This window comes from Ranitomeya variabilis, chromosome 3 (assembly GCF_051348905.1).
Source record: "Ranitomeya variabilis isolate aRanVar5 chromosome 3, aRanVar5.hap1, whole genome shotgun sequence".
NCBI lineage: Eukaryota > Metazoa > Chordata > Amphibia > Anura > Dendrobatidae > Ranitomeya > Ranitomeya variabilis.
Window position 1 is genome coordinate 25984502 of NC_135234.1, and position 72089 is coordinate 26056590.

Below are 72089 nucleotides of genomic sequence, written 5' to 3' on the forward strand. Positions count from 1 at the left end.
GATGTGCCTTCGGACCGGCCGGTCTCAGCCAGCCCTGTTAGCAGTGCTCTGGATTGCGGAAGCCAAAGCCTTCAGTAAAGAGGTAAAGAGACTGCAACCCTGTGTCCTCGTTATTCATCGCGCCTTGCACCACGCATCATCATCACCCCTTTTATTGGACGCCCCTTAGCAGGGTCACGGACCGGGTCTAGCCACCGTGACAACGCCAGGATCGAGACAGAGAGGCCCGGTACCGAGTACCCCGCGGCCCTGCATCTGGGGGCGCTCCAACTTGGCGTCACGAACAGGATCTACTTAAGCCTGAAGAATCAGGTCATGTGTGCCTTGGAACTGTGTCTAAATTGTGCTTGAACCGTGATTTATTGCAAAGACTGTGTATTGCTATTTGCTGCCAAAAATTCCCGCCAAAACCGCCGCCATTACAGCGCTACGAGGAGCGCAGGAGAAGAAGAGGGGCGTGGAGTGGGCGTACACAAGCTGGAGAGCGTGAAAGACAATGGCCGCCCAGTCTAAATATTTCTGTATCCTGAGGACGTGTCCGTCAGCAGCTGAGAGCCGCCTCCTGATCTTTTATGGCGGGCGGAGACCGAAGAAACGAAACTATGACTCAGATGAGGTGGGACTGGAGACCAGAGAAGGCCTACGAAAGAGAATGGCCCCGCACCGGCCCCCGTCACCGGAGGATTACTCCGACATGCCTCCGTTGGAGGATCTGGATCTTTGGGAGCTGCCGGTGGAACGTCCACTGCCCGAACGGTCACCAGTCCGTACGGCTTCCTCAGGAGAGTGGAGTGGCGTCGGAGAAGTTACCTCAAGCGCAGGTACTCGGTGCCACGACTCCCAGGGAGGTCGTCTCACCTCCGCACCTGACCCAGCGGCCGTTGGCACCCCGGTGTCCCCGCCGTCTGACCCCAAATTACCGGGGGGCATGTTCTCGGGCCCTTCCCCTGGGGAGAATACCGGAACCACCTGATCGCGGAGTTCCAGAAGGAAGTGGAGCAGGAGGCACGGGGCGAGCTGCTGGATGGCTCCTTGCCGAAATGGGGCGTAGTGATTGTCTACCAGCCCCAGGAGGGCAAAGGCTTCGTCCAGGAAATCGGAGCGGCCCTGAGAGTCCGCATCACCCGGGACGAGGTGGAGCCCTGCCTGGGCGGAGACGGTGCAAAGTCCCTGCTGAAGCCCGGAGATGTGGTGACTTATCGCCGACACCTAAAGGGAAGGAGTTGGTGGTCCCGAGATATGCAGCGCTGTACAGCCGTCCTGGCGGTATCCAGAACCGAGCAGCCTCAGCCGCCGCTAGCGTTATCCACCGACCCACGCAGACACTCATCGCCGTGCACGACCTGGTCGTGCAGAAGACCCAAACTCATGGAGTGCACCTGGCACCGGGAGCAGACTTGGAGTCAAGCTTTCCTGAGCTACATAAGGCCACCTGTCAGGTGAAGCCCCGGTGGAGGCCGCCAGAACCAGAGTAAGCCTCAAGGTCATGGAACTGTAAATAGTTATTTGTTTGTCTTCTACTGCTTTGCTGCTAGTACCCGACCAGGGTTGTCCTTAAAGGGATCCCTTCGTTTACCCGGGATCCCTATTGTTTTTGCTTTTTGTTTTTGCTTTTGTTCATCATTGTTTACAAAGACTGCCGAATCATGGACGGTGAATGGTTCACAAACTGTGTTGTAAATAGTTTGCACCTTCTTAAAGGTGCCCCCTACTGGTTTTACAAAAAGGAGAACTTTTCGAAGAGACTGTTCTTGAATACAGCGCAGAAGTTCTTGCCTTAAACGAACTTGCAGATAGAGAGTCTGCACTACTTCAAAGAGACTTGGTCCTCTCTTAAAGGGAATGTTCATGTGTTGCACTTAAGTATAATGTTACTTTAAGAACGTTGAATAGTAATGAATAGTGTGTAGTTATTTAAGAAATAATAGGAAATGTTCGATAATGTTACTAGAAGTTGAGGACAGGAAAGAGTTGAAAAGAAGTGGACCCGTAGGGGTTAGTGAGTCGTCCTGGAAACCATAGAGAGATGGTTGATTGATCTTATAATGTGAATAAAAATTGAGCTTATGGAAGGAAAGAGGCAGTAGGCCCGGACGAGTAGCCAGGCGGTCCTGCATGTTCGAAGTCAGAGAGTAAAGAAAAGTAAAGAAAAGTGTTGCATTTAGAAAAGAGAAATAAAGACAAAGTTAATTTATATTTTAGAGTTTTATAGTAAGCCTTTAATGGGTTCAGCTTATACGCCCTTAAAGGAAAAGTTAAATTATTGTTCAAAATTTGCACTTAGTAGATAGAATACCCAGCTGGGTAATGATGGTTATTTATAGTCGAGTTAGTCATAAGTGTTATTTATAACCTTGAGTAAAAATGTAAATATGTTTCCGTTTGTAACGTTCAAGTGTCCTCACCTCCCATAAAGGGAAGCACTGTTAAATTTACTTATTGCATTTCAAAATTTTGTATGTCTTTTGCTAACATGTATTGTTCTTCTTCCCAGTTCGGGAGTACTGGATTTAACCGGGGGGGAGTGCAGCGCCCCAGAGTCCTGGTCGTTGCAGTAATGTCGCTCTGCCACTAAGGGGAGTGATGGTACGTCTGATTGCACTAAAGGAGTTCACCTGACCAGTTATCACAGTCACACATTACACTTCACACTCTGGCCACCAGGGGGAGCAAAGGGTTCTATGAATTAGGCCACTCCTCACACTCTGGTAAAACTGGGGGCTGGATAGGAAGTTAGGGAGAAGCTGACTGGGTTTTGCCCAGGCAACATCCTGTGAGAGAGGGTGTTCCTGGGAAGATTCAGGGGGGTCTCTGTCAGGGGTGGGATCCTGACAGCGGCCTAGCGAAAAGGACAGATTGTTACGGAGCCGCGCCTGCACCCGTTGCGGTGGCATCTTAAGAAAGGACATGAAGCGAGGTTTATTGTGGAGAAGTGAGAAACGAGATCGCAGCACAAAGGAGAATAGAACCAGTAGGAGTCGTGCTCTAAGATCGTGGCAACATCCTACTGAGGCGCGTAGCCGGTGGCCGGAACGCCGAGGAAGTATTGGGCTCCAAGCATTACTTCAAACCAAAGGCAGGACAGTTAACTTTAGGTTGACTGTCTCACCTAATTCACCTAAGCAGACAACGGAGGCAATTGTGGGAGAGGGGCGTCTCTAGGGTCCCTATAAAATAACTCCAGGCCTACCCCGTCATACGGGTGCGTCCTAGCCATATCATCTGGGGGACGGAGAGAGAAAGAACATCAGAAACAGACACAACAGTTGTGAGGACTATCCCGTGGTGCTCAGCAGGGAAGTACTACAACACACAGGCGCTAGTAGGTAGGCACTGATTTCCACCTGCAAAGGGAACTCTGGATGTGCCTTTGGACCGGCCGGTCTCAGCCTGCCCTGTTAGCAGTGCTCTGGATTGCGGATCCCGAAGCCTTCAGTAAAGAGGTAAAGAGACTGCAACCCTGTGTCCTCGTTATTCATCGCGCCTTGCACCACGCATCATCATCACCCCTTTTATTGGACGCCCCTTAGCAGGGTCACGGACCGGGTCTAGCCACCGTGACAACCCCAGGACCGAGACAGAGAGGCCCGGTACCGAGTACCCCGCGGCCCTGCGTCTGGGTGCGCTCCAGATACAATATATTTTTATTAAATTTTTTATTATCTTGTAATTTTTTTAAACATTTTTTTTTTACATTTTTCATTTTTTTTTTCTTTTTCTTAACTTATTTACTTGGTCCCTTTGTGTGCCTTTCACTTTTTTTTTAACTCTGATTGTGTCCGATCGCTTATAAAGCGTAAGCATTGCTATGCTTTTTAAACTGTCAGTGCTGTACTAACACCCAAGCTTGATACACCATGCTCTGACATGGTGGATCAAGCTCGCTAGCTCTAACTAGCTCTAATAACCTGGATGTCATCATGACGACATTGGGTCACCATGTCAATGATCGGGCAATGGCGTCAATCGGAGAGCAGAGGGGGCCCCCTGCCTCTGCCTGCCTATCGTTATCGATCGCAGCATTTAGTGGGTTAACTGCCGAGTGTCAGCTCTCATATCAGCTGAACACCTGGCAGCAATCGCGTGCACTCAGCTCGGGTACATGCAAAATCTTCTGGACATATCCATACGTCCAGCGTCGGTAAGTATGGTAAGGAGCACATTAAGATGTGCTAACTTTTTACAATCAAAAGTTTTTGGGTCATTCACCATTCATGATCATAATGTCCTTCTACACAGCTATTAATATACCTAATCAGGTATCATGAGTATTTACATACAGGTTTTTTTTTCTTACAGTTAGGGTACCGTCTCACATAACGATTTACCAACGATCACGACCAGCGATGCGACCTGGCCGTGATCGTTGGTAAGTCGTTGTGTGGTCGCTGGGGAGCTGTCACACAGACCGCTCTCCAGCGACCAACGATGCCGAGGTTCGCTGGTAACCAGGGTAAACATCGGGTTACTAATCGCAGGGCCGCGCTTAGTAACCCGATGTTTACCGTGGTTACCAGCGTAAAAGTAAAAAAAAACAAACCGTACATACTCACCATCTGATGTCCGTCAGGTCCCTTGCCGTCTGCTTCCCGCTCTGACTGAGTGCCGCCGTAAAGTGAAAGCAGATCACAGCGGCGACGTCACCGCTGTGATCTGCTCTCACTTTCCGGCCGGCAGACAGTCAGAGCGGAAAGCAGACGGCAAGGGACCTGAAGGACATCAGATGGTGAGTATGTACGGTTTTTTTTTTTTTTACTTTTACGCTCGTAACCACGGTAAACATCGGGTTACTAAGCGCGGCCCTGCGCTTAGTAACCCAATGTTTACCCTGGTTACCAGCGAACGCATCGCTGGATCGCTGTCACACACAACGATCCAGCGATGACAGCGGGAGATCCAGCGACGAAAGAAAGTTTCAAACGATGTGCTACGACGTACGATTCTCAGCTGGGTGCCTGATCGCTGCTGCGTGTCAGACACTGCGAGATCGTAACGATATCGCTAGAACGTCACGAATCGTGCCGTCGTAGCGATAAAAATGCCACTGTGTGACGGTACCCTTACTCTCTTTCACTTCCTTTTCCAGGGTAGGTCTTGGGGTCCATGACCTCCTGGCCTGGGAAGTTCCTGCTCTTGTGTTATTTTAAGCGATTCAAATAGGACTAATCCCACCACCGGGGTTTGGTGGCTTGTGACCTCATGGACTGTTCGATCACTGGTTCAGGGGCCGATACAGCTTCCTGGATAGAAGCCTCTGTGACTCTGCATTTTCGGACACTGAGGGCATGCCACCCCGTCTCGCCCTTGTGCCTTGTGAATGACACCTGATCCCCCAGTGTAGGTCCTGATACAGGTGCCCCTCCAGGAGATGTGACTCTACATCACGGCAAGTCACAAAAAGGTCCGTAGCCATCCCGGGCTCCATATTAAACCCCCGACCCTTATCAAGGTTGAAAGAGATCACAGTTCCATGTCACCTTGGGCCCCGGTCAGTGGGTCTGATTTTGCAGACCCTGGCTTTAGTCGCCATGTTGCGTTCCTCCATCTATTTCTGCCGGACTCCCCACTACCTTTCCTCTGCCTCCAGCTTTAGTATCTGCTGCTGGCATTTTTCCTCTTTGCTGAGGACCCTCTTTTGGGCTTTTCCCACCCGGGTCTGCTCTGCAAACCCCATCATGTCCACCTGTGATGTTTGTACAGGCAGCAGTGGATGAGCTAGCTTGCCTTTAATGACTGACATCTGGTCCCAGACTATATAGCTTAATAGCTGACTGGGTTTGGGGGCTGATGGGGGTTTGAAGGGCCCTAGCAGGGTATCTTCAGCTACTGGGGCAGTAACTGTACCTGTCTCTCCCATACCAGTTTTCTTTCCTCCCGTTTCCGGAGTCGAGGCCACGGGCCACGAGGCTGTCTGCTGCCTGGTCACCCTATTCATCAGGGTCTCTTTTCACCTGGTTACCGTCACAAGCTGCATGCGCAGCAGTTGGGGGGTCATCTCCTCAACTTCCACACTGAGCAGCGCCGGGTTCACCGTAGGCATCAGGTCTGGGCTTTCCTCTCTCAAGCCGGGAGAGCCCTCTGTTTCCACCCCGCACTCTTGCACCCTGCCACCTCTGCTTTCCATGATGTCCCCCCAGCTTCTCGCCGCCATGTCTGCAGCTCGCCTCCTTGCACACCACTCCACGTGCTGCTTCCGCTCCACAGGCCCCTTCTGCCCTCTCTTCCATAGGCGGTACGTCTTTTTCCTTTTATTCCCACCATACCAGATCAGGAGGCGGATCTCTCTTGCTGACGGACACCTCCTGATCGCATAGTAGTGCTGGCAGTGGGCGGGCATGGTCTTCGCACCTCACAACTGGATCCCGCCCAGGATGACACACGTTTCTTTTCCTGTGCGCCTCGTGGTGCTGTAATGGCGGCAAGTTTTGGCACAGTTAAATAAATTCTATGGCGCACAGGACCCGATTTATTGGGTCAGTCCAACCTGTTTGTGACGCCAAGTTGTAGCACCCGCTAAAGCCATGGGGTACTCAGGCTGGGTCGAACAGGTCTTAATGGTGATGTCTCATGGCAGCAGTGACCCTGTCCGTGGCCCTGGGCGTACAATAAAAGTGAAATTGTAATTAAAGTGAAAAATAAAGTTTATGGGAGAAAATGTTCGTGACTCCACCTGTGGTACTCGGCAATAAAGGTGTTAGCTGACTCTGCTTCAGAGTCCACTGGGGCAGATGGTGATGCAGCAGAGTTGGTACAGCTCTCCACAGGTAGAGCTAAACCCCAGTGCTACTATATGAATTAATTAATGAGATGATGGTGGTTGTGGTAGGCCGGGCAGGTGTTGTAGAAATAATGCAAGGAATGTAAGGTGCAGTTTCCACTTTACTCACAGTTTTCCAGTCCACAAACACCAGCCTGGTGCTGTATCCTTCAGGTCAGTGGTCCAGCAAACTCCCAGGTAGATTGGGATACACCTTTCCAGGACTCCTTTCCTATGCCTTTCTCTGGCCATCTCACTACGCTGGCTCTCAACCTCCTGCCCTGCGCCTTCACACACATTGTCCCAATCCAACAGCCTCGGATCTTGTCGGGCGACGTTATCTGAGTCCCCTGCATCCTATGTGGCTGCCTTTTCAGCGAATGTGTTGGATGTGGCTGCAGCACATGCAGATGCTGCAGCCTCCGGTTAGCTAGCTGAGGCCTTAGTTTCTCCACTAGTTTGAGGGCCGGTCCCCCACTGCGACCTGGTCCCTCCACGTCTTGATGTTGGCCCCACAGGTGGCCTCTGCACTTCCCATTCCCCTGGGACCCCTTCTGTCCTGTTGCGAGCTTCTTTTCAATCTCTCTTTCTCTTTTCAGTCTGTTCTCTCTCTCTCTAGCTCCCTCTGACTGGGAGCTCTTTCTCAGTACGTCTGCTGCACCCCTTCTCCTCCCTCCATCTGACTCCCTTCTAATTAGCTCCTCCGCTACTCTACCTACCCCACCCAATCCCACCACCCATTCCTGTCCAGCCTGGGATGATGCCTTCCTCCCTAAGGGTATGCCCAGTCTGTACAATCTCTCCTCCCCTGAGCGGGCTGCTATGAAGGAGTATATCTCCAATAGTCTCTGCAAAGGGCACATTCGGCCATCTGTCTATCCCATGGCTGCGGGGTTCTTTTTCGTGAAGAAAAAGGATGGTGGTTTACACCCATACCTCGATTTTCGAGAACTTAATAAAATCACCATAAGAAATACTTATCCCTTCCCACTGATACCCGATTTGTACAAATCAATTATAGGGGGCCAGGTGGTTCTCTAAGTTGGATCTCAGGGGGCATACAATCTCATCCGTATGTGGGAGGGAGATGAGTAGAAAACTGCTTTTCTCACCTCTGAAGGTTTGTTTGAGAATTTGGTTGTGCCCTTTGGCCTGACTAACGCGCCAGCAGTGTTTCAGAATTTCATGAAACATGTTTTCTTAGATTTTATTGGGCATTTCATGGTAATATATTTGGATGACATCCTCATATATTCTTCTGACAAACAGAGTCACATGGACCACCTCCGTGCAGTTCTTCTGAGGCTTAGAGAGAACTCACTATTTGCTAAACCAGAGAAGTATTTATTTTTTGCTCAGGAATTGTCCTTTCTAGGGGTCATTTTGTCTGCTAAGGGGTTTCGTATGGACCCTAGGATGGTACAGGCTATTGTAGATTGGATGCAACCCAGAGATCTCAAGGGTCTTCAGCGTTTTCTGGGTTTCGCCAATTATTATAAAAAATTCATTAAGGGGTTTTCTCAGGTGGTCAAACCCCTCATGGATTTAACTCGTAAGGGGGCTGATCTCAAAAACTGGTTAGGTTCAGCTTTGGTGGCATTTTCTTCTTTGAAGAACTGTTTCATGATTGCTCCTGTACTGGTTCAAACTGATATGTCTAAACCATTCATCATAGAGGTGGACGCCTTGGAGGTGGGAGTGGGGGCTGTGTTGTTCCAAGGGTCCACCATGTTGACTAACTTAAGACCTTGTGCCTTCTTTTCGAGAAAATTTTCCTCTGCTGAGAGGAATTATGATGTGGGTAACCGGGAGCTGTTGGCCATTAAATTGGCATTTGAAGAATGGAGGCATTTTTTGGAGGGGGCTGCCCATCATATCACTGTCATTATGGATCACTAGAATCTGTCTTACATCAAATCTGCCAAACGTTTGACCCCAAGACAGGCTAGGTGGTCATTTTTTTTTCCCGATTTCAGTTTTCTATTACTTTCAGACCAGGGTCCAAGAATGTGAAGGCTGATGCTTTATCTCGTAGCCTGGATCCAGTTTCACCTCCTGAACCTCCTTCCACCATTCGTTAGCGCGGAGTAGTGGTGGCTACGGTGTCCTCAGCATTGGAACGAGACCCGATAATAAGTTCTTTGTAACTGTCCAGTATCGGTTAAGGGTGCTTCGGGAATTCCATGACTCAGCTCTTAGTGGGCATCCTGGAATCTTGGCCACACGTAAAGCCATCACTAGGCTTGGGTTTGTGTCTTCCTGTGAAACTTGTGCTCGCGCTAAAACCTCCAGTAACTGGCTGGCCCAGGAATTGGTGCCACTGCCAATTCCAGATAGACTGTGGACTCATCTGTCCATGGATTTTATCACCGATCTTCCCTCCTCTAATGGCAAAACCGTGATCTGGGTAGTTGATAGGTTCAGTAAGCAGGCACAGTTTGTACCTTTGACGGGCCTCCCTAATGCTGAGACTCTATCAAAACTATCCATTGAGCATGTGGTCTGATTGCATGGTGTGCCTGTCAGTGTGGTGTCTGATAGAGGGGTGCAATTTTTTTTTGGATTTTTGGAGGGCCTTTTGTAAAAGGCAGGGTATCAGTCTGTCCTTTTCATCGGCCTACCATCCCGAGACTAACGGTCAGACTGAAAGGACTAATCAGTCTTTGGAGCAGATATTGCGATGTCTTGCTACGTCCAGACAGGATGATTCGTGCTCTGCGGTACCCATGGCAGAATTTGCATTTAATAATAATGTTAATCAGTCTACTGGTATTTCCCCGTTCTTCTGCAACTATGGGTTTCACCCTCACTTTGTTGAGTTTTCCCGGCTGGATTCGGGGTGTCCAGGGGCTGATTCGGCCTTTCTGGAGGGAGGTTCAGAGAAACATTGGGGATGCTCAGGGCAAGTATAAATGTTTTGCCGATAAACGATGTTCTGTGGGTCCGGCTTGCCAGCTGGGGGATAAGGTATAGTTATCCCCTAAGAATACTAGATTGAGGAATCCCTCTGTTAAGTTGGGTCCCAAGTTTATTGGCCCTTATGAAATTTTAGAAGTGGCCTTCTGTCTGTGCTTGCTGTTATGATCTTAGTGGCAAGGATCGCAAATCTGACTAGCTGAGAAACTGAACCGACGACTAGCTCTGGGGAAGTGGTAACTGAATTGACCGCAACCTGATCCTATCCGCAAACAACTATAAGTAGCCGTGGAACGTTACCTGGAAATCCTAGACGTCTCGTCACGGCCTGAGAAACTGACTATTCCTAGAGAGAAAGTAAGTCCTCACTTGCCTCAGAGAAATGACCCCCAAAGATATAGAAAAGCCCCCCACAAATATTAACGGTGAGTTAAGGGGAAAGCACATACGCAGAGATGAAATAGATTTAGCAAATGAGGCCCACTAACACTAGATAGCAGAAAATAGGAAGAGAACTGTGCGGTCAATGAAAAACCCTACTCAAAATATCCACGCAGAGATTGCTCGAGCCCCCGCACCAACTAACGGTGCGGGAGAAGCAACTCCGTACCCCAGAGCTTACCAGCAGCAAGAAATCACATATTAGCAAGCTGGACTAAACTCATCATAAACAGAAATCATATTGCAGACAGATGAGCAAAAAATAATCAAGCAGAACTTAGCTTCTCATGAAGAGACAGAAAACCAAGATAGTCAGGAGTAATCAGAATAGCACAGCCGGCAACAAGTGGAGGTGAAGCAGAGCTAAATAGGAACCTCCCTAGAGAATAACGAGGCAGCTGATCCAGCCACAGACCCGCAAGATAACAAACAAAGCCACCAGGGGGAGCCCAAAAATAAAACTCACGCAATACCACCTGTGACCACAAGAGGGAGCCCGAAAACAGAGTTCACAACAGTACCCCCCCCTTGAGGAGGGGTCACCGAACCCTCATCAAAACCCCCAGGGCGATCAGGGTGAGCCACATGGAAGGCACGAACCAAATCGGCCGCATGAACATCAGAGGCGACAACCCAGGAATTATCCTCCTGACCATAGCCCTTCCACCTAACCAAATACTGAAGCCTCCGTCTAGAAACACGAGAATCCAAGATCTTCTCCACCACGTATTCCAATTCACCCTCAACCAGCACAGGGGCAGGAGGCTCAACCGAAGGAACCACAGGCACCACATACCTCCGCAACAACGACCGATGGAACACATTATGAATAGCAAACGATGCTGGGAGGTCCAGACGAAATGACACAGGGTTAAGGACTTCCAAAATCTTATAAGGACCGATAAACCGAGGCTTGAACTTAGGAGAGGAGACCTTCATAGGAACAAAGCGAGAAGACAACCACACCAAGTCCCCAACGCGAAGTCGGGGACCCACACAGCGACGGCGGTTGGCAAAGCGCTGAGCCTTCTCTTGTGACAGCTTCAAATTGTCCACCACATGATCCCAAATCTGATGCAACCTATCCACCACAATATCCACTCCAGGACAGTCAGAAGGCTCCACCTGACCCGAGGAAAAACGAGGATGAAACCCCGAATTACAAAAAAAAGGAGAAACCAAAGTAGCAGAACTAGCCCGATTATTAAGGGCAAACTCGGCCAATGGCAAAAAAGTGACCCAGTCGTCCTGATCAGCAGAAACAAAACATCTTAAATAAGTTTCCAAGGTCTGATTACTTCGCTCGGTTTGGCCATTCGTCTGAGGATGGAAGGCCGACGAAAAAGACAAATCAATGCCCATCTTAGCACAAAAGGTCCGCCAAAATCTAGACACAAACTGGGATCCTCTGTCGGAAACAATATTTTCAGGGATCCCGTGCAAACGAACCACATTTTGAAAAAACAGTGGAACCAACTCGGAGGAGGAAGGCAACTTAGGCAAGGGCACCAAATGGACCATCTTAGAAAAACGATCACACACCACCCAGATGACAGACATTCTCTGAAAGACAGGGAGATCTGAAATAAAATCCATGGAAATGTGCGTCCAAGGCCTCTTCGGGACAGGCAAAGGTAACAACAAACCACTGGCACGAGAACAGCAAGGCTTAGCCCGAGCACAAATTCCACAAGACTGCACAAAGGAACACACATCCCGCGACAAGGAAGGCCACCAAAAGGACCTGGCCACCAAATCTCTGGTACCAAATATTCCAGGATGGCCCGCCAACACCGAAGAATGAACCTCGGAAATGACTCTACTGGTCCATCTATCTGGGACAAACAGTCTATCCGGTGGACAACGGTCAGGTCTATCCGCCTGAAACTTCTGCAACACTCGTCGCAAATCTGGGGAGATGGCAGACAAAATCACCCCTTCTCTGAGGATACAAGCCGGCTCTGAATCTCCAAGAGAGTCAGGCACAAAACTCCTAGAAAGAGCATCAGCCTTCACATTCTTCGAACCAGGCAGGTACGAGACCACGAAATCAAAACGAGAGAAAAACAACGACCAACGAGCCTGTCTAGGATTCAGCCGCTTGGCCGACTAGAGATAAATCAGATTTTTGTGATCAGTCAAGACCACCACACGATGCTTAGCTCCCTCGAGCCAATGTCGTCACTCCTCAAATGCCCACTTCATAGCCAACAACTCCCGATTACCGACATCATAATTCCGCTCGGCAGGCGAAAACTTTCTTGAAAAGAAAGCACATGGCTTCATCACAGAGCCATCAGAGCTTCTCTGCGACAAAACAGCCCCCGCTCCAATCTCAGAAGTCCGGTGGCCCCCCATTGAGAGGGGGGTACTATTATGATCTAGTCCTGAGTTTGTTTTAAGCTGCCTTGTCTCTGGACTGGTCATGCGGGAGTTAATCCCCTCTGCCTTGTTTTGAAGCTGGCTGGGCTATTTCAGTCCTCTGCAGCCTGTGGGCCAGTGCCAGTTATAGTTCATGCTTCCCGGCTTGAGCCACTGACCTGTATTAGTGATCCTTGTGCCTGTGACTGCCTGTACCTGTGTATGACTCGATCTGATCTCTGGACTTCGCCTCTTGTTTTCCGTCTCTGCTACCACGCTCCCCAACTGGCTTCGACTCTGGCTTGTATCCCGACTTCATCTTACGTCTGATGTTTTGGTTACCACATTCCTGGTAGCCCTGATTTCTTGCTTGTCCCTGACTATTCTTCTGACTTCCCCTGTGTACTGCGCTGACCTCTCTATGTATGACCTTGGCTTGTCTGACTATTTTTTTACCTGTGGCACCTGTGCTGCTGTTCAGTGTTGCTACACTGTGTGTACAACCTCTCTTCCCTCACCAGCACCCCCTGGTGGAGGTTGCACTATACTGCACTGCAGCAGCACATTACCCACGTACTGGTAGACCTTCAATTGTACTTGCATAGCTATCCTCCAATGACCCATGGTTTATCCAACGTATTGCCAGTGTCCCAAGGTCATTGTCGGTCTACAGAGGTATTCTAAGGCAAAGATTTGAAGGCCAGAAAACCTTTTTAGTCTGGGACCAGCCCTTAGTCATGGTTTGGACAAGATACAAACTCAAAATTCTATCTGGAAATATAGGGACTCCAGTGCCAAAACTGTAACAGGACCCCTTCCCAACACATGTTGTATCATTTAGGGTATGTTCACACGCTGCGGTTTTTGCTGCGGATCCGCAGCGGATTTGGCACTGCAGATCCGCAGCTTTTTTCCATGTAGGTTACAGTACAATGTAACCCAATGGAAAACAAAACCCGCTGTGCCGACGATCCTTTTTTCCCCAGGCAAATCCGCAGCGGTTTTGCCTGCAGAAAAAAGAAGTACCTGTCAATTCTTTCTGCGGATTCTGCTGCAGGTTTCCAGCAGCCCCAATAGGAAACTGCAGTTGGAAACCCGCAGTGGAATCCGCAGAAGAAAAAGGATCAAAAACCGCAGCGAAAAATCAGTGCGGATTTTAGCTGCGGTTTTTCTAAACAGGAGCTGAAAAAAAAGGACGGAAAAAAGGATCGTGTGAACGTAGCCTTATAATACTGGTGATACCAGCTCAGATTCCAGTTTACTGGTTTACTGGTGGGGCTGCTACCTCTACACTCCATTTCCATCAAGGCTGTGGCTGGGATCAGAGCAAGTGGGTAGACCTTCAATTATACATACGTAACTCCACAAATGGCTCATGGTTGACCAATGGTTATTGTTGATCTACAAAGGTATTCAAAGGCAAATATTTGGAGGCTACAACCCCTTTATAGTCTGGGACCGGCCCTTCATCGTGGTTTGGACATGAAATAATTTCAGAAATCAGAATGACTTCTTAAGTGGAGAAGATGATGATGATGATGGTGATGAATGATCTTCAACATTTGGTAATTAGGCTTCTGTAGCTTCAAGTCAGAGACTGGATGAAAGGGATGGAAAGGTGAGCAGAAAGGAACATTTACTGTGCACAGTAGATGCAGATTTATTGGCTGATTGCATCTTTCCTGGTTCACGCCACGTCTTATTTGTCACATAAGCCTTCGTATCCCATCATCCTCATCTTCCTCCAAGCAAATATTATCAAACTTGTGTGCTCAGAAAAAATGAGGTTATCAACGCCAGTAAAGCAAACAGAAAGTAGATATAAATTGACCTCCATCAGGAGAGCTGCATACTTCCAACTTGGCAGCAAGGGAGAACAGCAATGGAACACTACACCGTCTGCTGGGTGGCCGCCATCCTCATCCTCAGTGCTGAAGCCTACGCAACTCTCAACTGTAAGTGTCAAATAAGGGAGTAATTGTGGGATTAGGTTCTCTGTCTTTCCGTGTTATTCATCCTGAACTCCTGGTGCATGAACAAAATTAGAGGAAAGCTAAATATTAAGAAACACAATGTCACAGAAGGGGATTATAACACCGGGGCGCCCTGCTTCATCCAACACTCTGCTTCCTATTCTGCCCATATTTGTCCAAGATGCAAAAACCTAGAAATGGGCATCAAATTCCGATCATTTTCTCTCTGTAAACGTTCTGCTTCTCTTTGTCCACAGACAGGTGCGGGGTGCAGCCCAAGTCCAGGGATGAGTGTGGGTACAAGGGCATCACATCCGACGAGTGCCAAAAGAAAGGCTGCTGCTTCGATGATGCAGTGGAAGAGAGTATCTGGTGCTTCACACCATGGAAGCTCGAATGTAATGTTTTAAATTCATATGTAAAATATTAATTATCTATAAATCTAACTATTACCGTATCTATCTATTATTTATCTATGTATGTACAGTATCTATCTGTTATCTATCTTTTATATATCTATTATCTATCAATCATCTATTATCTATCTATCTATTATCTATCTATTATCTATCTATCTAGCTATCTGTTTATCTATCTTTTATCTATCTATTGTCTATCTAGCGGGGCAGCACGGTGGCGCAGCAGCCTTGCAGCGCTGGAGTCCTGGGTTCAAGCCCCACTAAGGACAACATCTGCAAAGAGTTTGTATGTTCTCTCCGTGTTTGCGTGGGTTTCCTCCGGGTACTCCAGTTTCCTCCCACATTCCAAAGACATACTGATAGGGAATTTAGATTGTGAGCCCCAACGGGGACAGCGACGATAATGTGTGCAATCTGTAAAGCGCTGCGGAATATGTTAGCGCTATATAAAAATAAAGATTATTATTATTATTTATCTATTATCTATCATCTAAACTATTATCTATCTATTATCTATCTATCTATCTATCTATCTGTTTTTATCTATCTATTATCTATCTATCTATCTATCTATTACTATCTATCTATCTATCTATCATCTATCTATCATCTATCTATCTATCTATCTATCTATCTATTTTTATCTATCTATTATCTATCTATTATCTATCTATGTATCTATCATCTAGCTATCATCTATTATCTATCTATCTATTACTATCTATCTATCTATCTATCTATCTATCGATCTATCTATCTATCTATCATCTATCTATATATCTATTATCTATCTATTACCTATCTATCTATCTATGTATTATCTATCTATTATCTATCTATCTATCTATCTATTATCTATCTATCTATCTATTATCTATCTATCATCTATTTATCTATCTATCTATCTATCTATTATCTATCTATCTATCTATCTATCTATCTATCTATCTATCTATCTATCTATCTATCATCTTTCGATCTATCTCTCCAGCCCTTGGCCCCATAGTAGTCACATGGACAGCCTCCATGGTGCGCCATTGACACTGGACTAGGGCAATATATAAAGTCTTCCTTTTTCCCATATTACAGCCACAGAATGTAATGCAGCTGAACCCAAAGCCAGAGTGAACTGCGGATATCCGGGAATCTCCGATACGGACTGCACAACCAAGGGCTGCTGCTTTGACTCCAGTGTCCCCGATGTTGTATGGTGCTATCAGCCGGAATTACAAGCAGGTAACACCAGACAGAACCTATAATGAGCACATACAGGATTCTAAAATTTACAGATTAACCCCTTAGTGACAGAGTCAATTTGCAGCTTAATGACCGGGCCAATTTTTACAATTCTGACCACTGTCACTTTATGAGATTATAACTCTGGAACGCTTTAACAGATCCTGCTGATTCGGAGATTGTTGTTTCATGACATATTGTACTTCATGTCAGTGGTAAAATTTATTCTATATTGCTTGTGTTTATTTATGAAAAAAATTGAAATATGGTGAATATCTTTAAAATTTTGCAATTTTCAAACTTTGAATTTTTATTCCCTTAAATCAGAGAGTTGTGTGACACAAAATACTTAATAAGTAACATTTCCCACATGTCTACTTTACATCAGCACAATTTTGGAAACAACATTTTTTTTGTTAGGAAGTTATAAGGGTTAAAAGTTGACCAGCGATTTCTCATTTTTACAACAAAATTTACAACACCATTTTTTTAAGGACCACCTCACATTTAAAGTCACTTTGAGGGGTTTGTATGGCTGAAAATAACCAAGTGTGACACCATTCTAAAAACTACACCCCTCAAGGTGCTCAAAACCACATTTAAGAAGTTTATTGACCCTTTAGGTGTTTCACAGGAACTGAAGCAATGTGGAAGGAAAAAATGAACATTTAACTTTTTTTTACAAACATTTTACTTCACAACCAATTTTTTTTATTTTCACAAGTGTAAGAAGAGAAAATAAACCACAAAATTTGTTGTGCAATTTCTCCTGAATATGTCGATACCCCATATGTGGGGTAAACCACTATTTGTGCGCACCGCAGAGCTCGGAAGAGGAGCGCCGTTTGACTTTTTTAATGCAGATTTGGCTGCAATTGAGATCGGACGCCATCAGGGCCGGCCCGAACGTATAGGCGAACTAGGCGGCCGCCTAGGGCGCCGACCCTAAGGGGGCGCCAGAGAAAAAATAGAAAAAATTGTAAAAAATGTTTTCAAAAGGTGTATGGAGCGGAGCTGAATGTGTATGAGGTGTATGGAGCGGAGCCGTGTGTATGAGGTATACGGAGCGGAGTCGTGTGTGTATGAGGTGTATGGAGCGGAGCTAAATGTGTACGAGGTGTACGGAGCAGAGCCGCGTGTGTACGAGGTGTATGGAGCGGAGCGCGTGTGTACGGAGCGCAGCCGCGTGTGTAGGAGTAGCTATGTGTGGCCATTATACGGTACGAAGTATCATGTGCGGCCAATATACAGTATGGAGCATCATGTGTGGTCATTATACAGTATGGAGCATCATGTGTGGCCATTATACAGTATGGAGCATCATGTGTGGCCATTATACAGTATGGAGCATCATGTGTGGCCATTATACAGTATGGAGCATCATGTTTGGCCATTATACAGTATGGAGCATCATGTGGGGTCATTATACAGTATGGAGCATCATGTGCAGCCATTATACAGTATGGAGCATCATGTGTGGCCATTATACAGTATGGAGCATCATGTTTGGCCATTATACAGTATGGAGCATCATGTGCGGTCATTATACAGTATGGAGCATCATGTGCAGTCATTATACAGTATGCAGCATCATGTGCGGCCATTATACAGTATGGCGCATCATGTGTGGCCATTATACAGTATGGAGCATCATGTGTGGCCATTATACAGTATGGAGCACTGTGTGGCCATATTTTTTTTGTTTATAATTATTCTTTATGAAACAGTGTGATCAGCAGTGCTAAATGGGTGTGGTTGGGACGTGGATATGGGTGTGGCTAGTTATGAATGGGTGTGGTAAGAGGTGTGGCCTAAAACTTGCAGCAGCACGCGAAGCGCGCCGCAAACTTTGTCCCTCTTTCCCATCTTCAAAAGTTGGGAGGCATGTTAAAAGTAGTAGGGGCACAACAAAATAGTTTCGCCTAGGGCACCGTAATCTCTCGGGCCGGCCCTGGACACCATGTTGCTTTTGGGGAGCCCCTGAGGTGCCTAAACAGTGGAAACCTTCCATAAGTGACACCATTTTGGAAACTAGACCCCTTAAGGAACTTATCTAGATGTGTGGTCAGTACTTTTATCCCCATGTGCTTCACAGAAGTTTGTAACGCCGAGCCATGAAAATAAGAAATCTTTTTATTTTCCTTATAAATGATTTTTTAGCCCACAATTTTTTATTTTCGCAACGGTAACAGGAGAAATTGGACCCCAAAAGTTGTTGTCCAGTTTGTCCTGAGTACGCTGGTACCCCATATGTGGGGGAGGCTACTGTTTGGGCACACATCGGGGCTCGGAAGGGAAGTAGTGACGTTTTAAAATGCAGACTTTGATGGAATGGTCTGCGGGCGTCATGTTGCATTTGCAGAGCCCCAGATGTGCCTAAACAGTAGAAACCCCCCACAAGTGACAGCATTTTGGAAACTAGATCCCCCAAGGAACTTATCTAGATGTGTGGTGAGCACTTTTTAACACCCAAGTACTTCACAGAAGTTTATAATGCAGAGCCGTGAAAATAAAAAATCTTTTTTTTCCACAAAAATTATTTTTTTAGCCCCGAACTGGACCCCAAAAGTTGTTGTCCAATTTGTCTTGAGTACCCTGATGCCCCATATGTGGGAGTAAACCACTGTTTGGGCTCACGACAGAGCTCAGAAGGGAAGGAGCACCATTTGACTTTTTGAATGCAAAAATTGGTTTGAATCAATGGTGGCGCCATGTCGCGTTTGGAGACCCCCTGATGTACCTAAACGGTGAAAAAAAAAACAATTCTAACTCCAACCCTAACCCCAACACACCCCTAACCCTAATCCCAACCCTATCCATAATCCTAATCACAACCCTAACCCCCACACACCCCTAATCACAACCCTAACCTTAACCCTAATCACAACCCTAACCCCAACACACCCCTAACCCTAATTCCAACCCTAACTATAACCCTAATCACAACCCTAACCCCAACACACCCCTAACAATAATCCCAACCCTAACCATAACCCTAATCAAAATACTAACCCCAACACACCCTTAACCCTAATCCCAACCCTAACTATAACCCTAACCACAAACCTAACCCTAATCCCAACCCTAATCTCGATATATCCCTCATCCCAACCCTAACCATAACCCTAATCCCAAACCTAACTCTAAACCCAACCCTAACATTAATCCCAACCCTAACCCTAATCCCAACCCTAACCCTAATCCCAACCCTATCCCTTACTTTAGCCCCAACCCTAACCCTAACTTTAGCTCCAACCCTAACCCTAACTTTAGTCCAACTCACTTTAGCCAACTCTAACCCTAATTGGAAAATGGAAATAAATACATTTTCTTTATTTTATTATTTTTTCCTAACTAAGGGGGTGATAAAGGGGGGTTTATTTACTATTTTTTTTATTTTGATCACTGTGATAAGGTCTATCACAGTGACCAAAATTAACCAATAGGAAAAATCTTCCTATTGTTGCCGGGTGCCAGCCGGCAGATCTCGACATTTTCTTCCTGGAAAAAGATGACGGCGCCCATGAGAGGAAGCAGGAGGGCTGAGGAGCACCGGGAGACACTGGCAAGTATTGGGGGGCGATCGGGGACCCTATTTCTCTGTCCTCTGATGTGCGATCACATCGGAGGACAGAGAAATTAAATGGCAAAGCGGATTTTTTTTGCGTTCGCCGTTAAATGGTTAATACCGGCGATCACAACCCGGGGGTCGGTAAAAACCGACCCGAATCATGTTCTCTGGGCTCTTGGCTTCCCCCGGCAGCCGAGACCCCGAATAAAATCCGACTCTGGGGGGCGTTATACACTTTTTCCACAGCACCGTGTCTCCATCCTGCCCCTTTGTCTCCATTCTGCCCATTGTCTCCATTCTGCCCCGTATCTTTATTCTGCCCCCTTGTCTCCATTCTGCCCCTTGTCTCCATACTGCCCAGTGTCTCCCATCCTGCCCCCTTGCGTCCATTCTGCCCCCTTGTCGCCATCCTGCCCCTGTGTCTCCATCCTGCCCCGTGTCTAAATTCTGCCCCATGTCTCCATTCTGCCCCATGTCTCCATCATGCTCCATGTCTCCATTCTGCCCCGTGTCTCCATCCTGCCCCGTGTCTCCATTTTGCCCCCGTGACTCCATTTTGCCCCGTGTCTCCATTCTGACCCCGTGTCTTCATCCTGCCCCATGTCTCCATCCTGCCCCTTGTCTCCATTCTGCCCTGTGTCACCATCCTGCCCTGTGTCTCCATCCTGCCCTGTGTCTCCATCCTGCCCCGTGTCTCCATTTTGCCCCCGTGACTCCATTTTGCCCCCGTGACTCCATTTTGCCCCCGTGTCTCCATTCTGTCCCCGTGTCTCCATCCTGCCCCGTGTCTCCATTCTGCCCTGTGTCTCCATCCTGCCCCGTGTCTCCATTCTGCCCCCGTGTCTCCATTCTGCCCCTGTGTCTCCATCCTGCTCCCATGTCTCCATTCTGCCCCGTGTCTCCATCCTGCCCCGTGTCTCCAGTAATGCCCTGATGGCGGCCCTGGTGACACATAATAAACATATTTATTGGTCGACCATAAGATTTTTTTTATAGTGTCTGATTTCTGCCCATAAGAACAATATAACAAGTCAATGATGATGATGATATTTCAGTGGAACGTGACTGCGGCGTCATTGAACCAAAGAAGAGAGCAAACTGCAGCCCTCCAGGTGTGTCCCCCGATGAGTGCAAGGAGAACGGATGCTGCTTCGACAGCAGTGTGGCCGATGTGCCCTGGTGCTTCAAGCCTGAAGTCAAGAAAGGTAAAAACTACTCAAAAAAATCTATAAAAACTATGCACACTTCTCCAATGTTACATTCCTAATCTGCAGCCAAAGGCCCCCAGATTGTGCTCCTTGTAAGACTACGACCACTTTTCTAGTCATTTTTCCAATTTTGCAAAACTATAAGAAATAGCTACTTGGTAAATTAAGGGTTAAAAATTCCATATATATTTTTTTATTTCTAAGTCTCCATACAGTTCCAGAGATATGGTCCTTTTTTATTTGATGCTATTTTTGGGGACTTTACTAACCGGGTGTGTCTAAAGACACGCCCCTGAGGAGCTTTGTGCCACACTCCCCTTGGAAAAGACCAGAAAAATAAGCATTAAGTAATAAGGCCCATATCTCTGGTGCATTTATAACTAACACACACAGAAAAAAGCACAATACTCAGAGGAGCAGCAGATAAAAAAAAGCAAAAAGTTGACACTTTAGACCCTTAAAACTGCCATTTTTTACATTTTTTTTTTCCATAGCTCTTATTTTTCAGTCCCAATGATCATATAAGGTCTTGTTTTTTGCAGGACGAGTTTTAGTTGTGAATGATAACATTCATGTTACCATATGATGTGCTGAAAAGCAGAAGACTTCCAAATGGTGAAAAAAATGTTTGCAATTCTGCCACCGTTCTTTGGGTTTTGTTTTTTAACGCTGTTCATTTTGCGGTAACATGATTCTCCAGGTCTGTACAATTATGGACAACATCAAATGTAAACTATTTTTAAAATTTATTATTTTTTATACTATTATTATTATTATTATTATTATTTATTTATTATTAATTTTTATTTATTATTTTTTAATCTTTTTTGTATTTACCATTTTTATATTGTTTTTTTAATTTCTCATTTTTATACTACTTTTTTATCTACTATCCTTTATGCTATTTTTTATCTATTTTTTTAATGTATAATATAAATACTTTTTTATTATTTTTATGCTATTTTTTTAATTTATTATTTTTTTACACTATTTTTATTTTTTATTATTTTAATCGCTTAAAAAAAATTCCAAACTTTGCAATCAAAATTAGGTTTATGTCACCAGCAATTATTTATTTTTCTGTCAACAGACTTGTATAAGGGCTTGTTTTTTGCGTGACAAACTGAAGATTTTAATGATACAATTTTAAGGCACATATGAGGTCTTGATCTCATTTTTGTGTGGATGTGCACCACTGCAAAGACCGCAGACCTGGCTGTTCAATTTTCTTTTCGCTTTATTGGATTTACCATATGGGGGTCAAATCATTTTGCACTTTTTTTATTGAACTTTTTTTTTTTTTTTTTTTAAATTGGGAAAGAGGTAGATTTAAATAATTTAATTAGTTACATATTTATTTTGTTATATATTTATTTAGTTATATACTGGTATTTAAGCTTTTTTTAATTATTATTTTATTAATTATTACTTTATTTTTTACATTTCGGAGGCTTGATTGCTTGTACTATATATTGCAATACTAGAATATAGCCATATCTAATGAAATTACTGACTTCATAGGTTCACCAAAATGGCATTGATGGGAGCCCTCAGTAGGCTCCCTACTGATATAGAGACCCTTGGAACCTCAGATTATGATAACGGGTTTTGGACCATTAGGCATCAAAACAATTTGAATCAATCCTTCCATTTAAATCTAATTGTTAGAGATTGACGGCAGCATTTAAATACTTAACCAGCAGTGATCGGAGCTGGCTCTGGTCTCTGCTGTTATAGGCAGATGCTGGCTGCATCAAAAAGCCTTCTCTTAAAACACACATTTCACTTAGAATTAATTGGTACATCTTATGTCAGGAAGAGGTTAAATTGAATAGGGCCGGGCTGCAATACCTGACGCATCCTGTGCATAAGAGTGGCGCTGTTTTGGTATGAAAGCAACCATGTTTTTCTAACCCTGTACAATCCCTTTAATGGCCTCTTTTTCGGAACCACTAACCTAAAAGACAGTATTTTTAAGCAGCCAAAGTGTAATTCTGCTTTTTACAAAGTTGTATAACTTCACGGTAATTCTCCTTTTATAACCAGAGCTGTTTCTAAATTCTGCTGCTAACAGTCAGCAGATTAGCGCCAGACATGTGACGTGACAGCTTAACTCCTGCTGTGTCACTGTCTCCTGAGCTCCCACAATGCACTGCTTTCTAGGAACAGGGAATCAAAAGGATTATGAATGCCGCTCTGCAAGTGAACAGAAAACAAAACGTCATTTAACATAATGGACTGTACAATCCAAGATATTGGCTTAGGAAAATATTTATAGATGGATGACAATTCCTGCCCGGCCCTTGAGCATGATCATCCCATAACTGATCATGTGTTAAATGATATGGAATCCATTCTCTCCTACAGAGACCATCCAGTGCGCTGTGCTCCCTAAACAGAGAGTGAACTGCGGGTACGGCGGCATCACCATGGACCAATGCTACCAGAAGGGCTGCTGCTTCGACTCCAGTGTTCCTGACACAGCCTGGTGTTTCTACCCTGACATTATAAATGGTAATGAACTTACTATGTTTTTTAAGGAAGGAATTCCCCTTTAAGAGCTTGGATAGTGACGAGGATATGGCATTATTTTATATTAATCTTTATCTCTCTTTTATTTTCAGTGGTTCTCATCGATGAATAAGATTTCTTGCGGTCATCGCTGATCCAATCTCACTCCGATTCCACCTCATCTGCTCCACCGATTCCACCTCCACTCATCTGCTACACCGATTCCACCTCCACTCATATGCTACACCGATTCCACCTCCAGTCATCTGTTACACCAATTCCACCTCCACTCATATGCTCCACTGATTCCACCTCCACTCATGTGCTCCACTGATTCCACCTCCACTCATCTGCTCCACCGATTCCACCTCCACTCATATGCTCCACCGATTCCACCTCCACTCATATGCTCCACCGATTCCACCTCCACTCATATGCTCAACCGATTCCACCTTCACTCATCTGCTACACTGATTCCACCTCCACTCATATGCTCCACCGATTCCACCTCCACTCATATGCTCCACCGATTCCACCTCCACTCATATGCTCCACTGATTCCACCTCCACTCATATGCTCCACTGATTCCACCTTCACTCATCTGCTACACCAATTCCACCTCCACTCATATGCTCCACCGATTCCACCTCCACTCATATGCTCCACTGATTCCACCTCCACTCATATGCTCCACGGATTCCACCTCCACTCATATGCTCCACTGATTCCACCTTCACTCATCTGCTACACCAATTCCACCTCCACTCATATGCTCCACCGATTCCACCTCCACTCAATATGCTCCACTGATTCCACCTCCACTCATATGCTCCACGGATTCCACCTCCACTCATCTGCTCCACTGATTCCACCTCCACTCATATGCTCCACGGATTCCACCTCCACTCATATGCTCCACTGATTCCACCTCCACTCATATGCTCCACTGATTCCACCTCCACTCATATGCTCCACGGATTCCACCTCCACTCATCTGCTCCACGGATTCCACCTACACTCATCTGCTCCACCAATTCCACCTCCACTCATCTGCTCCACTGATTATCAGTGATGAATTGTAAATCTCTCATAAACAATACACATAACGTTCAGACTGCTTTGTCGTCTCGCATTCATTTATTATTTCTGGATTTGGGAAACCTGTGTTGTTGAGGGCTATAATATGGCCAGAAGGCATAGAAGTCTGTGGGCCGCATGATACTTACCAGTACGTAGGGGCGTCATGCAGCACCACAGGGCAGTGTACCCGGTAGACCAGGACAGATACATATTCTTTCTCTAAAAAAATGACATGCACATGGGGCCACCTAACATTAGTTAATGATTTGTGCATGGTCCATTTTGTACTCGCCTTACAGGGTATACAGTCATACAAACTGCCCGCAGTCTGTACACTTCCCCCACCCAGGGAAGAAGGGAGTAATACACCAACCAGACTAACAAGGTAATACAAACAGGGGTAGCGAAAAATACCAAACTTACAAATATTATCACACATATAATAGAGGAATGCACCGCGGAGTGGAGGATGGGGTTAAACCAAAGTAGGAGAAGAAAGACAATTATCACACACTCAAAACCTAGCAACAGTCATACATAAATCCACCAACCACCTTCTCCAATAATAACCACCAACAACACCTGCACCGTTTAATATGAAGGTGAAGTGCTTCTAATCAGTGCAGCAGTAGAAAAAATCAGACACTGCAGTCTTCTCGCTCCTCTCTCTCCCAGTAAACCCGTTTCAGTACCCCCCTTCTATGAGGGACCTTCGGAACCTCTGAACTGGGTTTATCAGGTTATGCCATGAGAAAAGACCGGATCAGCCTGGCCGCATGAACGTCAGATGCTGGTACCCATATTCTCTCTTCAGGACCGTATCCCTTCCAGTGTACCAGATACTAAAGTGATCGACGAACTAAGCAAGACTCAATTACCTTGGCTATCTGAAATTCCAAATTTCCATTCATAATGACAGGAGATAGTGGTAGTGGTGATGGTACAGAGGACGCAACGTGTTTCTTGAGTAGAGATCGATGAAACACATTATGGATCCTAAAAGTAAGCAGTAAAGCAAGGTGGAATGCTACAGGATTGATCATGGCCACAATCTTATAAGGACCGATAAACCTGGGACCCAGTTCCCAAGAGGGAGCCTTCAACTTAATATTATTTGAGGACAACCATACCAAGTCACCAACACACAGGTCTGGGGTCTGGACCCACCAAACGTCTCCGATGAGCCACACTCTTGAATTTGGACCCCATCTTCCTCAAATTATCAAAAACCCATTGCCACATATACGTAATTGATGATGAAAACCGTTGCTCTTCAGGTATTCAAGAAGCACGATCATTTTATTACTGGGATGTCCAGCCAAGACCGATAGGTGCAGAACCTATATAGGGACGTTTAGGGCAGACAGGGTGACTTTAGATCTGCCTAGGGGTTTCCACTCCCTACTTCCCTAGTGTTGGGCTTCCTTCCCCTCATCCCTTCGTGTTGCACTTAGCCTTTCCTACTCTGTGAGTGACACCATCTTGTTTTTTGAGGCATTAGACGTTTCACAGACTCTACATATACGAGATTCTTGTGATCCGAGATTACCATAACTAGATGAACTGCCCCTTCCAGAAAATGATGCTACTTTTCAAAGGCCCACTTGATTGCCAAGAGTTCCCTGTTACCAATGTCATAATTTCCCTCCACAGATGGCGTTTTTTTGAAAAGTATGAACATGGATGCCAATTACCAGGAGAAGCACCCTGCGACAATACAGCCCCCACCCCCACTTCTACAATAAAAGGCTGAGTGACGTCAGACTGTATGATAATCGACACAGATGCAAAACATTCCTTCAAGGTATCGAATGCCTACCTGGCTCTACTGGACCACTTGGAAAAGTCTGTCCTTTCCTCGTCATATCCGTCAGAGGTTTGGCAACTACCGAAAAGTTTTTGATGAACTTATGGTAGTAGTTGGCGATACTCAAAAACCTTTGTAATGCCTCCAAATCCTCAGGGCGAACCCAATCCAGTACTGCCCAGACTTTCGCCAGATTCATGTGAAAACTGGTGAATGATAACACAAATCATAGAAAAGATATTCTATTCACCCGAGAACATACATTTCTTTGGTTTGACAAATAATTTATTGTCTCTGAGTATCTGTGAGACCTGCCTGACATGTACCTGATGTGACTCAAGGTCAGGTGAGTAAATTAATATGTCATCAAGATAGTTTACAACAAATCTACCTACCAAGTGACTAAAGATGTCATTTACAAAGTGCTGAAAGATAGCGGGAGCATTAATCAACCCAAATGGCATCACAAGGTTCTCATAGTATCCCTCAAGTGTATTGAAAGCTGTTTTCCACTCATCCCTGTTATGGTTCTCAATGGCAAGAGAACATAGCCCAGCATACATAGGAACTAGCTCTTGGAAGGATGGAAACTTAAACTGACCATGAACTAAACCTGCCGCACAACTAACAGTAGCCGGGTAGCGTAGCCTGCGTTTTATCCCTAGACGCCCAGCGCCGGCCGGAGGACTAACTAATCCTGGCAGAGGAAAATATAGTCCTGGCTCACCTCTAGAGAAATTTCCCCGAAAGGCAGACAGAGGCCCCCACATATATTGGCGGTGATTTAAGATGAAAATGACAAACGTAGTATGAAAATAGGTTTAGCAAAATCGAGGTCCACTTACTAAATAGCAGGAAGACAGAAAGGGTACTTTCATGGTCAGCTGAAAACCCTATCAATACACCATCCTGAAATTACTTTAAGACTCTAGTATTAACTCATAACATCAGAGTGGCAATTTCAGATCACAAGAGCTTTCCAGACACAGAAACGAAACTGCAGCTGTGAACTGGAACAAAATGCAAAAAACAAACAAGGACAAAAGTCCGACTTAGCTGGAAGTTGTCTGGTAGCAGGAACATGCACAGAAAGGCTTCTGATTACAATGTTGACCGGCATGGAAGTGACAGAGGAGCAAGGTTAAATAGCGACTCCCACATCCTGATGGGAACAGGTGAACAGAGGGGATGATGCACACAAGTTCAATTCCACCAGTGGCCACCGGGGGAGCCCAAAATCCAATTTCACAACAGTACCCCCCCCTCAAGGAGGGGGCACCGAACCCTCACCAGAACCACCAGGGCGATCAGGATGAGCCCTATGAAAGGCACGGACCAGATCGGAGGCATGAACATCAGAGGCAGTCACCCAAGAATTATCCTCCTGACCGTATCCCTTCCATTTGACCAGATACTGGAGTTTCCGTCTGGAAACACGGGAGTCCAAGATTTTTTCCACAACGTACTCCAACTCGCCCTCAACCAACACCGGAGCAGGAGGCTCAACGGAAGGCACAACCGGTACCTCATACCTGCGCAACAATGACCGATGAAAAACATTATGAATAGAAAAAGATGCAGGGAGGTCCAAACGGAAGGACACAGGGTTAAGAATCTCCAATATCTTGTACGGGCCGATGAACCGAGGCTTAAACTTAGGAGAAGAAACCCTCATAGGGACAAAACGAGAAGACAACCACACCAAGTCCCCGACACAAAGCCGAGGACCAACCCGACGCCGGCGGTTGGCAAAAAGCTGAGTCTTCTCCTGGGACAACTTCAAATTGTCCACCACCTGCCCCCAAATCTGATGCAACCTCTCCACCACAGCATCCACTCCAGGACAATCCGAAGATTCCACCTGACCGGAGGAAAATCGAGGATGAAACCCCGAATTACAGAAAAAAGGAGACACCAAGGTGGCAGAGCTGGCCCGATTATTGAGGGCAAACTCCGCTAAAGGCAAAAAAGCAACCCAATCATCCTGATCTGCAGACACAAAACACCTCAAATATGTCTCCAAAGTCTGATTCGTCCGCTCGGTCTGGCCATTAGTCTGAGGATGGAAAGCAGACGAGAAAGACAAATCTATGCCCATCCTAGCACAGAATGCTCGCCAAAATCTAGACACGAATTGGGTACCTCTGTCAGAAACGATATTCTCCGGAATACCATGCAAACGAACCACATTTTGAAAAAACAGAGGAACCAACTCGGAAGAAGAAGGCAACTTAGGCAGGGGAACCAAATGGACCATCTTAGAGAAACGGTCACACACCACCCAGATGACAGACATCTTCTGAGAAACAGGAAGATCCGAAATAAAATCCATCGAGATGTGCGTCCAAGGCCTCTTCGGGATAGGCAAGGGCAACAACAATCCACTAGCCCGAGAACAACAAGGCTTGGCCCGAGCACAAACGTCACAAGACTGCACAAAGCCTCGTACATCTCGTGACAGGGAAGGCCACCAGAAGGACCTTGCCACCAAATCCCTGGTACCAAAGATTCCAGGATGACCTGCCAACGCAGAAGAATGAACCTCAGAAATGACTTTACTGGTCCAATCATCAGGAACAAACAGTCTACCAGGTGGGCAACGATCAGGTCTATCCGCCTGAAAATCCTGCAAGGCCCGCCGCAGGTCTGGAGAAACGGCAGACAATATCACTCCATCCTTAAGGATACCTGTAGGTTCAGAATTACCAGGGGAGTCAGGCTCAAAACTCCTAGAAAGGGCATCCGCCTTAACATTCTTAGAACCCGGTAGATATGACACCACAAAATTAAACCGAGAGAAAAACAACGACCAGCGCGCCTGTCTAGGATTCAGGCGTCTGGCGGACTCAAGATAAATTAAATTTTTGTGGTCGGTCAATACCACCACCTGATGTCTAGCCCCCTCAAGCCAATGACGCCACTCCTCAAAAGCCCACTTCATGGCCAAAAGCTCCCGATTCCCAATATCATAATTCCGCTCGGCGGGCGAAAATTTACGAGAAAAAAAAGCACAAGGTTTCATCACGGAGCAGTCGGAACTTCTTTGCGACAAAACCGCCCCAGCTCCGATTTCAGAAGCGTCGACCTCAACCTGAAAAGGAAGAGCAACATCAGGCTGACGCAACACAGGGGTGGAATAAAAGCGGCGCTTAAGCTCCCGAAAGGCCTCCACAGCAGCAGGGGACCAATCAGCAACATCAGCACCCTTCTTAGTCAAATCAGTCAATGGTTTAACAACATCAGAAAAACCAGCAATAAATCGACGATAAAAGTTAGCAAAGCCCAAAAATTTCTGAAGACTCTTAAGAGAAGAGGGTTGCGTCCAATCACAAATAGCCCGAACCTTGACAGGATCCATCTCGATGGAAGAGGGGGAAAAAATGTATCCCAAGAAGGAAATCTTTTGAACCCCAAAAACGCACTTAGAACCCTTCACACACAAGGAATTAGACCGCAAAACCTGAAAAACCCTCCTGACCTGCTGGACATGAGAGTCCCAGTCATCCGAAAAAATCAGAATATCATCCAGATACACGATCATAAATGTATCCAAATAATCACGGAAAATGTCATGCATAAAGGACTGAAAGACTGAAGGGGCATTTGAAAGGCCAAAAGGCATCACCAAATACTCAAAGTGGCCCTCGGGCGTATTAAATGCGGTTTTCCACTCATCCCCCTGCTTAATTCGCACCAAATTATACGCCCCACGGAGATCTATCTTAGAGAACCACTTGGCCCCCTTTATGCGAGCAAACAAATCAGTCAGCAGTGGCAACGGATATTGATATTTAACCGTGATTTTATTCAAAAGCCGATAATCAATACACGGCCTCAAAGAGCCATCTTTCTTAGACACAAAGAAAAAACCGGCTCCTAAGGGAGATGACGAAGGACGAATATGTCCCTTTTCCAAGGACTCCTTTATATATTCTCGCATAGCAGCATGTTCAGGCACAGACAGATTAAATAAACGACCCTTAGGGTATTTACTACCCGGAATCAAATCTATGGCACAATCGCACTCCCGGTGCGGAGGTAATGAACCAAGCTTAGGTTCTTCAAAAACGTCACGATAGTCAGACAAGAATTCAGGAATCTCAGAGGGAATAGATGACGAAATGGAAACCAAAGGTACGTCCCCATGCATCCCCTTACATCCCCAGCTTAACACAGACATAGCGTTCCAGTCGAGGACTGGGTTATGAGATTGCAGCCATGGCAATCCAAGCACCAACACATCATGTAGATTATACAGCACAAGAAAGCGAATAATCTCCTGATGATCCGGATTAATTCGCATAGTTACTTGTGTCCAGTATTGTGGTTTATTACTAGCCAATGGGGTGGAGTCAATCCCCTTCAGAGGTATAGGAGTTTCAAGAGGCTCTAAATCATACCCACAGCGTTTGGCAAAGGACCAATCCATAAGACTCAAAGCGGCGCCAGAGTCGACATAGGCATCCGCGGTAATAGATGATAAAGAACAAATCAGGGTCACAGATAGAATAAACTTAGACTGAAAAGTGCCAATTGAAACTGACTTATCAAGCTTCTTAGTACGCTTAGAGCATGCTGATATAACATGAGTTGAATCACCACAATAAAAGCACAACCCATTTTTTCGTCTAAAATTCTGCCGTTCGCTTCTGGACAGAATTCTATCACATTGCATATTCTCTGGCGTCTTCTCAGTAGACACCGCCAAATGGTGCACAGGTTTGCGCTCCCGCAGACGTCTATCGATCTGGATAGCCATTGTCATGGACTCATTCAGACCCGCAGGCACAGGGAACCCCACCATAACATCCTTAACGGCATCAGAGAGACCCTCTCTGAAATTCGCCGCCAGGGCGCACTCATTCCACTGAGTAAGCACAGACCATTTACGGAATTTTTGGCAGTATATTTCAACTTCATCTTGCCCCTGAGATAGGGACATCAAGGCTTTTTCCGCCTGAAGCTCTAAATGAGGTTCCTCATAAAGCAACCCCAAGGCCAGAAAAAACGCATCCACATTGAGCAACGCAGGATCCCCTGGAGCCAATGCAAAAGCCCAATCTTGAGGGTCGCCCCGGAGCAAGGAAATCACAATCCTGACCTGCTGAGCAGGATCTCCAGCAGAGCGAGATTTCAGGGACAAAAACAACTTGCAATTATTTTTGAAATTTTGAAAGCAAGATCTATTCCCCGAGAAAAATTCAGGCAAAGGAATTCTAGGTTCAGATATAGGAACATGAACAACAAAATCTTGTAAATTTTGAACTTTCGTGGTGAGATTATTCAAACCTGCAGCTAAACTCTGAATATCCATTTTAAACAGGTGAACACAGAGCCATTCCAGGATTAGAAGGAGAGAGAAAGAGGAAGGCTGCAATATAGGCAGACTTGCAAGTGATTCAATTGAAAGCACACTCAGAACTGAAGGAAAAAAAAAAAAAAAAAAAAAATTTTTTAGCAGACTTCTTTTTTCTCTCCTTTCTCTGCCAATTAATTTAACCCTTTGTGGGCCGGTCAAACTGTTATGGTTCTCAATGGCAAGAGAACATAGCCCAGCATACATAGGAACTAGCTCTTGGAAGGATGGAAACTTAAACTGACCATGAACTAAACCTGCCGCACAACTAACAGTAGCCGGGTAGCGTAGCCTGCGTTTTATCCCTAGACGCCCAGCGCCGGCCGGAGGACTAACTAATCCTGGCAGAGGAAAATATAGTCCTGGCTCACCTCTAGAGAAATTTCCCCGAAAGGCAGACAGAGGCCCCCACATATATTGGCGGTGATTTAAGATGAAAATGACAAACGTAGTATGAAAATAGGTTTAGCAAAATCGAGGTCCACTTACTAAATAGCAGGAAGACAGAAAGGGTACTTTCATGGTCAGCTGAAAACCCTATCAATACACCATCCTGAAATTACTTTAAGACTCTAGTATTAACTCATAACATCAGAGTGGCAATTTCAGATCACAAGAGCTTTCCAGACACAGAAACGAAACTGCAGCTGTGAACTGGAACAAAATGCAAAAAACAAACAAGGAGAAAAGTCCGACTTAGCTGGAAGTTGTCTGGTAGCAGGAACATGCACAGAAAGGCTTCTGATTACAATGTTGACCGGCATGGAAGTGACAGAGGAGCAAGGTTAAATAGCGACTCCCACATCCTGATGGGAACAGGTGAACAGAGGGGATGATGCACACAAGTTCAATTCCACCAGTGGCCACCGGGGGAGCCCAAAATCCAATTTCACAACACATCCCCCTCTTTAATATGAATTAGATTATACGCTCCCCTGAGATCCAGTTCAGATAACCATTTTGCTCCTACAATCTGATTAAAGAGGTCCAGGATGAGAGGGAGTGGATACGGATCCCGCACCGTGATCCGATTGAGTTAGTGGAAATCTAGGCTCGGGCGTAACACCCTGTCTTTCTTCTTTACAAAGAAAATCTGCACAGCAGTGGGGGATGAGGATAGTCTGATATGACCCTTTAGCAAACTTTCCTCGATATAGTCCTTCATGGCCTGCCTCTCTGGACCAGAGATATTATATAGTCTGCTCTTTGGCAGCTTGGCCCCAGGGACAAGATTAATGGGGCAGTCATAAGGACGATGGGGAGGAAGTTCTTGGCATCCCTGCTCCAAAAACCCATCCCCAAAGTCAGACAGGTATTTAGGCACAGACTGGGTATGCACTATTGCAAGACGTGTGCCCACACAGTGTCCTTGACAATACTCACTCCACTTTACCACCCCCCGAGTCTGCCAATCTACCACAGGGTTGTGCAGAATGAGCCAAGGTAGTCCAAGAACCACAGGAGAGAGCAGACCCTCAAGCACGTAACAGTCAATACCTTCTGAGTGCTTGGCCCCTACCTGAAGATGTGACCCTCAGATGGCTTGATTAAAACACCCCTGTCTCAAGGGTGCGGCGTTGATGGTGATTATGGGTATGGGGTCTGGACAGTGTATGTAGTTGGAGGCCCTGGACCTGGACGAACCTAGCGTCGATCAAGTTAAACTCCGCCCCACAGTGCAGAAAGGCAGAAATAACCACCTTATTTTTGCCCAGATGGATTTCACCAGGCAGAAAAAAAATTGTCCTGGGGTGACTGTTTACGTCTCACACTAGACCTCAAGCAGCTTGGATTGTCTGTCTCTCCACTCTTCCTCCAGACTCCAGAACCTTAATTTCCAAGGTCCAGTGTGAAGTTTCCACAATCAGTGATGGTTTGGGGAGCCATGTCATCTGCTGGTGTAGGTCCACTGTGTTTTATCAAGACCAAAGTCAGCACAGCCGTCTACCAGGACATTTTAGAGTCATGCTTCCCTCTGCCAACAAGCTTTTTGGAGATGGAAATGTCATTCTCCAGCAGGACTTGGCCCCTGTCCACACTGCCAAAAGTACCAATACCTGGTCTATAAACAACAGTATCACTGGGCTTGATTGGCAGCAAACTCGCCTGACCTAAACCCTATAGAGAATCTATGGAGTATTGGTAAGAGGAAGATGAGACACCAGACCCAACAATGCAGACCAGCTGAAGGCTGCTATCAAAGCAACCTGGGCTTCCATAACCCCTCAGCAGCGCCACAGGCTGATCGCCTCCATGCCATGCCGCATTGATGCAGTAATTGATACCAAAGGAGCCGCGACCAAGTATTGAGGGCATTTACTGTACATACATTTCAGTAGGATAAGATTTCGGATTTTAAAATCATTTTCCAAGCTGGTGTTATAAAGTATTCTAATTTACTGAGATAATGACTTTTGGATTTTCATTGGCTGTAAGCCATAATCATCAACATTAACAGGAATATACACATGAAATAGATCACTCTGTTTGTAATGACTCTATATAATATAGGAGTTTCACTTTTTGTATTGAAGAAGTGAAATAAATTATTTTTTTGATTATATAATTTTGTGAGATGCACCTGTATATTTTTTATTGCACTGCCATCTAGTGGCAATAAAAGCAATGGTATTCTATTAACAATTCAGAGCAAAATCCTATTTCCTAATTCTCTCTGAAGTTCCTTATATGCGTACTGAGGAGAGTGCCAAGCACTATTTATTAGTTGTACATAATCATGCTACAATACCAATAAAGTGCATGTATAAACGGGTTTATTAAAAGTGTAGAATAGTGCAATATAAAAGTGCTGAAATAATACAAGGCAACCCTCATGTCAAAACACATATAAACCTTAGACCGACATACCACAGATTCGTTTCGGGTTGTTGCTTCTTCCGAAGGAGAATTGTGATAAAATAATACTGCCATAGACAGCTGGAATATTACCACTACATTGTGATAAAATAATACTGCCATACAGTGCTTAAAATCTGCTGCCATAGAGTGATCAATAATGCCACTATACTGTGTTTAAATAATACTGCCATAAAGCGCTCAAGTACTACTACCATACAGTGCTTAACGAGATCCTGTCACCATGAAAAATGCTATTAACTCGTGGATTAACTCCACAAGTTAATAGCATTTTTTTCTGGTGACAGGTTTCCTTTAAGTATTATTACCATACAGTGGTCAAATACTACTGCCATATAGTAGCCAAATGACACTGATGTACAGTGCTGAAATTCTATTGCTGTGCAGTACTCAAATAATGCTGCTATACAGTGCTCTTATACTACTGCTATACAGTGATAATACTACTGCATAAAGTGACAAAATAATATTAATATTGTATACTAACCAGATAATACTAACATAAATAATGCTGCCATACAGTGCTTAAAATCTATTGCCATATAGTGATCAATAATGCCACTATACTGTGTTTAAATAATACTGCCATAAAGCGCTTAAGTACTACTACCATACAGTGCTTAATGGGATCCTGTCACCATAAAAAATGCTATTAACCTGCAGATTAACTCCACAAGTTAATAGCATTTTTTTCTAGTGACAGGTTCCCTTTAAGTATTATTGCCATACAGTGGTGAAATACTACTGCCATATAGTAGTCAAATGACAATACTTACATATAGTGATTAAATAGATTGTCCGGTCCAAAATTATAAGTCTGCAGTCACTCTGTGTGACTGCAGACTTAGGACATAAGATAGGTCGGATAAGGTAGTGACTGTAGTTAGATTGTGACGTTAGGGTAAGGTAAGTGTTAATGTTTGGGACTAGCCCATAGCAGGAAGGGGTTTAGTGTTAGGGCAAGTGACTGCTTCCTGTAGATAGTTAGATAGGGACAAGTAGCAGTAGGAAGTGTCTGTGAGCAGTGCTGCCATTGGGTGAACTACTAAGAAAGAGACTATGGAAAAAGGGAGTAACGTGACCTTGTTCTGACCGAAGAAGAGACAGAGTGGCCTTCCATAGCTAAAGGGTCCTTAAATAGGACGACGTGTCAAGAGAAAACCTGAGCTTGCTAAACGCCAAAGGTAACGACCTAAACAGGACTCATTTTGTGGGGTTATCGGGGGTCCCGAGTGGTAAATCCAGGGCACCAGTAATGGACAAAATAGGATGCGGAACTGAAGAGCAGACACAAAGACTGATCAGGACTGTGGCGAAGTAGGCCGAAATAATGTGCTTCACCGGCCCTGGAGTAGACTACAGAGGAAGGAAACCATGTGTGTCAATGTGCTTTACACTGTGAAGGAAACGTCCAGAAGACTTTGTACCCGCCACCCCGTATACATAACCGCTCAGTAAAGACTGTTGTACAACGGGAGTCTCCTTTATTGAACTCTGAAGCCGATAGTCCTGGCCAGCCAACACCACCGGCTGCGGGCGGCCAACATGGTCACTAGGCCCTCACAGCACCAACACCAACACCCAGCCAGGACAAACTCTGACATGTAGCACGCTGGGACGTCTCAGGAGAAGATGGGTGCCTCGTCCGCGGCTACTGCCCCGCGCTACAGTGCACATGTGTCCGCGCGTACCCGCAAACAGATCACCGACACATGTCTGGATTTGATCAGAGTCTCGGATCAAAATCATAAAATTTCTCATTTATTTATCCAAATATGAAATTCACTGATGAAACACTGATGGTAAACACTGAGTCATTGACCAAACACTGATGATTCTCAGACCCAAAACATTGTTGATATCGGATCTTTTTTTTTTTGCGTCTTAATGAGGCATCATATTGCTCTGATTTGACTAAATATTGATTGACTGCAGCGGTCACGTGGCTGCCGGGGCACGCAGCGTTGCAACGGTGAGGTATTAAAAGTGTTTTTTTCTATTATGATAAGCGTAGACGTGATTGAGAAGGGTTTCTATCAGATCCAAGCGTTAATTACCTGTTTGCAGGAGGCGGACGTTTCTCAGCTGCAGTAAAGGGTCCTCAGGGGGTCACTGCCTTGTTTCAATAGTCACTATGAACTATGAGAACTCTACAGATTTGACATTTATGTCTATAACACAGATTGTTGTAAAAATGAACTTTTTGGGAAAGTCAGACACACTCTAAAGTTTTAGATTTTGCCTCACTGCATTCTGTCAGCTGCATTTTTAATATCTAAGTATTTCTTTGTGGCTTTGCTTCTTACAGGAAAAGTTCTGGATTTTTTTTAAATAATTTTGTGATTCAAATTAGTTACAGATTTTTTAAAAAATTAATGTATAAAAAAGAAGGTAATTCAACCATTTTTTTTAGTCTTAGCTTTAATATCTTGTGCCATTTACTGTAGGGATCATTACGCGTGTGTGTTACTGTTCGCTATAAAGACACTAGATGGCGGCACACGTACCTACATGCCCGTAATCCTGTGCCAGCGTTCAGAATCTAGGCATGGGGCAATGCTATGTTGTAATCACAAACACTGTCCAAACTGATAAACAGATAAGTATACCCACCACACCCAGCCTATTTTTTTGGATGGCATCAGAAGCCCTAATGTCTTAACCCTTTATACTCTGCCTGTTCCATTGATTCACTTTCAACCCACAATTCAGACCCATAGGAGTGGGGTACGATAATGGGAGAGGATATTGTAGAAAATGCGAGTCCTTCCTGGTGGGTACACAGAGAGGGCTCTAAAATAAAAATGGTGCCTCCTTTGAATAACACGATGTTCATGGTGGTTGCTGGCTGTGCATAAAACTTTAATGATTCTCAACTTGACCTAGTAGTCACTTTTGTTCCTCCTTCCTGCTGATGTTTGTCCATTTACCTAGCCTGATTGATAACTCCTCAGTGTCCCTCTTCCCTGCTGAATCTCTACCTGCCAAGCCAGATTGACAGTTCCAAATCCTCAGTGTACCTCCTCCCTGTTGCTGAATCTCCATCTGCCTAGCCTGATTGATAGCTCTTCAGTGTCTCTCCTCCCTATTGAATCTCTACCTCCAAGCCAGATTGACAGTTCCAAATCCTCAGTGTACCTCCTCCCTGTTGCTGAATCTGCAGCTGCCTATCCTGATTGATAGCTCTTCAGTGTCCCTCCACCCTCTAGAATCTCTGACTAGCCAGAATGGCAGTTTCTCAGGGTATCTCCTCATTGCTGCTAAATCACCAACCTATCCTCATTGACAGTTCTTCAGTATACCTCCTCCCTTGCTGCTAAATCTCCACCTGCCCAGTCTGATCGACAACTCCTCAGAATCCCTCCTCCCCTGCTGCTGATGAGATTTCACACAATACTTCAGATGTGCCTTCTTCCCACTTACCAGTCTGTGGCTCTAACAAGCAGCGTGCCAACTACTCACATGCCCTCTGCAACTAACCCTGAATGGAGGGAAATCATTAAATTATTATTATTTATTTATATAGCACCATTAATTCCATGGTGCTGTACATGAGAAAGGGGTTACGTACAGGGTTATAGATATCGTTTACAGTATACAAATTTACAATGACAGACTGGTACAGAGGGGAGAGGACCCTGTCCTTGCGGACTTCCATTTATGGGATAATGGGGAAGAGACAGAAGGTCGGGGTGTGGCAGCTCTGGTGGTGGTGAGGCGGCAACTCGGGTGGTGGTGAGGCAGCAGCGGTGGTGGTGAGGCGGTAGAATGGTTATTGCAGGCTGCAGGCTTTCCTGAAGAGATGGGTTTTCAGGTTCTGAAGGATCCGAGGGTGGTGGATAATCGGACGTGTTGAGGCGTGGATTTCTAGAGGATGGGGGATATTAAGGAGAAATCTTGCAGGCGGTTGTGTGAGGAACGAATAAGTGTGGAGGAGAGTAGTAGGTCTTGTGAGGATCGGAGATTACGTGAGGGAAGATATTGGGAGATTAGTTCAGAGATATAGGGAGGGGACAGGTTGTGGATGGCTTTGTAGATCAGTGTTGGGGAATGGGAGCCAGTGGAGGGATTTGCAGAGGGGAGAAGCAGGGGAGTAGCGAGGAGAGAGGTCGATTAGGCGAGCAGCAGAGTTGAGGACAGACTGGAGAGGTGCAAGAGAGTTAGCGGGGAGGCCACAGAGGAGGGTGTTGCAGCAATCGAGGCGGTAGATGATGAGGGCATGTACAAGAGTTTTGGTAGATCGTGGGCTGAGGAAGGGATGTATTCTGGCAATATTTTTGAGTTGGAGGCGACAGGAGGTGGCAAGAGCTTGGACGTGCAGTTTGAAGGACAGGGCAAAGTCGAGAGTTACCCCGAGGCAGCAGATTTCAGGTGCGGGAGAGAGCGTGATGCCGTTTACCATAATAGATAGATCAGGTAGGAGGGATATGTGAGATGGAGGAATGATGATGAGTTCGGTTTTGTCTACATTAAGTTTTAGGAAGCGAGAGGTGAAGAAGGAGGATATCGCTGACAGACACTCTGGGATGGGATTCTGGACAGCAGAGAGGTGACATCTGTGCCAGAGAGGTAGATCTGAGTGTTGTCTGCATACAGGTGGTACTGGAAGCCATGGGACTTTATGAGTTGTCCTAGGCCAAGGATATAGATGGGAAAAAGTAGGGGCCCCAGGACAGAGCCTTGACAGACTTCAACAGAGAGAGGGTGGGATGAGGAGGTAGTGTGGGAGTGGGAAACGCTAAATGTGCTGTCGGAAAGGTATGAGGCAATCCAGGACAGGGCAAGGTCTTTGATGCCCAGGGAAGAAAGAATCTGTAGCAGTAAGCAGTGGTCGACTGTGTAGAAGGCAGAGGACAGGTCGAGAAGGAAGAGGATGGAGAGCTGTCTGTTAGTTTTGGCTGTGAGTAAGTCATTAGTATTTTTTGTCAGTGGAGTGGTGGGGGCGGAAGCCAGATTGGAGGTTGTCAAGGAGAGAGTTAGATGAGTGGTGGGAGGAAAGTTGGGCATGGACATGCTGATATGGGACGATAGCTGAGCATAGCAGGTGGGTCAAGGTTAGTTTTTTGAGGATGGGTGTGATGGTGGCATGTTTCAAGGCAGAGGGGAAGGTACCAGAAGATAGTGATAGGTTGAAGAGATGGGTTAGGGCTGGAATGAGTGTGTTAGTGAGGTTGGGGAGCAGGTGCAAATAACTTCTGTCCTTCCCAGTCTCACCCAGAATCTGTCACTGGGTTTTTGCTATGTAATGTGAGAGACCCTTATCTGGTTCCATGCTTGGTTTGGAGATCTTTTTTGCCAAGCTGCTGTGTGTTGTATATTTGTAATCTAGACGTGTCCTCATTGGGAACAGGTTCTACTGGCGATGAGATACAAGGCGTGGATGGCCATGACTCTCATCATTCCCTGTGGTAATTTATGGTATTATATGCACTGTGATGGCAGATTAATTGTGATATCATAATTATAAGCAGCAGGACATTTTAGTCATTTATTGGGCTTTGCATCTCGTACTGTTGCTGTGGCACAACAAAATTGAGACGAACACTTACGCGGGCACGGCGCACAGAGCTGGAGGTATTTTTTTTACTATTCTTTATTGCACATATTTGTATTTAGAGACCACTTTGAAGAAAGAAAATGACCTGGGCAACAAGAAAAGTGAGGACCCCTTCCTGCTTAATCCACATAATACTTCAATATAATGACAAGGCAATACTATCGATACCCCATATACTGCAAAAATAATATGCATCACATGAATATATCTGCTTTAATTGGTTGTCCACCATTTAGATCATTAGTGGCAGATTACTGGAGGTCAGATATCCAGCACCCACACAAATCCTTAAGTCATATGTTCATATCTTTGGTGAGATTGGCCATCAGTGATTTATGGGAACCCAAAATTTGTCCAACATCTGTAACATTGCAAACAAGGATCAAGCAAGGATTTTTCATTTAAATTTTTTATTTTTATCTGTTAAAGTAAGAATAATAACCAAACAACTAAAACTAAATCTCAGTGATCAATATAGTATTATAGCCGTCCTTCTTTTCAGTAACAGCCATAAATTCCATTCATGGAGCCTGTGAGGTTCTTCATCTTTTTGGGCCTCATCAACCACAGCCCCAGACACGGATCAGAGAGGCAACTGTTCTCCTTCACTCTACATCTCATATTAGAAGGACCCACAAATTCTCACTAGGGTTTATGTCCGGGGAGGAAGGGGCCCAGTCATTATTCTCCATCTTTAAGGTCTCTCCTGGCCCTGAGCAGTGGAGACTCCTGATTTTCTTGAAAGATGCAGACTTTTTCTTACCCCTGACTGAATAAAGTGTCTTCTAAAAATGAGCAGTAGGTTTTGGTGTTGATTTTGAGTCCATGTTAAATTTGGAATGGTCTAAGGGGTTTATCTTAATATCAGCCCATAGCAGTACCTAGAGGCCTATCTTGGTTTTTCGGCACCAAGGGCAAGAATTCAGTTTGGCGCCTCCTATGCACAACTTAAGCGGTTTTAGTAGTCGTCATGTAATCTATATGGGATTTGCACACTTACAATCACGTGCCGACTAGTTGCTCTTCATAATTCTTTAAATGTTTAGTGAAAAACTATAGCCCCTGCTTCATTGAGAGAAGCAGGAAGAGAAGCTAGTTAGCACGTGAATGTAAGAGTGAAAATCGCATGTGAGTGGTAATGTGATGACCACTGGAACTGGCAAGCAGAGCCGAATCCTGACAGTGAGTATATTGCACACTGTTAGGATCAGGCATGCTACAGTGCTTTATTTTATAATTAAATGGATTTTACAGGTTTGGGAGGAAAGTCTGCAGTCATTTTATGTGACTGCAAACTTCAGAATCATCACAGCGCACTGCACACTGTCAATATTCTTCCTTGCTAGCAGAAAGAATGGTTGGTTATGTGACTAAGTTTTCAATTTGCGTACTCCCGGCCACAATCTTACTAGATGTGGTGGGCCTCACTCAATGCAATCGCATACTTGCGGTTACATGATCTTCTGCTCTCACGTTCAGCACTGGAGAATCCTGACAGCGTGCAGTGCAAGTGCTGTGAGGATTTAAAAGTCTGCGGACACGTAGTGTGACTGGTGATTTTCGTCACAAACCCTTTAATGCTTCTAATATAAATAGAAAAGTAGTAATCCTTAACTTGTAAAGCAGCACAATAAGTTATTGACATGGTCATCTATGTATCACATAATATTACAAGTTATACACTCACCGGCCACTTTATTAGGTACACCTGTCCAACTTCTTGTTAACACTTAATTTCTAATCAGCCAATCACATGGCGGCAACTCAGTGCATTTAGGCATGTAGACATGGTCAAGACAATCTCCTGCAGTTCAAACCGAGCATCAGTATGGGGAAGAAAGGTGATTTGAGTGCCTTTGAACGTGGCATGGTTGTTGGTGCCAGAAGGGCTGGTCTGAGTATTTCAGAAACTGCTGATCTACTGGGATTTTCACGCACAACCATCTCTAGGGTTTACAGAGAATGGTCCGAAAAAGAAAAAAAATCCAGTGAGCGGCAGTTCTGTGGGCGGAAATGCCTTGTTGATGCCAGAGGTCAGAGGAGAATGGGCAGACTGGTTCGAGCTGATAGAAAGGCAACAGTGACTCAAATCGCCACCCGTTACAACCAAGGTAGGCCTAAGAGCATCTCTGAACGCACAGTGCGTCGAACTTTGAGGCAGATGGGCTACAGCAGCAGAAGACCACACCGGGTACCACTCCTTTCAGCTAAGAACAGGAAACTGAGGCTACAATTTGCACAAGCTCATCGAAATTGGACAGTAGAAGATTGGAAAAACGTTGCTTGGTCTGATGAGTCTCGATTTCTGCTGCGACATTCGGATGGTAGGGTCAGAATTTGGCGTAAACAACATGAAAGCATGGATCCATCCTGCCTAGTATGGAGCATCTTTGGGATGTGCAGCCGACAAATCTGCGGCAACTGTGTGATGCCATCATGTCAATATGGACCAAAATCTCTGAGGAATGCTTCCAGCACCTTGTTGAATCTATGCCACGAAGAATTGAGGCAGTTCTGAAGGCAAAAGGGGGTCCAACCCGTTACTAGCATGGTGTACCTAATAAAGTGGCCGGTGAGTGTAGATTGTTACATACGTACAGGATGAGAACCATTAACAACACAGTAATAAATCATAAGAACCATCATCTGTACTGAAATACTTCACCAGAACCTCGATTAGTACAGAAATATATCACTAGAAACACTATCAGAACAGAAATACATCATCAGAACCACTATCAGTACATATATACAGTACATAACCTAAAACACCAGCAGTACATGAATACATCACCAGAACCACTAAGTATGTCACCGGGATACCGTGACAGAGAGGGGTCAGCTGATTGCGGTGTCTGGTTACACAAACTCCTGCACTTATTAGAACTGCTTCAATATTCTATTGAACACTGCAGGTTATCCTTCCTGCCATGGCAAGGGTTAATCTCTTCAGTTGATCCCTTGGAGCTCTCCATCCTAAATTGTCTCAACTGTTGAGTGTTGCACACTTTGCTCTGGTATATATGCTCGCCCCGGACACTTCGGAGTTGCCAGTGATAGTTCTACTTCCTGGTTTGGTAGTGAAGGAGAAAGTTACATGTTTGAAATTGGCGGATGGAGAGTTTTTCTGGAGATTGGTGCATGGAGTTGGTTTGCATGGTTTTCCTTATTCCTATACCTTCTCTGTTTACTACTGTTGTTTTGTTAATATGTTTGCATGATTGTAGTTTTCTTTTATCACTGTCTGTTAACCCTGTCTGCCTGGTTAATGTTTTCCTATAAACTTCAGCCCATCACCTCACTGGGTGGGGGTGGATCAAATAAGGGTTAAGTTAGGAGCATAGATAGGTACAAAACCCGGCGTCTCCACCTTCAGGAATAATCCAGGGACAGGGAGAGAGTAGGGTGCCCCTTGTTTGAGGGATCAGGTAGATGCCCACAGTCCCTTGAAACTACGTGACACACCACCAGTGAAGGTATAGATCACCAGAATCATCATCTGTACATGAATACATCATCAGAAACACCAACAATATATGAATACATAACCTGAACCACCATCAGTACATGAATACATCACCACAACCACTGTCAGTACAGTAATACATCACTAAAACCACCATCAATATGTGAATACATCACCCGAACCACAATCAGTACATGAATTCATCACCAAAACCATCATTAGTATATGAATATATCTCCAGAACCACCATTAGTACACTGTCTCCTCACACTTCCCCACCCTCAGCTCCCACATGATGCTGACATCTCCCTGACCTGGAAGTACCAACATTCAGGGCTTCAATTGTACTCACTCCTGAAAGACACAAGTACAATTGAAAGATGGGAGCTAACATGTTACACCTTTTCAGAGCCGGCCACACTTCCCCTCATTACAAAAATACACATCACCTGATTTGCTGTATCCAATCAGCATTCATGTGTCTACAGCTCACAGGTAGGAAATCTGGATAAAATTATATGGTCAAAAGACTAACTTGCCTAATAATTCTGCACACGTTATATACTGTAGTAGAAAAGAGCAAATTACTTAATTTGGTAGAATGCAATTACAGAGGGGGGCACTATTAGGATGGCATTACTAGATCTAATAAAGGGAGATGTGTGGCATGCACTTCTATGTGGGGCACTAGCACTGCTGATGGTATTGGAAAGCATTGGGTGCTAGCATTAACAGTGGGCACTATATGGCTGACACTACTGAGGGGACAATGTGTGGCCAGCAGTATTGGAGGGCACTGTATAGCTGACATCACTGAGGGGGCACTGTATGGCTGACACTAATGGTGAGTATTAGGTGACTGGTACTAATAAGGGGCACTGTATGGCTGACACTATTGGTTTGTACTAATAACCGCTTTCAATCTGGCTTCCGGTCACACCACTCCACTGAAACTGCCCTAACTAAGGTCACCAATGACCTATTAACCGCCAAGAGCAAGCGGCACTACTCTATCCTCCTCCTCCTGGACCTGTCCTCTGCCTTTGACACAGTGGACCATTCCCTGTTGCTCCAGACCCTCTCATCCCTTGGCATCACAGACTTGGCCCTATCCTGGATCTCATCATACCTAACAGACCGGACATTCAGCGTCTCCCACTCACACACCACCTCCTCACCTCGCCCCCTATCTGTCGGAGTCCCGCAAGGTTCAGTTCTAGGGCCCCTGCTCTTCTCCATTTACACCTTTGGCCTGGGACAGCTCATAGAATCTCACGGCTTTCAGTATCACCTCTATGCTGATGACACACAGATCTACATCTCTGGACCAGATATCGCCACCCTTCTAGCCAGAATCCCTCAATGTCTATCCGCTATTTCATCCTTCTTCTCCACTAGATTTCTAAAACTTAACATGAACAAAACAGAATTCATCGTCTTTCCCCCATCTCACGCGACCTCCCCAACGAACCTATCAATTACAGTAAACGGCTGCCCACTCTCCCCAGTTCCACAAGCCCGCTGTCTTGGGGTAATCCTTGACACTGATCTCTCCTTCAAACCACATATCCAAACCCTTTCCACTTCCTGCCGCCTCCAACTCAAAAATATTTCACGGATCCGTACATTCCTAAACCAAGAATCTGCAAAAACCCTAGTCCATGCCCTCATCATCTCCCGCCTCGACTACTGTAACCTCCTGCTCTGTGGCCTCCCCTCTAACACTCTCGCACCCCTCCAATCTATTCTAAACTCTGCTGCCCGACTAATCCACCTGTCCCCCCGCTATTCCCCGGCCTCTCCCCTCTGTCAATCCCTTCACTGGCTCCCCATTACCCAGAGACTCCAGTACAAAAGCCTAACCATGACATACAAAGCCATCCACACCCTGTCTCCTCCATACATCTGTGACCTCGTCTCCCGGTACTTTCCTGCACGCAACCTCCGATCCTCACAAGACCTCCTTCTCTACTCCCCTCTTATCTCCTCTTCACACAATCGCATACAAGATTTCTCTCGTGCATCCCCCCTACTCTGGAACTCTCTACCACAACATATCAGACTCTCGCCTACCATCGAAACCTTCAAAAAGAACCTGAAGACCCACCTCTTCCGACAAGCCTACAACCTGCAGTAACCACCAATCGACCAAACCGCTGCACGACCAGCTCTATCCTCACCTACTGTATCCTCACCCATCCCTTGTAGATTGTGAGCCCTCGCAGGCAGGGTCCTCTCTCCTCCTGTTCCAGTTGTGACTTGTATTGTTCAAGATTATTGTACTTGTTTTTATTATGTATACCCCTCCTCACATGTAAAGCGCCATGGAATAAATGGCGCTATAATAATAAATAATAATAATAACAAGGGGCACTGTATGGCTGACACTATTGGTTGGTACTAATAAGGGGCACTGTATGGCTGACACTATTGGTTGGTACTAATAAGGGGCACTGTATGGCTGACACTATTGGCTGGTACTAATAAGGAGCACTGTATGGCTGACACTATTGGTTGGTACTAATAAGGAGCACTGTATGGATGATACTATTGGTTGGTACTAATAAGGGGCACTGTATGGCTGACACTATTGGTTGGTACTAATAAGGGGCACTGTATGGCTGACACTATTGGTTGGTACTAATAAGGGGCACTGTATGGCTGATACTATTGGTTGGCATTAATAAGGGGCACTGTATGGCTGACACAATTGGTTGGTACTAATAAGGGGCACTGTATGGCTGACACTATTGGTTGGTACGAATAAGGGGCACTGTACGGCTGACACTATTGGTTGGTACTAATAAGGGGCACTGTATGGCTGACACTATTGGTTGGTACTAATAAGGGGCACTGTATGGCTGACACTATTGGTTGGTACGAATAAGGGGCACTGTACGGCTGACACTATTGGTTGGCATTAATAAGGGGCACTGTATGGCTGACACAATTGGTTGGTACTAATAAGGGGCACTGTATGGCTGACACTATTGGTTGGTACGAATAAGGGGCACTGTACGGCTGACACTATTGGTTGGTACTAATAAGGGGCACTGTATGGCTGATACTATTGGTTGGCATTAATAATGGGCACTGTATGGCTGACACTATTGGTTGGTACTAATAAGGGGCACTGTATGGCTGACACTATTGGTTGGTACTAATAAGGGGCACTGTATGGCTGACACTATTGGTTGCCATTAATAAGGGGCACTGTATGGCTGACACTATTGGTTGGTACTAATAAGGGGCACTGTATGGCTGACACTATTGGTTGGTACTAATAAGGGGCACTGTATGGCTGATACTATTGGTTGGCATTAATAAGGGGCACTGTATGGCTGACACTATTGGTTGGTACTAATAAGGGGCACTGTATGGCTGACACTATTGGTTGGTACGAATAAGGGGCACTGTACAGCTGACACTATTGGTTGGTACTAATAAGGGGCACTGTATGGCTGATACTATTGGTTGGCATTAATAATGGGCACTCTATGGCTGACACTATTGGTTGGTACTAATAAGGGGCACTGTATGGCTGACACTATTGGTTGGTACTAATAAGGGGCACTGTACGGCTGACACTATTGGTTGCCATTAATAAGGGGCACTGTATGGCTGATACTATTGGTTGGTACTAATAAGGGGCACTGTATGGCTGACACTATTGGTTGCCATTAATAATGGGCACTGTATGGCTGACACTATTGGTTGCCATTAATAAGGGGCACTGTATGGCTGACACTATTGGTTGGTACTAATAAGGGGCACTGTATGACTGATACTATTAGTTGGCATTAATAAGGGGCACTGTATGGCTGACACTATTGGTTGGTACTAATAAGGGGCACTGTATGGCTGACACTATTGGTTGGTACTAATAAGGGGCACTGTATGGCTGACACTATTGGTTGGTACTAATAAGGGGCACTGTATGGCTGACACTATTGGTTGCCATTAATAAGGGACACTGTATGGCTGATACTATTGGTTGGTACTAATAAGGGGCACTGTATGGCTGACACTATTGGTTGGTGTTATGATCTGGTGGCCTAAGAGCAGCATGAGACGTACTCTGGAGAAGGTGGTACCTGTACTGACCGCAGACCCTGAACTTAACACCGCAACTAGAAGTAGCCATGGAATGTACCTAGCACTCCCTGGACATCTCGACACAGCCGGAGGACTAATTACCCCTAGAGATAGAAAAGGGAAAACTATCTTGCCTCAGAGAAAATTCCCAACGGATAGACAGCCCCCCACAAATATTGACTGTGAGAGGAGAGGGAAAAAACATACACAGACTGAAATCAGAATTTAGCAAAGGAGGCCACTTCTAGCTAAATAGAAAGGATAGGACAGAGTACTATGCGGTAGTATTAAAACACTAGAAAATATCCACCACAGAAAATACAAAAACTCCAAAGCTAACTAAAGATATGGAGGGTATATCTGCATCTCCAGAGATACCAGCTTGGCTAAACAAATCCTTATACAGACCAAGCTGGACAAGACAAAAACATGGAAAAAAAACTGAACAATAAGGCCACAGCATGTGGTCAGTAAAAACTCAAGGCCAGAACTTATCTTTGTTGAAAAGAACTGCAAAGCAGGAGAGACCAGGCAGAGATGTGAATCCTCCAGGAACAATGGACAACTGGCACTGACTAAAGGGTGAAGCAAGACTAAATAGCCCAGTCAGATTTGCAAAAAGTGAACACACCTGATAAATGCTGCGATTCAGAGACAGCAGCGCTACCACTTACAACCACCGGAGGGAGCCCAAGAGCAGAATTCACAACAGTACCCCCCCCCCCCCCCCTTGAGGAGGGGTCACCGAACCCTCACCAGAGCCCCCAGGCCGATCCGGACGAGCCAAATGAAAGGCACGAACCAAATCATCAGCATGAACATCGGAGGCAACAACCCAAGAATTATCCTCCTGGCCATAACCCTTCCATTTGACAAGATACTGAAGCTTCCGCCTCGAAAAACGAGAATCCAAAATCTTCTCAACCACATACTCCAACTCCCCATCAATCAACACCGGGGCAGGAGGATCAACAGAGGGAACAACGGGCACCACATATTTCCACAACAAAGATCTATGAAAAACATTATGGATGGAAAAAGAGGCTGGAAGGGCCAAACGAAAAGACACTGGATTGATAATCTCAGAAATCCTATAAGGGCCAATAAACCGAGGCTTAAACTTAGGGGAAGAAACCTTCATAGGGACATGACGGGAAGACAACCAGACCAAATCCCCAACCCGAAGCTGGGAACCAACACATCGACGACGGTTAGCAAAACGCTGAGCCCCCTCCTGAGACAACACCAAATTGTCAACAACATGAGCCCAAATTTGCTGCAACCTGTCAACCACAGAGTCCACCCCAGGACAATCAGAAGGCTCAACCAGCCCCGAAGAAAAACGAGGATGAAAACCAGAGTTACAATAGAAGGGTGAAACCAAGGTAGCAGAACTAGCCCGATTATTAAGGGCAAACTCGGCCAATGGCAAGAAAGCCACCCAATCATCCTGATCAGCAGACACAAAGCATCTCAAATAAGTTTCCAAAGTCTGATTAGTTCGCTCGGTTTGGCCATTTGTCTGAGGATGAAATGCGAAAGAAAAAGACAAATCAATGCCCAGCCTAGCACAAATGGCCCGCCAAAACCTAGAAACAAACTGGGAACCTCTATCGGACACAATATTCTCCGGAATGCCATGCAAACGAACCACATGCTGAAAAAACAACGGAACCAAATCAGAAGAGGAAGGCAACTTAGGCAAAGGTACCAAATGAACCATCTTAGAAAACCGGTCACAAACCACCCAGATAACTGACATCCTCTGGGAAACCGGAAGATCCGAAATAAAATCCATAGAAATATGCGTCCAAGGCCTCTCAGGGACCGGCAAAGGCAAAAGCAACCCACTAGCACGGGAACAGCAAGGCTTGGCCCGCGCACAAGTCCCACAGGACTGCACAAAAGAACGCACATCCCGTGACAAAGAAGGCCACCAAAAGGACCTACCAACCAAATCTCTGGTACCAAAAATCCCCGGATGACCAGCTAACACAGAACAATGAACCTCCGAAATCACTTTACTAGTCCATCTGTCAGGAACAAACAATTTCACCACTGGACAGCGGTCAGGTTTATCAGCCTGAAATTCCTGAAGAACCCGTCGTAAATCAGGGGAGATGGCAGAACGAATCACCCCTTCCTTCAGAATACCGACCGGCTCAAGGACCCCAGGAGAATCAGGCAAAAAGCTCCTAGAGAGGGCATCAGCCTTAACATTCTTAGAACCCGGAAGATACGAGACCACAAAATCAAAACGGGAGAAAAACAGGGACCATCGGGCCTGTCTAGGATTCAGCCGTTTGGCAGACTCGAGATAAATCAGATTCTTATGATCGGTCAAGACCACAATACGGTGCTTGGCCCCCTCAAGCCAATGTCGCCACTCCTCAAATGCCCACTTCATAGCCAACAACTCACGATTGCCGACATCATAATTGCGTTCCGCAGGCGAAAACTTTCGAGAAAAGAAGGCACACGGTTTCATCAAGGAACCATCAGAATTCTTCTGAGACAAAACGGCCCCTGCCCCAATCTCAGAAGCGTCAACCTCAACCTGAAAAGGAAGAGAAACATCTGGCTGACGCAACACAGGGGCAGAAGTAAATCGGCGTTTAATGTTATGGTTCTCAATGGCAAGAGAACATAGCCCAGCAAACATACGAACTAGCTCTTGGAAGGATGGAAACTAAACTGACCATGAACTAAACCTGCCGCACAACTAACAGTAGCCGGGTAGCGTAGCCTGCGTTTTATCCCTAGACGCCCAGCGCCGGCCGGAGGACTAACTAATCCTGGCAGAGGAAAATACAGTCCTGGCTCACCTCTAGAGAAATTTCCCCGAAAGGCAGACAGAGGCCCCCACATATATTGGCGGTGATTTTAGATGAAAATGACAAACGTAGTATGAAAATAGGTTTAGCAAAATCGAGGTCCGCTTACTAGATAGCAGGAAGACAGAAAGGGCACTTTCATGGTCAGCTGAAAACCCTATCAAAACACATCCTGAAATTACTTTAAGACTCTAGTATTAACTCATAACATCAGAGTGGCAATTTCAGATCACAAGAGCTTTCCAGACACAGAAACGAAACTGCAGCTGTGAACTGGAACAAAATGCAAAAAACAAACAAGGACAAAAGTCCACTTAGCTGGGAGTAGTCTAGAAGCAGGAACATGCACAGAAAGGCTTCTGATTACAATGTTGACCGGCATGGAAGTGACAGAGGAGCAAGGCTAAATAGCGACTCCCACATCCTGATGGAAACAGGTGAACAGAGAGGATGATGCACACCAGTTCAATTCCACCAGTGGCCACCGGGGGAGCCCAAAATCCAATTTCACAACAGTACCCCCCCCTCAAGGAGGGGGCACCGAACCCTCACCAGAACCACCAGGGCGATCAGGATGAGCCCTATGAAAGGCACGGACCAAATCGGAGGCATGAACATCAGAGGCAGTCACCCAAGAATTATCCTCCTGACCGTATCCCTTCCATTTGACCAGATACTGGAGTTTCCGTCTGGAAACACGGGAGTCCAAGATTTTTTTCCACAACGTACTCCAACTCGCCCTCAACCAACACCGGAGCAGGAGGCTCAACGGAAGGCACAACCGGTACCTCATACCTGCGCAATAATGACCGATGAAAAACATTATGAATAGAAAAAGATGCAGGGAGGTCCAAACGGAAGGACACAGGGTTAAGAATCTCCAATATCTTGTACGGGCCGATGAACCGAGGCTTAAACTTGGGAGAAGAAACCCTCATAGGGACAAAACGAGAAGACAACCACACCAAGTCCCCAACACAAAGCCGAGGACCAACCTGACGCCGGCGGTTGGCAAAAAGCTGAGTCTTCCCCTGGGACAACTTCAAATTGTCCACTACCTGCCCCCAAATCTGATGCAACCTCTCCACCACAGCATCCACTCCAGGACAATCCGAAGATTCCACCTGACCAGAAGAAAATCGAGGATGAAACCCCGAATTACAGAAAAAGGGAGACACCAAGGTGGCAGAACTGGCCCGATTATTGAGGGCAAACTCCGCTAAAGGCAAAAAAGCAACCCAATCATCCTGATCTGCAGACACAAAACACCTCAAATATGTCTCCAAGGTCTGATTCGTCCGCTCGGTCTGGCCATTAGTCTGAGGATGGAAAGCAGACGAGAAAGACAAATCTATGCCCATCCTAGCACAGAATGCTCGCCAAAATCTAGACACGAATTGGGTACCTCTGTCAGAAACGATATTCTCCGGAATACCATGCAAACGGACCACATTTTGAAAAAACAGAGGAACCAACTCGGAAGAAGAAGGCAACTTAGGCAGGGGAACCAAATGGACCATCTTAGAGAAACGATCACACACCACCCAGATGACAGACATCTTCTGAGAAACAGGAAGATCCGAAATAAAATCCATCGAGATGTGCGTCCAGGGCCTCTTCGGGATAGGCAAGGGCAACAACAATCCACTAGCCCGAGAACAACAAGGCTTGGCCCGAGCACAAACGTCACAAGACTGCACGAAGCCTCGCACATCTCGAGACAGGGAAGGCCACCAGAAGGACCTTGCCACCAAATCCCTGGTACCAAAGATTCCAGGATGACCTGCCAACGCAGAAGAATGAACCTCAGAAATGACTTTACTGGTCCAATCATCAGGAACAAACAGTCTACCAGGTGGGCAACGATCAGGTCTATCCGCCTGAAACTCCTGCAAGGCCCGCCGCAGGTCTGGAGAAACGGCAGACAATATCACTCCATCCTTAAGGATACCTGTAGGTTCAGAATTACCAGGGGAGTCAGGCTCAAAACTCCTAGAAAGGGCATCCGCCTTAACATTCTTAGAACCCGGCAGGTAGGACACCACAAAATTAAACCGAGAGAAAAACAACGACCAGCGCGCCTGTCTAGGATTCAGGCGTCTGGCGGACTCAAGATAAATTAGATTTTTGTGGTCAGTCAATACCACCACCTGATGTCTAGCCCCCTCAAGCCAATGACGCCACTCCTCAAAAGCCCACTTCATGGCCAAAAGCTCCCGATTCCCAACATCATAATTCCGCTAGGCGGGCGAAAATTTACGCGAGAAAAAAGCACAAGGTCTCATCACGGAGCAATCGGAACTTCTCTGCGACAAAACCGCCCCAGCTCCGATTTCAGAAGCGTCGACCTCAACCTGAAAAGGAAGAGCAACATCAGGCTGACGCAACACAGGGGCGGAAGAAAAGCGGCGCTTAAGCTCCCGAAAGGCCTCCACAGCAGCAGGGGACCAATCAGCAACATCAGCACCCTTCTTAGTCAAATCAGTCAATGGTTTAACAACATCAGAAAAACCAGCAATAAATCGACGATAAAAGTTAGCAAAGCCCAAAAATTTCTGAAGACTCTTAAGAGAAGAGGGCTGCGTCCAATCACAAATAGCCTGAACCTTGACAGGATCCATCTCGATGGAAGAGGGGGAAAAAATATATCCCAAAAAGGAAATCTTTTGAACCCCAAAAACGCACTTAGAACCCTTCACACACAAGGAATTAGACCGCAAAACCTGAAAAACCCTCCTGACCTGCTGGACATGAGAGTCCCAGTCATCCGAAAAAATCAAAATATCATCCAGATACACAATCATAAATTTATCCAAATAATCACGGAAAATGTCATGCATAAAGGACTGAAAGACTGAAGGGGCATTTGAAAGACCAAAAGGCATCACCAAATACTCAAAGTGGCCCTCGGGCGTATTAAATGCGGTTTTCCACTCATCCCCCTGCTTAATTCGCACCAAATTATACGCCCCACGAAGATCTATCTTAGAGAACCACTTGGCCCCCTTTATGCGAGCAAACAAATCAGTCAGCAGTGGCAACGGATATTGATATTTAACCGTGATTTTATTCAAAAGCCGATAATCAATGCACGGCCTCAAAGAGCCATCCTTCTTAGCCACAAAGAAAAAACCGGCTCCTAAGGGAGATGACGAAGGACGAATATGTCCCTTTTCCAAGGACTCCTTTATATATACTCGCATAGCAGCATGTTCAGGCACAGACAGATTAAATAAACGACCCTTAGGGTATTTACTACCCGGAATCAAATCTATGGCACAATCGCACTCCCGGTGCGGAGGTAATGAACCAAGCTTAGGTTCTTCAAAAACGTCACGATATTCAGTCAAGAATTCAGGAATCTCAGAGGGAATAGATGATGAAATGGAAACCACAGGTACGTCCCCATGCGTCCCCTTACATCCCCAGCTTAACACAGACATAGCTTTCCAGTCAAGGACTGGGTTATGAGATTGCAGCCATGGCAATCCAAGCACCAACACATCATGTAGGTTATACAGCACAAGAAAGCGAATAATCTCCTGGTGATCCGGATTAATCCGCATAGTTACTTGTGTCCAGTATTGTGGTTTATTGCTAGCCAATGGGGTGGAGTCAATCCCCTTCAGGGGTATAGGAGTTTCAAGAGGCTCCAAATCATACCCACAGCGTTTGGCAAAGGACCAATCCATAAGACTCAAAGCGGCGCCAGAGTCGACATAGGCATCCGCGGTAATAGATGATAAAGAACAAATCAGGGTCACAGATAGAATAAACCTAGACTGTAAAGTGCCAATTGAAACAGACTTATCAAGCTTCTTAGTACGCTTAGAGCATGCTGATATAACATGAGTTGAATCACCGCAATAGAAGCACAACCCATTTTTTCGTCTAAAATTCTGCCGTTCACTTCTGGACAGAATTCTATCACATTGCATATTCTCTGGCGTCTTCTCAGCAGACACCGCCAAATGGTGCACAGGTTTGCGCTCCCGCAGACACCTATCGATCTGGATAGCCATTGTCATGGACTCATTCAGACCCGCAGGCACAGGGAACCCCACCATAACATCCTTAATGGCATCAGAGACACCCTCTCTGAAATTCGCCGCCAGGGCGCACTCATTCCACTGAGTAAACACAGCCCATTTACGGAATTTCTGGCAGTATATTTCAGCTTCGTCTTGCCCCTGAGATAGGGACATCAAGGTCTTTTCCGCCTGAAGTTCTAACTGAGGTTCCTCATAAAGCAACCCCAAGGCCAGAAAAAACGCATCCACATTGAGCAACGCAGGATCCCCTGGAGCCAATGCAAAAGCCCAATCCTGAGGGTCGCCCCGGAGCAAAGAAATCACAATCCTGACCTGCTGAGCAGGATCTCCAGCAGAGCGAGATTTCAGGGACAAAAACAACTTGCAATTATTTTTGAAATTTTGAAAGCAAGATCTATTCCCCGAGAAAAATTCAGGCAAAGGAATTCTAGGTTCAGATATAGGAACATGAACAACAAAATCTTGTAAGTTTTGAACTTTCGTGGTGAGATTATTCAAACCTGCAGCTAAACTCTGAATATCCATTTTAAACAGGTGAACACAGAGCCATTCCAGGATTAGAAGGAGAGAGAGAGAGAAAGGCTGCAATATAGGCAGACTTGCAAGAGATTCAATTACAAGCACACTCAGAACTGAGAGAAAAAAAAAAAAAAAAAAATCTTCAGCAGACTTCTCTTTTCTCTCCTTTCTCTGTCAATTAATTTAACCCTTTTCTGGCCGGTCAAACTGTTATGGTTCTCAATGGCAAGAGAACATAGCCCAGCAAACATACGAACTAGCTCTTGGAAGGATGGAAACTAAACTGACCATGAACTAAACCTGCCGCACAACTAACAGTAGCCGGGTAGCGTAGCCTGCGTTTTATCCCTAGACGCCCAGCGCCGGCCGGAGGACTAACTAATCCTGGCAGAGGAAAATACAGTCCTGGCTCACCTCTAGAGAAATTTCCCCGAAAGGCAGACAGAGGCCCCCACATATATTGGCGGTGATTTTAGATGAAAATGACAAACGTAGTATGAAAATAGGTTTAGCAAAATCGAGGTCCGCTTACTAGATAGCAGGAAGACAGAAAGGGCACTTTCATGGTCAGCTGAAAACCCTATCAAAACACATCCTGAAATTACTTTAAGACTCTAGTATTAACTCATAACATCAGAGTGGCAATTTCAGATCACAAGAGCTTTCCAGACACAGAAACGAAACTGCAGCTGTGAACTGGAACAAAATGCAAAAAACAAACAAGGACAAAAGTCCACTTAGCTGGGAGTAGTCTAGAAGCAGGAACATGCACAGAAAGGCTTCTGATTACAATGTTGACCGGCATGGAAGTGACAGAGGAGCAAGGCTAAATAGCGACTCCCACATCCTGATGGAAACAGGTGAACAGAGAGGATGATGCACACCAGTTCAATTCCACCAGTGGCCACCGGGGGAGCCCAAAATCCAATTTCACAACAGTTTAAGCTCCTGAAAGGCAGAAACAGCCGCAGAGGACCAATTCATCACATCAGCGCCTTTCTTCGTCAAATCGGTCAGGGGTTTAACCACACTGGAGAAGTTGGCAATGAAACGGCGATAAAAATTAGCAAAGCCCAAAAATTTCTGAAGGGTCTTCACGGATGTGGGCTGGATCCAATCATGAATGGCCTGAACCTTAACCGGATCCATTTCTATAGATGATGGAGAAAAAATGAAGCCCAAAAAAGAAATCTTCTGAACTCCAAAGAGGCACTTAGACCCCTTCACAAACAAGGCATTATCACGAAGGATCTGAAATACCATCCTGACTTGTTTCACATGAGACTCCCAATCATCTGAAAAAATCAAAATATCATCCAAATATACAATCATGAATTTATCAAGATAATTCCGAAATATATCATGCATGAAGGACTGAAACACAGATAGAGCATTAGAGAGTCCGAATGGCATCACAAGGTATTCAAAATGGCCTTCGGGCGTATTAAACGCAGTTTTCCATTCGTCACCCTGCTTAATATGAACAAGATTATATGCCCCTCGAAGGTCAATCTTAGTAAACCAACTAGCCCCCTTAATCCTAGCAAACAAATCAGAAAGCAAAGGTAAAGGGTATTGGAATTTGACCGTGATCTTATTCAAGAGGCGATAATCAATACAGGGTTCAAGGAGCTATCTTTTTTGGCAACAAAAAAAAAACCTGCTCCCAATGGTGAAGAAGATGGCCGAATATGCCCCTTCTCCAAGGACTCCTTAACATAGCTCCGCATGGCGGTATGTTCTGGCACAGACAGGTTGAAAAGTCGGCCCTTAGGGAACTTACAGTCTGGAATCAAGTCAATAGCACAATCACAGTCCCTATGCGGTGGAAGGGAACTGGACTTGGGCTCATTGAATACATCCTGGAAATCTGACAAAAACTCAGGAATTTCAGAAGAGGGGGAGGAGGCAATTGACATCAAAGGAACGTCACCATGAACCCCCTGACAACCCCAACTAGTCACAGACATAGATTTCCAATCTAATACCGGATTATGCACCTGTAACCATGGGAAACCCAGCACAATAGCATCATGCAAATTATGCAACACCAGAAAACGACAATCTTCCTGATGGGCTGGCGCCATGCACATGGTCAGCTGTGTCCAAAACTGAGGTTTATTTTTAGCCAACGGTGTAGCATCAATGCCCCTCAAAGGAATAGGACTCTGCAAAGGCTGCAAGGGGAAACCACAACATCTGGGAAATTCTAAGTCCATTAGGTTTAGAGCGGCGCCTGAATCCACAAATGCCATGACAGAAAATGACGATAATGAGCAGATCAGGGTCACAGATAACAGAAATTTAGGTTGTACAGTACTGATGGTAACAGAACTAGCGAATCTCTTGGTACGCTTAGGGCAATCAGAAATAACATGAGCAGAATCGCCGCAGTAAAAACAAAACCTATTCTGACGTCTGAATCCTTGTCGTTCAGCTCTAGACACAATCCTATCACACTGCATAGGCTCAGGACTCCGCTCGGAAGACAATGCCATAGTGTGCGCAACTCTGCGCTCGCGCAAGCACCGATCAATCTGAATGGCCAGAGACATAGAATCACTCAGACCAGCAGGCGTGGGGAACCCCACCATAACATCTTTAACGGACTCAGAAAGACCCTTTCTGAAGATTGCCGCCAAGGCATCCTCATTCCATTTAGTCAGTACAGACCATTTTCTAAACTTCTGGCAATATGATTCTGCCACTTCTTGACCCTGAGACAGGGCCAACAAGGTCTTCTCAGCATGATCCACTGAATTAGGTTCGTCATACAATAACCCAAGCGCCTGAAAAAAGGTGTCTACATTAAGCAACGCCGGATTCCCAGGTTCCAGGGCAAATGCCCAATCCTGGGGGTCACCACGCAGCAGAGATATAACAATTTTAACCTGCTGGATGGGATCACCAGAGGAACGGGGTTTCAGAGCAAAAAACAGTTTACAGTTATTTTTAAAGCTCAGAAATTTGGACCTATCCCCAAAAAACAAATCAGGAGTTGGAATTCTAGGCTCTAAAACCGGAGTCTGAACGATATAATCGGAAATACCCTGTACTCTAGCAGCAAGTTGATCCACACGAGAAGCCAATCCCTGAACATCCATACCAGCGCCGAACTCCTGAGCCACCCAGAGGTAAAGAGGGAGGGAAAAAAAAAACACAACAGACTACAGAAAAAAAAATGGCTCAGCACTTTCTTTCCCTTCTTCTGAGATGCGGTTAACTCATTGTTGGCCAGTTGTACTGTTATGATCTGGTGGCCTAAGAGCAGCATGAGACGTACTCTGGAGAAGGTGGTACCTGTACTGACCGCAGACCCTGAACTTAACACCGCAACTAGAAGTAGCCGTGGAATGTACCTAGCACTCCCTCGACATCTCGACACAGCCGGAGGACTAATTACCCCTAGAGATAGAAAAGGGAAAACTATCTTGCCTCAGAGAAAATTCCCAACGGATAGACAGCCCCCCACAAATATTGATTGTGAGAGGAGAGGGAAAAAACATACACAGACTGAAATCAGAATTTAGCAAAGGAGGCCACTTCTAGCTAAATAGAAAGGATAGGACAGAGTACTATGCGGTCAGTATTAAAACACTAGAAAATATCCACCACAGAAAATACAAAAACTCCACAGCTAACTAAAGATATGGAGGGTATATCTGCATCTCCAGAGATACCAGCTTGGCTAAACAAATCCTTATACAGACCAAGCTGGACAAGACAAAAACATGGAAAAAAAACTGAACAATAAGGCCCACAGCATGTGGACAGCAAAAACTCAAGGCCAGAACTTATCTTTGTTGAAAAGAACTGCAAAGCAGGAGAGACTAGGCAGAGATGTGAATCCTCCAGGAACAATGGACAACTGGCACTGACTAAAGGGTGAAGCAAGACTAAATAGCCCAGTCAGATTTGCAAAAAGTGAACACACCTGATAAATGCTGCGATTCAGAGACAGCAGCGCTACCACTTACAACCACCGGAGGGACCCCAAGAGCAGAATTCACAACAGGTTGGTACTAATAAGGGGCACTGTATGGCTGACACTATTGGTTGCCATTAATAAGGGGCACTGTTATGGTTCTCAATGGCAAGAGAACATAGCCCAGCATACATAGGAACTAGCTCTTGGAAGGATGGAAACTTAAACTGACCATGAACTAAACCTGCCGCACAACTAACAGTAGCCGGGTAGCGTAGCCTGCGTTTTATCCCTAGACGCCCAGCGCCGGCCGGAGGACTAACTAATCCTGGCAGAGGAAAATATAGTCCTGGCTCACCTCTAGAGAAATTTCCCCGAAAGGCAGACAGAGGCCCCCACATATATTGGCGGTGATTTAAGATGAAAACGACAAACGTAGTATGAAAATAGGTTTAGCAAAATCGAGGTCCGCTTACTAGATAGCAGGAAGACAGAAAGGGTACTTTCATGGTCAGCTGAAAACCCTATCAATACACCATCCTGAAATTACTTTAAGACTCTAGTATTAACTCATAACATCAGAGTGGCAATTTCAGATCACAAGAGCTTTCCAGACACAGAAACGAAACTGCAGCTGTGAACTGGAACAAAATGCAAAAAACAAACAAGGACAAAAGTACGACTTAGCTGGAAGTTGTCTGGTAGCAGGAACATGCACAGAAAGGCTTCTGATTACAATGTTGACCGGCATGGAAGTGACAGAGGAGCAAGGTTAAATAGCGACTCCCACATCCTGATGGGAACAGGTGAACAGAGGGGATGATGCACACAAGTTCAATTCCACCAGTGGCCACCGGGGGAGCCCAAAATCCAATTTCACAACAGTACCCCCCCCTCAAGGAGGGGGCACCGAACCCTCACCAGAACCACCAGGGCGATCAGGATGAGCCCTATGAAAGGCACGGACCAGATCGAAGGCATGAACATCAGAGGCAGTCACCCAAGAATTATCCTCCTGACCGTATCCCTTCCATTTGACCAGATACTGGAGTTTCCGTCTGGAAACACAGGAGTCCAAGATTTTTTCCACAACGTACTCCAACTCGCCCTCAACCAACACCGGAGCAGGAGGCTCAACGGAAGGCACAACCGGTACCTCATACCTGCGCAACAATGACCGATGAAAAACATTATGAATAGAAAAAGATGCAGGGAGGTCCAAACGGAAGGACACAGGGTTAAGATTCTCCAATATCTTGTACGGGCCGATGAACCGAGGCTTAAACTTAGGAGAAGAAACCCTCATAGGGACAAAACGAGAAGACAACCACACCAAGTCCCCGACACAAAGCCGAGGACCAACCCGACGCCGGCGGTTGGCAAAAAGCTGAGTCTTCTCCTGGGACAACTTCAAATTGTCCACCACCTGCCCCCAAATCTGATGCAACCTCTCCACCACAGCATCCACTCCAGGACAATCCGAAGATTCCACCTGACCGGAGGAAAATCGAGGATGAAACCCCGAATTACAGAAAAAAGGAGACACCAAGGTGGCAGAGCTGGCCCGATTATTGAGGGCAAACTCCGCTAAAGGCAAAAAAGCAACCCAATCATCCTGATCTGCAGACACAAAACACCTCAAATATGTCTCCAAAGTCTGATTCGTCCGCTCGGTCTGGCCATTAGTCTGAGGATGGAAAGCAGACGAGAAAGACAAATCTATGCCCATCCTAGCACAGAATGCCCGCCAAAATCTAGACACGAATTGGGTTCCTCTGTCAGAAACGATATTCTCCGGAATACCATGCAAACGAACCACATTTTGAAAAAACAGAGGAACCAACTCGGAAGAAGAAGGCAACTTAGGCAGGGGAACCAAATGGACCATCTTAGAGAAACGGTCACACACCACCCAGATGACAGACATCTTCTGAGAAACAGGAAGATCCGAAATAAAATCCATCGAGATGTGCGTCCAAGGCCTCCTCGGGACAGGCAAGGGCAACAACAATCCACTAGCCCGAGAACAACAAGGCTTGGCCCGAGCACAAACGTCACAAGACTGCACAAAGCCTCGTACATCTCGTGACAGGGAAGGCCACCAGAAGGACCTTGCCACCAAATCCCTGGTACCAAAGATTCCAGGATGACCTGCCAACGCAGAAGAATGAACCTCAGAAATGACTTTACTGGTCCAATCATCAGGAACAAACAGTCTACCAGGTGGGCAACGATCAGGTCTATCCGCCTGAAAATCCTGCAAGGCCCGCCGCAGGTCTGGAGAAACGGCAGACAATATCACTCCATCCTTAAGGATACCTGTAGGTTCAGAATTACCAGGGGAGTCAGGCTCAAAACTCCTAGAAAGGGCATCCGCCTTAACATTCTTAGAACCCGGTAGGTATGACACCACAAAATTAAACCGAGAGAAAAACAACGACCAGCGCGCCTGTCTAGGATTCAGGCGTCTGGCGGACTCAAGATAAATCAAATTCTTGTGGTCGGTCAATACCACCACCTGATGTCTAGCCCCCTTAAGCCAATGACGCCACTCCTCAAAAGCCCACTTCATGGCCAAAAGCTCCCGATTCCCAATATCATAATTCCGCTCGGCGGGCGAAAATTTACGAGAAAAAAAAGCACAAGGTTTCATCACGGAGCAGTCGGAACTTCTTTGCGACAAAACCGCCCCAGCTCCGATTTCAGAAGCGTCGACCTCAACCTGAAAAGGAAGAGCAACATCAGGCTGACGCAACACAGGGGCGGAAGAAAAGCGGCGCTTAAGCTCCCGAAAGGCCTCCACAGCAGCAGGGGACCAATCAGCAACATCAGCACCCTTCTTAGTCAAATCAGTCAATGGTTTAACAACATCAGAAAAACCAGCAATAAATCGACGATAAAAGTTAGCAAAGCCCAAAAATTTCTGAAGACTCTTAAGAGAAGAGGGTTGCGTCCAATCACAAATAGCCCGAACCTTGACAGGATCCATCTCGATGGAAGAGGGGGAAAAAATGTATCCCAAGAAGGAAATCTTTTGAACCCCAAAAACGCACTTAGAACCCTTCACACACAAGGAATTAGACCGCAAAACCTGAAAAACCCTCCTGACCTGCTGGACATGAGAGTCCCAGTCATCCGAAAAAATCAGAATATCATCCAGATACACGATCATAAATTTATCCAAATAATCACGGAAAATGTCATGCATAAAGGACTGAAAGACTGAAGGGGCATTTGAAAGGCCAAAAGGCATCACCAAATACTCAAAGTGGCCCTCGGGCGTATTAAATGCGGTTTTCCACTCATCCCCCTGCTTAATTCGCACCAAATTATACGCCCCACGGAGATCTATCTTAGAGAACCACTTGGCCCCCTTTATGCGAGCAAACAAATCAGTCAGCAGTGGCAACGGATATTGATATTTAACCGTGATTTTATTCAAAAGCCGATAATCAATACACGGCCTCAAAGAGCCATCTTTCTTAGACACAAAGAAAAAACCGGCTCCTAAGGGAGATGACGAAGGACGAATATGTCCCTTTTCCAAGGACTCCTTTATATATTCTCGCATAGCAGCATGTTCAGGCACAGACAGATTAAATAAACGACCCTTAGGGTATTTACTACCCGGAATCAAATCTATGGCACAATCGCACTCCCGGTGCGGAGGTAATGAACCAAGCTTAGGTTCTTCAAAAACGTCACGATAGTCAGACAAGAATTCAGGAATCTCAGAGGGAATAGATGACGAAATGGAAACCAAAGGTACGTCCCCATGCATCCCCTTACATCCCCAGCTTAACACAGACATAGCGTTCCAGTCGAGGACTGGGTTATGAGATTGCAGCCATGGCAATCCAAGCACCAACACATCATGTAGATTATACAGCACAAGAAAGCGAATAATCTCCTGATGATCCGGATTAATTCGCATAGTTACTTGTGTCCAGTATTGTGGTTTATTACTAGCCAATGGGGTGGAGTCAATCCCCTTCAGAGGTATAGGAGTTTCAAGAGGCTCTAAATCATACCCACAGCGTTTGGCAAAGGACCAATCCATAAGACTCAAAGCGGCGCCAGAGTCGACATAGGCATCCGCGGTAATAGATGATAAAGAACAAATCAGGGTCACAGATAGAATAAACTTAGACTGAAAAGTGCCAATTGAAACTGACTTATCAAGCTTCTTAGTACGCTTAGAGCATGCTGATATAACATGAGTTGAATCACCACAATAAAAGCACAACCCATTTTTTCGTCTAAAATTCTGCCGTTCGCTTCTGGACAGAATTCTATCACATTGCATATTCTCTGGCGTCTTCTCAGTAGACACCGCCAAATGGTGCACAGGTTTGCGCTCCCGCAGACGTCTATCGATCTGGATAGCCATTGTCATGGACTCATTCAGACCCGCAGGCACAGGGAACCCCACCATAACATCCTTAACGGCATCAGAGAGACCCTCTCTGAAATTCGCCGCCAGGGCGCACTCATTCCACTGAGTAAGCACAGACCATTTACGGAATTTTTGGCAGTACATTTCAACTTCATCTTGCCCCTGAGATAGGGACATCAAGGCTTTTTCCGCCTGAAGCTCTAAATGAGGTTCCTCATAAAGCAACCCCAAGGCCAGAAAAAACGCATCCACATTGAGCAACGCAGGATCCCCTGGAGCCAATGCAAAAGCCCAATCTTGAGGGTCGCCCCGGAGCAAGGAAATCACAATCCTGACCTGCTGAGCAGGATCTCCAGCAGAGCGAGATTTCAGGGACAAAAACAACTTGCAATTATTTTTGAAATTTTGAAAGCAAGATCTATTCCCCGAGAAAAATTCAGGCAAAGGAATTCTAGGTTCAGATATAGGAACATGAACAACAAAATCTTGTAAATTTTGAACTTTCGTGGTGAGATTATTCAAACCTGCAGCTAAACTCTGAATATCCATTTTAAACAGGTGAACACAGAGCCATTCCAGGATTAGAAGGAGAGAGAGAGAGGAAGGCTGCAATATAGGCAGACTTGCAAGTGATTCAATTGAAAGCACACTCAGAACTGAAGGAAAAAAAAAAAAAAAAAAAATTTTTCAGCAGACTTCTTTTTTCTCTCCTTTCTCTGCCAATTAATTTAACCCTTTGTGGGCCGGTCAAACTGTTATGGTTCTCAATGGCAAGAGAACATAGCCCAGCATACATAGGAACTAGCTCTTGGAAGGATGGAAACTTAAACTGACCATGAACTAAACCTGCCGCACAACTAACAGTAGCCGGGTAGCGTAGCCTGCGTTTTATCCCTAGACGCCCAGCGCCGGCCGGAGGACTAACTAATCCTGGCAGAGGAAAATATAGTCCTGGCTCACCTCTAGAGAAATTTCCCCGAAAGGCAGACAGAGGCCCCCACATATATTGGCGGTGATTTAAGATGAAAACGACAAACGTAGTATGAAAATAGGTTTAGCAAAATCGAGGTCCGCTTACTAGATAGCAGGAAGACAGAAAGGGTACTTTCATGGTCAGCTGAAAACCCTATCAATACACCATCCTGAAATTACTTTAAGACTCTAGTATTAACTCATAACATCAGAGTGGCAATTTCAGATCACAAGAGCTTTCCAGACACAGAAACGAAACTGCAGCTGTGAACTGGAACAAAATGCAAAAAACAAACAAGGACAAAAGTACGACTTAGCTGGAAGTTGTCTGGTAGCAGGAACATGCACAGAAAGGCTTCTGATTACAATGTTGACCGGCATGGAAGTGACAGAGGAGCAAGGTTAAATAGCGACTCCCACATCCTGATGGGAACAGGTGAACAGAGGGGATGATGCACACAAGTTCAATTCCACCAGTGGCCACCGGGGGAGCCCAAAATCCAATTTCACAACAGGGCACTGTATGGCTGACACTATTGGTTGCCATTAATAAGGGGCACTGTATGGCTGACACTATTGGTTGCCATTAATAATGGGCACTGTATGGCTGACACTATTGGTTGGTACTAATAAAGGGCACTGTATGGCTTACACTAGCAAGGGGATGGAGAAAAAATGGTGCGCACTAGGGATAAAATAAGACGAGGTGCAGGTGTAGAGGACTGAATCGTCCTAATACACTAGGGATAAATTTAATACACCGCACACTCTAGGGATATATTTTGTGACAAACTCAAAATGTATTAAAGTGCTACAAATCTATTATTCAACAATGCAGTAGGCGACCAGAAGTCAAACTGACAACGTTTCGACTCTTCCTGAGTCTTTATCATGTGGTCGCTGGAAAAAACAAAACATATATAAGCAACAGTACAGAGAATATATACAGTAAACATTATGTTCCATATTGTAGCACATGAAGCCCGAAAGAGGGAAAATATATACATATATATACAACATAGCATATAACGGGTATTACATCCTGTCTCTGGTGAAAGAGAGATTATTATATGGCAGGTAAGAACATGGTTCCGTATAGGTTTATAATATACTCGTATAGTTTAGAGGTCGAGGGATCCAAGAAAATACCAAAGTGAGAAAAAAGATCACTGATCGAGAGAGAGATTTACCTTAGCAAGGTGAATAAAGATATAGCACAAATAGTATCCTTGGGGCATATAGAGTATCTATAAGGAATAAAAAGTGTCACTAGGGACCGTCAATGAGAAGCCACTCTAGTCTCAAAGATGGAAAGAGTTTACCTTATACAGTATGTTAATAATGTGCGGATAGCCTTACCTTGTTGTACCGCAGATGAAGATCTGTTCAGAATACATAGGGTTAGGATATTTATAATAGGATGCAGATAGACGGGCACACTAGGCGGCGGTATAGGAAGTTACCTGGCAGTGCTGGTAACTTATAGAGTGTGCTAATAATACGTGAACAGCTTTGCCTCGTTGTACTGCAGATAAAACCTAGTTGAGATGTACGGGGTTAAGATATGTACAGAGTAGGACGCAGATAGAGGAGCATACTGGGCAGTAGTCTAAAATATTACCTGACAGTGCTTGTAAGTAGTGAAGGAGTTAACCTTGTATAGTATGTTAGCGGTATGCGGATAGCCCTTGACCGCGTATCGCCCAACTGGGTCTTCTCCGTAACCAGACTTCCTATCCCCCCCCCCATACCCAGGTCCCCTTTTTTCCCCTCCACTTGCTAGCCATTAAAATTAAGACACAACACGTAAATTTCTTTTGGATAATTTGGCCACAGTGGCCATTTTATTAAAACAAACAATAACATGAATAACAACATGTATACCATATGTATAAAACCTTGAGGGGAGGGTTCTTGGAGCTAAGAAATCTGGCTCAAAAATAGGCATAAAGCCACCACCAAACTTGAAAGATCAAACACTTCTTTACCCTCAGCCGTAACCACCAGCTCAAGGGCACCATGTAACCCATTTCAGGCAAACCAAAACCCCAAAGCTCCCGAGGTAAACTCCCCATCCAGAGCCCGTAAACAAAAGCCAGATCAACCCCATAACACGTGATCACCAACTCTAAGAACCCCACCCCCCGCCACACACGAACAGCCCTGACCACCTCAGGCTCGTGAGTGCCCCACCACCACTAGAGCTCGTTCCACACCTTCCTGCAGACCGAGCGCCCATAAGTCCATACCAACATCATTAAGGTGCACTCCATCATCCCTCCAATAATTACCAACTCCATCCTCCAGCTCCAAATGTCTCACGGCAATACCCCTGTTCCGAGACACAAAACTCGCCACCGCCCTATTAAGCTTCACCCGGGCTCTATTAATCCCTTTGTGGGAACGTGCATCCCGCCACTTCCGCCGTGGCACAATGTCCGACCAAACCGTTGCAACACCCGGGAAAGATACCCACAACCTTAGAAAATCGAAACGGATGTCTCGAATCAGTTCCCTCACTGGCCTCATTCCCAAATCGTTTCCACCAAGATGAACCACCAAAATATCTGGGGGTCGATCAAGTCTAGCGGCATTGGCAACTTCCGCCAACAACCTCCCCCATAACATACCCCGAAAACCCAACCATCTAATAACAACAGAATCCCTTACAAAGCCTAATTGCCTACCATTTGGCCTAGCATCCGCCCGAAGCGCACCCCAGTGAACAAATGAATGTCCGACAAGGAATCCTAAAACCTTCAGCAAAACCGTCCCTAATAACCACCGCCTTCAACCGGTCCAGATATCTACTTAGATAAGGGGCCATCCTTTGAAGCCTCACCGGCGTCACCCCCATGACCGCTACCCACTGCTGGCTTGCCCCTTGCCTTTTTGAAACATTTTGAAGCCCCGTGTGAGGCTCCGCTACAATGGAAGCATACATGCTTGAACTTGCAGGTATTGCCAAACTTGCACTGGCCGTCATTAAACTGCCAGCACGTGCCCGTTTTGTCTTTTGCCCCCTGTGACCCCTGTCCTCCTCCTCCCCCCTGACCTGGCTGCTGACTACTACCCCCCGCGCCCCCTTGAAAGGACTGCCCGTACTGCACAGGGGCCATGACCTTCAACCACAATCCAATGTCCTTTTGATCCCATTTTATTTCGGGCCTAACCGCCGCTGCGCCCGCTGCCCTGGGACTCCCGATCGCCGCCGGCGTCAATGGGCTACTGGTTCCACTTGTCGCTGCTGCCGCCGCTGCCCGCGCTGTGTTCCGGCTGCTCCTAGCGCCACTAGAGGGCGCCGCACTTCCTCTGCTCCTTGGACTAGGCCGCACTTCCGGTGCGGCCCTGGCTTCGGGCCGCGCCTGACCGGTCCCCGCTCCACATCGCCGACTCGTGCCGGCAGCGCGCGAGGTGGATTCCTGCCGGAGGGGGGAGCGGGCGGGATGGTCACGCCGCATCCCGCAGCCCCCGGAGGGGCTCCGCGGCCTGCGCCTGCCACGCGGTGTCATCTCAGGGGACAATCTTTCCGGGGGCCGCGTCCTCCTGGTCCTGCTGCCCCGGCTCCCGCTATCGCCCAGCAGCCTGGTGAGCTGCTCCTCCAGCCATCCATCGCTCCTGGACCTGGATTCTCTGCGCAGCTGCTCCACAAGGCTATCTAAGGAGGACATGGTGAGTAGCTGTGAGAGGTCTTCTCTCCTCGTGATTCACCGCACAAGTGATCCTTCCCGCACTTATTCCAGCCCCCGCCTCCTTGCTCCCCTAAGCACACCACCCTATACACAATTCCCACCAATCCCTCTACGATCACTGTTTATATTCAAAACTCCAAACCCCCTTCCTGGCAACGCAGTCATGTGGGGGCTTCCATCAAGCTGCGCCCATTACAGCCCCCCCTCTGTCTTGTTGTACCACAGGTGAAATCTGTTTAGGATATATAAGGTTAAAGTGTATATAAAGCGCAAATAGAGGGGCACATAGGGCAGTAGAATAGTTACATATAGTTACATAGTTATTAAGGTTGAAGGAAGACTGTAAGTCCATCTAGTTCAACCCATAGCCTAACCTAACATGCCCTAACATGTTGATCCAGGGGAAGGCAAAAAAAACCCATGTGGCAAAGAGTAACTCCACCATGGGGAAAAAAAATTCCTTCCCGACTCCACATACGGCAATCAGACTAGTTCCCTGTATCAACGCCTTATCAAGGAATCTAATATATATACCCTGTAATATTATACTTTTCCAGAAAGGTATCCAGTCCCCTCTTAAATTGAAGCAATGAGTCACTCATTACAACATCATACGGCAGAGAGTTCCATAGTCTCACTGCTCTTACATTAAAGAATCCGCGTCTGTTATTATGCTTAAACCTTCTTTCCTCCAGACGTAGAGGATGCCCCCTTGTCCCTGTCTCAGGTCTATGATTAAAAAGATCAGCAGAAAGGTCTTTGTACTGTCCCCTCATATATTTATACATTAACATAAGATCACCCCTTAGTCTTCGTTTTTCCAAACTAAATAGCCCCAAGTGTAATAACCTATCTTGGTATGGCAGACCCCCCAGTCCTCTAATAACCTTGGTCGCTCTTCTCTGCACCCGCTCCAGTTCAGCTATGTCTTTCTTATACACCGGAGACCAGAACTGTGCACAGTATTCTAAGTGTGGTCGAACTAGTGACTTGTATAGAGGTAAAATTATGTTCTCCTCATGAGCATCTATGCCTCTTTTAATGCATCCCATTATTTTATTTGCCTTTGTAGCAGCTGCCTGACACTGGCCACTGAATATGAGTTTGTCATCCACCCATACACCCAGGTCTTTTTCATTGACGGTTTTGCCCAGAGTTTTAGAATTAAGCACATAGTTATACATCTTATTACTTCTACCCAAGTGCATGACCTTACATTTATCCCCATTAAAGCTCATTTGCCATTTATCAGCCCAAGCTTCTAGTTTACATAAATCATCCTGTAATATAAAATTGTCCTCCCCTGTATTGATTACCTTGCAGAGTTTAGTGTCATCTGCAAATATTGAAATTCTACTCTGAATGCCCCCTACAAGGTCATTAATAAATATGTTAAAAAGAAGAGGGCCCAATACTGACCCCTGTGGTACCCCACTGCTAACCGTGACCCAGTCCGAGTGTGCTCCATTAATAACCACCCTTTGTTTCCTATCCCTGAGCCAGCTCTCAACCCACTTACACATATTTTCCCCTATCCCCATTACTCTCATTTTATGTAACAACCTTTTGTGTGGCACCGTATCAAAAGCTTTGGAAAAGTCCATATATACTACGTCCACTGGGTTCCCTTGGTCCAGTCCGGAACTTACCTCTTCATAGAAGCTGATCAAATTAGTCTGACATGAACGGTCCCTAGTAAACCCGTGCTGATACTGGGTCATGAGGTTATTCCTCTTCAGATACTCCAGCATAGCATCTCTTAGAATGCCCTCCAGGATTTTACCCACAGTAGAGGTTAAGCTTACTGGCCTATAATTACCGAGTTCAGTTTTTGCCCCTTTTTTGAATATTGGCACCACATTTGCTATACGCCAGTCCTGTGGTACAGACCCTGTTTTTATGGAGTCTTTAAAGATTAAAAATAATGGTCTATCAATGACTGTACTTAGTTCCTGCAGTACTCGGGGGTGTATCCCATCCGGGCCCGGAGATTTGTCAATTTTAGTTATTTTTAGCCGCCGCTGTACTTCCTGCTGGGTTAAGCAGGTGACATTTAATGGGGAATTTTTATCACTAGTCATATTGGCTGCCATGGGATTTTCTTTTGTAAATACTGATGAAAAAAAGTCATTTAGCATATTGGCTTTTTCCTCATCCTCATCCACCATTTCACCCAGACTATTTTTAAGGGGGCCAACACTGTAATTTTTTAGTTTCTTACTATTTATATAGTTAAAGAATATTTTGGGATTATTTTTACTCTCTCTGGCAATGAGTCTCTCTGTCTCAATCTTTGCTGCCTTGATTTGCTTTTTACAGAATTTATTTAATTTTCTGTATTTATTTAATGCCTCATCACTACCTACTTCCTTTAATTCTCTAAATGCTTTCTTTTTGTCCCTTATTGCGCCCCTTACAGCTCTATTTAGCCATATTGGTTTCCTCCTATTTCTAGTATGTTTATTCCCATACGGTATATACTGTGCACAGGTCCTATCCAGGATGCTAATAAATGTCTCCCATTTTCTTTGTGTATTTTTGTGTCTCAGGATATCGTCCCAGTTAATTGCACCAAGATCCTCTCTCATCCGTTGGAAATTTGCCCTCCTGAAGTTTAGTGTCCTTGTCACCCCTCTACTACACATCTTATTAAAGGATACATGAAAACTTATTATTTTGTGATCACTATTCCCCAAGTGACCCCCAACCCTTATATTTGATATGCGGTCTGGCCTGTTGGTTAATATTAGGTCTAGCAGTGCCCCCCTCCTTGTTGGGTCCTGAACCAGTTGTGAAAGGTAATTGTCTCTCACAGTTGTCAAAAATCGATTACCTTTACTGGAACTGCAGGTTTCTGTTCCCCAATCTATTTCAGGGTAGTTGAAGTCCCCCATAATAATGACTTCTCCTTGAGTCGCAGCTTCATCTATTTGCTTTACGAGGATATTCTCCATTGCTTCCATTAGTTTTGGAGATTTATAACAAACCCCTATCAGTAATTTATTATTTTTTCCCCCTCCCCTTATCTCCACCCACAGGGACTCTACATTTTCATTAGATTCACCTATATTATCACGCAGGATGGGTTTTAAGGTCGATTTTACATACAGACACACCCCACCCCCTCGCTTATCTGTACGGTCATTTCTGAAAAGGCTATAGCCCTGCAAGTTAACAGCCCAGTCATGGCTCTCATCCAGCCACGTCTCAGATATCCCCACCATATCATAATTATGCTCCAACAACATTAGTTCTAATTCGTCCATTTTGTTGGCGAGGCTTCTGGCATTAGTATACATGCACTTGATGTTCCTCTCTGTACCTCTATTCTTTCTTAAATTATTAACTGTTCTAACCCCACCCCCCATGCCACCGCCACCCCCAACTTCCTTATTTGTGCCCATGTCTCTATCTGCACTATCTTCCCCTCCTATAAAATGAATACCCTCCCCCCCAATCCCTAGTTTAAACACTCCTCCAACCTTCTAGCCATTTTCTCCCCCAGCACAGCTGCACCTTCCCCATTGAGGTGCAGCCCGTCCCTAGCGTAAAGCCTGTAGCCAACTGAGAAGTCGGCCCAGTTCTGCAGGAACCCAAACCCCTCCTTCCTACACCAATTCTTGAGCCACTTATTAACCTCCCTAATCTCCCGTTGCCTCTCTGGCGTGGCACGTGGTACAGGCAGTATTTCGGAAAATACCACGTTGGAGGTCCTTGCTTTCAGCTTGCAGCCTAATTCCCTGAAATCATCTTTAAGGACCTTCCACCTACCTCTAACTTTGTCATTTGTGCCAATGTGCACCATGACCGCTGGGTCCTCACCAGCCCCTCCCAGTAATCTGTCCACCCGATCAGCGATGTGTCGGACTCGAGCGCCAGGTAGGCAGCACACCGTCCGACGATCCCTGTCTTTGTGACAGATTGCCCTATATGTTCCCCTAATAATTGAGTCCCCCACTACCAGCACCTGTCTGGCCTGCCCTGCTCTCCTATTTCCCTCCTTACTGGAACAGTCACTCCTCCGGCTTTCAGAGGACATGCCTGGCTGCAGCAGTGCTACCCCTGTA

The 72089-nt window shown here is 45.7% G+C and overlaps 1 protein-coding gene across 1 annotated transcript; it reads left to right on the plus strand.

Moving 5' to 3' along the window:
* Positions 1 to 13838: 13838 nt before the first annotated feature.
* LOC143817911 (uncharacterized) lies at positions 13839 to 24591 on the plus strand. Its single transcript, XM_077299382.1, has 6 exons — positions 13839 to 14430; positions 14706 to 14846; positions 15957 to 16103; positions 20730 to 20879; positions 23250 to 23396; positions 23507 to 24591. Exons 1-6 carry the CDS (start codon positions 14358 to 14360, stop codon positions 23524 to 23526), a joined length of 678 nt encoding a protein of 225 aa, XP_077155497.1. The 5' UTR covers positions 13839 to 14357; the 3' UTR covers positions 23527 to 24591.
* Positions 24592 to 72089: the final 47498 nt, after the last annotated feature.

What these genes read in the sequence shown, in the direction of transcription:
- LOC143817911 (XM_077299382.1), top strand. Translation starts at nt 14,358, where the DNA reads ATGGAACACTACACCGTCTGCTGGGTGGCCGCCATCCTCATCCTCAGT. An exon ending in TCAGCCGGAATTACAAGCAG is followed by an intron (nt 16,104 to 20,729) that starts GTAACACCAGAC and finishes ATGATATTTCAG; the next exon opens with TGGAACGTGACTGCGGCGTC. An exon ending in CAAGCCTGAAGTCAAGAAAG is followed by an intron (nt 20,880 to 23,249) that starts GTAAAAACTACT and finishes TCTCTCCTACAG; the next exon opens with AGACCATCCAGTGCGCTGTG.